This window comes from Nicotiana sylvestris, chromosome 11 (assembly GCF_000393655.2).
Source record: "Nicotiana sylvestris chromosome 11, ASM39365v2, whole genome shotgun sequence".
Taxonomy (NCBI): Eukaryota; Viridiplantae; Streptophyta; class Magnoliopsida; order Solanales; family Solanaceae; genus Nicotiana; species Nicotiana sylvestris.
The window spans coordinates 28,729,236-28,801,324 of NC_091067.1; positions in this window are offsets into that span (position 1 = coordinate 28,729,236).

Genomic DNA, 72,089 nt, shown 5'->3' on the forward strand with positions numbered 1-72,089 from the left:
AGATCTGTGTTTCGAATGTGGATGGGTTATGATAGTTGATTCTAGAGGAGGCCCATAGTTTGTGATATTCGATTCATCTGAGTGTCATGAATATGTACAGTGATTTGAGGCAGCAGTATTGGCAGTGAAGGATGAAGAAGGATATTGTTGAGTATGTTTCTCGGTGTTTTAACTATCAGCAGGTGAAATACGAGTATTAGAGACTAGGTGGTTTACTTCAAAGGTTATATATTCTAGAGTGGAATTGCGAGCATATACTATGAATTTTATAGTTTGGCTTCCACGTACCTTTAGGAGATTTGATGTAGTGTGGGTCATATAGGACACACTGACCAAGTCTGCAGACTTCATTCCAGTCATGACTACCTACCCTTCATAGCAGTTGGCTCGGATTTATATTCAGGAGATTGTTTATCTTCATGGTGTGCCCTTGTCTATTATTTCAGATCAAGGCACGCAGTTTACATCATATTTTTGGAGAGCAATGCAGCGCAATTTGGGTACACGGGTCAAATAAGTACGACATTTTATCCCAGACGAATGGACAATTCAAGCATACTATTTAGATATTGGAGGACACGTTGCGAGCATGAGTCATTAATTACGGGGAATCATGAGATCAATTTCTACCACTAGCAAAGTTTGCCTACAACAACAACTATCAGTCCAGTATCTAGATGGCCCCGTATGAGGCCTTATAAGGGAGGTGATGTCGTTTTTTAGTTAGTTGGTTTGAGCTTGGGGAGGCTAGGTTATTGAGAATTGATTTGGTTTGTGATGCTTTGGAGAATGTGAAGTTGATTCAGGAGTGACTTCGTACAACACATTCCAGGTAGAAGAAATATGTGGACAAGAAGGGTCATGATGTGGAATACATGGTGGGTGGGAAGGTTTTACTCAGTGTTTTGCCCATGAACAGTGTGATGAGGTTCGGTAAGAAGGGCAAGTTGAGCCCTTAGTATATTGGTCATTTTGATGTTCTAGGAAGAGTTGTAGAGGTGGACTACAAACTTTCTTTGCAACCTAGTTTATCGGGAGTTCACCCAGTATTTCATATTTCTATGCTCCGAAAGTATTATGGGGAACCGTCACATGTATTGGACTTTAGCACAGTGCAGTTGGACGAGAATATGACTTATAATGTAGAGCTGGTGGCTATTTTGGATCGGCAGGTTCGAAAGTTGATATCGAAGAATATAGCATCGGTAAAGGTTCATTGGAGAGGTTAGTCAGATAAGGAGGCTACTTGGGAGATCGAGCAGGAGATGCGGAGCAGATATCCCACCTTTTTGAGACCCCATGTATGATTCTAGCCCCATTTGAGAACAAACATTTGCTTAAGAGGGAGAGAATGTAATGACCCGACCGATCATTTTGACTATTTTAGCCCCGTTTCCCCTACTTGATGCTTTACATATGTGTATTTATTGTAATTTGACTTGTCGGTTTGATTTGTTTGGCTTCGGGGAAGTTTTGGATTGAATTGGGACATTTAATCTCATGGTTGAGTGCTTAAGTTGTTAGAGTTGATCGGAGTTTGACTTTTATATAGACGAATCCAAAATGGTATTTTGATGGTTCCAATAGGTTAGTATGATTATTTTGGACTTAGGCGTATGCCCGGATTTGGACTTAGAGATTCGTGGGTTGATTGATATTTTTTGGCGAAAGTTAGAATATTTAAAGTTAGGAAGGTTCATAGGTTTGACCTAGAGTTGACTTTGATGATATAGGGTTCGAATTTGGGTTCAGGAGTTAGAATAGGTTCATTGTGTCATGTGGGACTTTTGTGCAAAATTTGAGGTCAATCCGAGTTGATTTGATGTGATTCAACATGAGTTTTGGAAGTTCTTTAGTTCCTTAGGCTTGAATTGAGGTGTGATTCATAGTTTCGATATTGTTTTGCGTGATTTGAGGACTCGAGTAGGCCTGTGTTATGTTTTGGGATTAGTTGGTATGATTGGACGGGGTCCTGGGGTCCTCTGGTGTGTTTCGGGTTGATTTCGGATCATTTTGGATATTGTTGACATTGTTGAAGATTTCTGGTTCTGGTTCTTCCTCATCTGCAGAGTGTTGGTCACACATGCGAGTCCGCAGATCCGGGATTATGGTCGCAGAAGCGAAATTAGGTTGCAGAAGGTAGGGACCGCAAATGCAAAAGGTTTGGCACATATGTGAGGTCGTATCTGCGATGAAGGACCACAAATGTGCGTGCGCAGGTGCGTTGGGGTGACCGCATATGCGGATGCGGGCTCTTGACCACAAAAGCGGAGTCACAAATGCGGCTGTTTGTCTGCAAATGCGTAAATGCTGGGTAGAATATTATATCGAAGAGTTTGGCCATTCTCTCATTATTTGGAGTTGTGGAGCTCAGGTATGAGCGATTTTTAGAGGCTTTTCATCACAATTGAAGGGGTAAGTAATCCTTACTTGATTTTGGTGTTAGATATTTATTACCCATATATTATTAAACCTAATTTATATGAATTAAAGGTGGTATTTGGGAATTTTCGGACTATGATTTTGGAGAGTGAGAATTGATGATTTGAGGTTGTTTTGAGGTTGGAATAGATGAAACATATATATTTGGACTCGTATCAGAATGGGTGTTCGGAATTTATAAATTTTGTTGGCTCCGGGGTATGAGCCCGGGGTTGACCTTACATATTTGAATCAAGATCTTAGATTTATTGTTTAGGGTTGTTTCCCATGGCTATTGATGATATTAAGTTGTTTTGACTAGATGAGCCCGAGGTCTATTCGCATGGGAAGGGCTTTTTGGAGTATTGATTCACGCGCTTTGAGGTAAGTAACATATCTAAACTTGGTTTGAGAGTAATTATCCCTATAGATTATGATACTTGAGATATGTTGGGGGTGACACACGTGCTAAGTTACGTGTGTGTGCATACACTGGGGTATTCATGATCCGGGCAGGCTTTTGGCTACTATGAGACTCGTTTTCTATCATGCCTCGTTATATATGTATTTTGTCTACTTGTATTATTATTTGAGCTATGATTCGTATTAGAAAAACATATATAGGCTATGTGTTTATTTGTTTAAGACATGATAGGGTTATTCTTATTGTTTTGAACTGTTTGCCTTAATCGTGGTCATATTCTCAGTCATAATTCTTCATCTGCATGTTATACTTCAGTCTTTGTACATTATTTGTATGTCATATCGCATGATGTTGATGCCTTCAATATGTGATACTGACTGGCTGAATTTTATGAGATGTGAGCCATTGAGACTTGAGCGGTTGATGAATGATGTGTGCTATAAAGTCGTATTGTGATTTATATTGGATCAGGTTGCACGCAGCAACAAATTGATATTATATCGTGTTGCATGCCGTAACAATGATATTTATTAACGGCCCATATTTGAATAGCGCTTGGGTAAGGATCCGCCCCTTCGGAGTCTGGTATTCATTGTGAGCGCAGGCATAGGGACATATATGTGCTTTGGTAGGGGCATTTGTGCCAGGCACCCGTATAGTGTTGAGTGTGATTGTGTGTGTGATGGTGAGGGGCACTTGTGCCAGGCACTGGAAATGTGCTGAATATGAGTATACTTGACGGCTTCACTATGATGTTATTAACTTGACATGCATATTTGACATAAAGATGTATTTTCCTCATGCTAGACGGTAAATGAAATGTCTTATCTATTGTTGAAAGTTTGGAAAATCACAATTTCCTCTATAAACTCACATTTTAGTGATTTCGGTGAAAGGTTGGGCTTTGACTATTATACTTGGAAAGCATGTCCAATTTTCTGTAGTTGTGCATGAGCTGCACATGATATCTTTTGAGTTATTTACTTTTACTGTCATTATTATATCATGTGTTGGTATTGATTATTGGTGTTCGGACACTGATTTTCTTCCGAGCTCGTTATTATTTTCAGCCTAAGATTAGGTTTGTTACTTATTGAGTATATGGGCTTGATTGTACTCATACTACACTCTGCATTTTATGTACAAATCCAAGTATTATCGGACGCGGTGATTGCTAGAGTTTGCACGGTTCCGGCTTGTGGAGACTGTGAGGTAGTTGATATGTCATTCGCAGACCTTGAAGTTCTCTTTTCTTTATTTTTGGTTATCCTTGTTCTATCATTCAGATAGTATTGTATTGAGAATTGGCTCTGTATTTTGAGATTCTGCATTGATCATATACTCGTTGGCACAGATCTTTAGGATGGTTGTAGCTATTTCATTGCTGTTACTTTAGATATTATTATGATTTTCCCGCTGTTGAGATTATGTAGTCCCATTGTTATGATTATTGCTATTGTTTAATTATTGGCTTAACTAGCAAGCAGTGTTAGGCTCCGTCACATCTCCAGTGGGAGTTTTGATCGTGACAACAATCTCTTCATCCAGCCACGATCATTGTGATCATCCACACTGGTAAGGGTGGTGTTATGACCACGTTTGCTAAGTTTGGCCACGCCTCCTCGAAAGATCTTGGGAGCATAAAGGCAGATCAGATGTGCAAGGGTGAGGTTATCTTATGTTCGGGAACACAGGTAGCAGAGGAAGGCTATCGTACGCCATATCGCCGGTCCCACTTGAGCCAAGTAGACTTGGTAGTTCCAGTAAAGTTCCAGGAACATTGGGTCTATTTCTTTGCCAAGTCTCGGGGTAAAAGGGTATGCATAAACAAAAACATACCCTGGTTTGCTGAAATTTACCCTCTCCACTTCAAAGGGGGCCAAAACCTTGATATTCTTCTAGTCGCAATCTTCCTTCATAACGAGAATACTAGCAGGGCGAATAGAAAAAGGATATTTACTGATTCCCTGTTTCTATCATCTCGGGGTCAGAGGATTCTTTTTGGACTTGGAGTTACTTTTTGAAAGACCATTGAGAAGGGATAATTGTGTTTATTGTGGGAGGTCCAGTGTCAGGTTTCTTGGACTTATTTTTCTCGCATGGTCTATCGCCGATACAAGTCCCAACGCCGGTGGATGAAAGTAGGGATGAAGCCAAATTAAGGTTGTACTGTTTAGTGGCAGAAGAGGAGTTGCTAGGGAGCATGATTTGAGATTCTTGTCTCTTATAATTTAACTATAAATATTGATATTTGTACTCATTGAAGTACGTGAAACATTTGTATTACAAAAGGATGATATTCTTCTCTCATCTAGAAATAGCTTTATATTATTTTTATTAAGATTTGCTAATTGTTCTTAGTTCTGATGGGATCAATCTGAAGCTCAGGCTTGTTGTTTCTTCAATTATTTTTAGTTTATTCCTTTTGTATTGTGTTATTTTATTTTATCAGATCAATTTAATTCACGTATTTATAAATTACGTTACAAATTTTACTGTATCTTTTTGCGGGTAAACAGTTGTATGATAGGCAGAATAACTAGAAGAGCTTTGTTACCATGGATATGTCACATGCAGGAATATTAAAGGCTTTCCAAGCATAGCATTCCATTTTGATGAAAATGCTAGAAATGAAGTTTACTGCTGAAAATTTGTTCCAACACAGATGAAGTTAACCGTTTCTGATTGTCTTACAAATTTATGAAAATAAGATAATATTTTTTTGGCATACTTGGATTTTGGTCACAGCAATTTTTATATCGGCTTTGACTTTAACTGTTGGTACATATGTTCAAAACAGTAAAGGCAGAAGAAACTAGAAAAATAGTTTAACTAGGAACTTTAAATAATTTCGAGTCTGCAAAATTTACGTTGTGTCCTTTAGGAATTTAATTCTCTCGCGGTTGTCTATGGTTTGAATTATTTCATCCTAATATAGAATAGAATATACTATTCTGTAATAGTGATACTTCAAAATACTAAACTTCTTGAACTCGAAGTACAAAGCAAATCACACTTGATACTTGCTTTTATTTAAAAATAATGCAGAGAAAAGGGAAGAAGAATTCACTTTTTTAGTGTGTAAAAATTCTAACGCTTGCCTCTCTATTTATAGCCAAAAGGCTGGATGAAAAAAAAGAGGAGTGAAAGTGCAAAACCTCTTGGAAACAAACATGCCTATTTATCAAAATGACCTTTGTTATTTACTTAAAAAATGGCGCAAAATTAATTAATGAAAAAAGAAAAATAACTTGGTCAAAAAAATATATCAATCAATCAGATCATTTGAGCAAAACCAAAATTAAAGCTAAAGCCGAGCGAGCAATAATAATGGTGTGAGGCTTACCTTCTTCTCAACTCATTAAAAGCTAATAAAAGTAATTTACTATTTATATCCAATAAACTTCTTTCTTCTTCTTACGTGGGACAAAAGTTCCTTTATTTTTCGTTCACAAGATAACTCAAAGGTCATGGAATCAAACCCCGTTCTAAGTAAAATCCAACAATCCCTTACATAAATGCAGTAAGACCATATATTAAAAAGTCATATAGAAAAAGCTTGTGTGATTCCCTATTTAAGAATTAATTCCCTTTGGATAAGAAGGTTTTTTTTTTGAACTTTTTGTAGTGAATATATATCATATGAACTTGATCAATTGATAGATGTGATATTCATAAACTGTCGAACTTTGATGTATACCTAAACAACATAAGTCAAACAATACTGCTTGCTTTCATGAGTGTGTAGAGAATTGATCTTACAATCATTCTCCTTGAAGCAGTTTATATTTCATACTTATATAGGTAATTTCTAAACGTGTAGCCTATAGAAATATTATTTGCTCACGCCATCTCAAACTTAGAAACCATTAAAAAGTCCTTACGCTTTATCCTCGTTGTTGAACATTATCTTATCAAGAGAATAGGTTGAGTTTTTGGACAATGTTTAAACAACATTCATTACTTTATTTGTTCTTTTTTAACATAGATCTTGGTATCCTCTGGAGTAGCGTTACCATAATGATGACTTGTCCTCCTTGATGGTCTTTTAACCGCCTTTCTAGTTAGGTCTTTTATAAGTGGATCCGACACATTATATCTTGACTTTACGTAGTTAATTGTAATAATTCCACGAAAGATTAATTGTCTAACGGTATTACATCTTCGTCATATATAATAAGATTTTCCGTTATACATAATAGTCCCAACTCTTCGTATTCCTGCTTAACAATCGCAATATATGCATATAGGCGCTAAGGATTTTTTTTATCATGATTTTATTTTAGTATTTCGTATAAATTTCTCAAAATTTTGTAATAGCGTCAATTCAAATTAATCACATTTGACACTTACTTTTATTTGAAAATAATACACTAAAGAGTTGAAAAAATTTGATTTTTCAGTTTGTAAAAACTCTGAGGAAAGATCCCTCTATTTATAGCCAAAGGCTAGGTGAAAAGAAAATATCGAAAGTGCTTTTTCGAGAAAGCCTCTTGGGAAGGTGCAAAAATTCATTTAATCACACCATTTGATCGAAGTCGAAGTCAAGATGAAGGTTGACGACGGAGCGCGACTTTCCTTTTTTTCAATCATTTAAAAGTTTATAGAAGTGTATTACTATATAACCCAATAAATTCCTTTTCTTCTTTTTATGTGGGACAAAAATCCGTTCATTTTTTATTCACAAGCTAACTCAAAGTTCATGGGATCAAAACTCATTCATACCATAACCCAACATTAACACCATGAGGATGTCTTTCACTAGGATAGATTGTAGCCGCTTGTTTGATTGAATATTGTGCTCAAGGAAAACTTTAACAACATATTTCTATTGATTCTACTTCAATGATACAAGTTTTAAAATTCTCAATATTTTTGCTTTCTGTTTAAAGAAAAATAATAACTCTTGTTTTGAACATTTCAGTGCCTAGATAAAATTTCATGGAACATAATTTTTTGCAATTATAGGTATCTATTTAACTTTTTGGTTATTATTTTAGGATAACTGTGTAGTTGAGAAGAAAAGTTCATATCACTAGCGAAGCTAGGAACTCAAATAAGGAAGTCTTTTTTAAAAAAAATCTTATACCAAAGGAATCAACAACCTATATCTAAGCAAAAAGATTTATTTTTATCGTATTTATAAAATCTAATTTTCGATCAAAAGGGGCTAACTTGCAAACGACTATATTTTTTTCGGTTAAGCGTCTGATTTACCTCTCTACTGTCATAAAAGTCCTTATTTATCCTTCGTTTAAGTTTTCTAACAAAAATATCCCTACCGTTATATATTAGGTGCATATTTATCCCTTGCACATTAAAAATATTCTCCCAGCTTTTAAAATTCACATGGCATCCTTTATTGGACTAACTGACCCGCCTCATTTTTTTAATTCAAACCCGCCCGATCCCAGCAACAAAACTACACCCACTCATCCGTTAAAAAACCTTTTTTTTCATCAGACTATATCTTTCTCTCTCTATCTCCTTCAACTGACTAAGGATCTGTAAGTTTTTGGGGGTTATAATTTTGCATCCAACAGTCCATCAAACTGAATTCTCAAGTTTTCTAAGTTAAGCAATATGTAGTTGATTTTAGTTTTTGTGCAGTGGATTTCCATTATGAACTTTGCAGTTATCTTTGTTTGTTTTAAGCAATATGCAGTTGATTTTAGTTGAAGTTTGTACTCCTATTATTTTAGTGTTGTTCTTCCTAAAATTAATATTTTGTTTTATCCCATTTCATCTCTTCACTCTGCGGGATCTAATTTTATGTCCGTATCATTTTGTTGATTATTGTTTACCATTACATCAGCTTCTTTTGGTAAATGCTAGTATCAATTACCATACTTCATCTAAACACTATTTAAATTTATCCTAGAGAAAGGGGCACAAGAAAAGAATCATCGTTCTCTGTCTACTTAGAATTTTGCAATAAAGTAACACATTCACTCGAAAATCTATATATATATATATATAAAAGAGGGAAAAAGATTGCTGACATGATCTCTTTGGCCAGGAATTGTATTTATCTCATCTCTCAATTTTTTGGCTTTTTTCTTACTTATCTACTCAAAAAAAATTGCAGAAAAACAGTTTATCTTTTCTCTTCTTTATTATGTCTTTATGGTAGAAGTTGCACGTTTATGTGTCTTTATGGTAGAAATTACACATTAGTGTATCTTTATGATAGCAACAAGCAAACGGCTATTGATAGACGTAACTGCAGGCTCTTAATTCTCTTTGAATCATTTGAATGACTCTCCTAATTCATAATAAATAAGGGGAATCCCAAAAGTCATGATATAAAGCTATTGGTTGCTGGTGACAACATTCTATCGCAACAACGGCTAAAATAAGAATAGGAGATGAAATAGTGATGTTGAAGCAAGACATCTTCTCCTTTTTTAAGAAAAAAATAAAATTTGGGCAACGGTAGAGAATTCTTCTTGGAATTCCATAGATAATTGCTTGAATTTATACGTAGGTGTTTAATTTATGGATGATTCTTTGTTGAGTGATGCTTCAAATTTGGTTGTTTCCCATGGTAGCAGTGTGCATTGAACCTTTCTGAAGAGCAGTAGACTACCCAGTCATCCTTCAACACGAGGTACTAGCTAGCTGACACTTTTTTATCATATAAACGATTAAAGAGATCATAGAAGCTATTTTTTAGTTAGCTAGATATATATGTAACGAAGTGTAGAGAACTAAGCGACATTCTTCTGAGCTCGCATTTTCTCATTGGAATTAGTGGAACAGTTTTCATGTAAATACTTGTGTGCGTCGTGCTATATGTTTTCAGTGTTCCTCACGGTATATTTTGTCTTTGATATTTTTCATGATACACATAATCATCAATATGTTGTATCCGAAGTGCTATTGGTTTAACAATTGTCATTCTCATAGTACACGATACCAGTTGTTTCCTATTCAACACGGATAAATCTTTTAAAAATCTCGATTGATTGAATTTTTACACTATGTTACATCAGAATACTCTTATGTTTTAAGTTCTCTTTGTAAATGGTTTTATAGCTTAACGAATGAAATTATAAATAAAGCTATGATGCATCAGCTGGACTGAAAGTTATTGCCAGTGGATTCTTGGAGTTGACCATAACAACGGATGTTTGGTTGCACTAACTCGAGATATCGATCATGCCATTAGAGAAACTGTACGTTGGATGTTATTGCAACCACTGAAATAGAAGGCTTTTAATACTACTAAATCTTGGAGATAATTTGTTCCACCTCTAAGTTTTTCCTACATGATATGTTGTTTGTAGTTAAGTGTATCTTCATTTACCTATTTTTCCCTGAACAACAAAGACTGGAGGTGCAATTATTTATTGTAGGAGTTTACGCGTTCATTGTGTAAACATTGATTTTCAGAATTTTGGCTACTAGAACAACCTCCTATATATGAGTTTAACTCGAGTAAAAACATATTGCCCATGTAAATTGTAATGTTGAGAAATGCAAACAATCTGGCTGTAAACCATCATTTACCGATATGCTGCTATCATTCATCATTACAAATTACAAGTAATAAAATTTAAGCAATGTATTCACTCTTTAAAGAATGTATGGTAGTTAATTTGAAAAACTCCAGCACTACCTACATTTATGCACTTGAGCAGTTGAAAGTCTTCATCATTTGGTCATGCTTAGTAGATCTTTCACTTGCTCTAACTTCGACAGAGCAGTTAAGAGATTTTAGAGTTCCTAAGAACTTCTATTTGAATAAGTCCATTAGAGTGAATATCTACTCTGAAGACTGACGTCTCTTGCATAGTGCTCTTCGAACTACCGTTGGAATAAAGTGAATAAATTGTGGTGAACTGACAGTTGATGTTAGTTTGTTTGGTGTGTTTTGTTCTTGCAATCATCACCAATTGCCTCGAGTATATGTAACTCCTATTCTTTTTTGTGGATTAATTTACTCTTAAAATTTTAAAAATAGAGATGTGACATGTCAAAGTTGATGGTAGAAAAAGATTATCCAGAGAAAGAAGCTATATTTTTAGATTCATAATTGAGAAAATAGTTATCTAATTGGATTCAAATTGAAAATGATAGCACAAATGCCACTTATTGAGAACTAAGTGAAAATTGTTATGTGACTTTTTCCTTCGTTTTACTGCTTGTATTTTTGGTTATTTTAGAGAAATTTTAGATAAGTGAGGACCAGCTGAAAAAGTGTTTAATTTGTTGTAATTTACTATAATTATAGAAGCTTTTCAGCGAGGCATTATTAACTTATAATAATTCTAAGATTTACTTAAAAGGAGATTTGGTTAGTTTAGATATAATATTTGTATATGAAAGTTAGTTTAAGTGACTATCATGTTGCTTATGTTTCTATATGGACTAATTTATAAAATGATCATTTAATAAATTCACTAATATTTATTTAATGACCGCACAAAGCACAAAGCGTGGATAGATTAACTAGTATAGAGAATAATATTAAAACATCACTATATGAAAAAAAGATAGTCAGATGAAAAAAAAAAATAGTCAAATAAAAAAAAGGCCTCTTGATGAAGGAGATAGAGAGACAAGGAGTTAGTCAAACGAAAAAAATATTTTTTTAACAGATGGGTGGGCGTAGTTTTGTAGCAGGGATCGGGCGGGTTTGATTTAAAAAATGGGGCGGGTCAATTGGTCCAATAATGAAATGCCATATGGATTTTAAAATTTGAAGGGTGTTGTAGGAATATTTTTGATATAAAACTTAAACTAGATATAAATAAATAAGGCCCATTTATGACAGTTGAGGGCAAATGAGACCTTTAACCGTATTTTTTTTCATTTTCTAACGACTCCTTTGGTTTGTAATGGCCTTTCAAGAAATTTGTGTTTCCAGTTAAACTCACCCCAATCAGATAATACTCAACAGTCAAAGACACAGAAAATATGGCGACCGCCGTCGGTGCCATTATTAACTCTGGCCTCCGAACTTTTCTTCTCAACGCAACTCACAAACCTTTTACTCCCTCTTTCTTGAAAAACATTTCCCTATCCACATGCCTTTTTCTCCACAATAGCCTTTCCCGCCGCAGTTTTTCCCATCGCCCCTTTTGCTCTATCTCTACCCAATTAACATCCCAAGAAGACACTCCACAACCCGAAAATTTTCAAAACCGGAATAATAAAACCCTACCCAATGTTCTACAAATTCTTGAAGAAAGAGGGTTACTGGAATCAGTGACTAGCGACTCTCTCCGCTCCGTTTGCTCCGACCCAATGCCCAATGCCCTACCCAATGCCCCGAACTTGGGTCCGTTGAAAGTTTACTGCGGGTTTGACCCGACTGCCGAAAGTTTGCACCTTGGGAATATTTTGGGCATAATTGTGCTTTCTTGGTTTTTACGTTGTGGGCATAATGCTGTTGCGCTAATTGGTGGCGCAACGGGTCGGATCGGCGACCCGTCTGGGAAGAGTTTGGAGCGACCCGAGCTTGATTTAGTGACATTTGAGAAGAATATATATGGGATTGCTGCCTGCTGGGATTATTGAGAAGAATATAAACATGTGCATTTATGTATTCTTGCCTAAACCTTGGAATAACTTGGATTAGTTTTTGTCTAAGCAGTGAGCCCAGCCGGTAGATGGTGTATATTTATCACCTACTGAATTCATCGTCACTATCCTCCCCGGACCCCACTAAGTGAGATTATATTGGGTTGTTGTTGTTGAACTCTTCATCACTTGCTGAGACCATGGGTTTCATATGTTTCTATTATGAAGACGAAACCAAATGGGGGAAACAGGTATATATGGATATATGTTTCGACTACAAAAGATTTGACAAGGTATATTATATACATAATAGGGGTTGGAGATTTTTCAGAAAAATAATTTTAATAACTCAAAAAGAAATATTCAAATTTATATTTAGATTCATTCTTTTAATATTATGTTAGTGGGTATTTATTATACAATCAATTTGAATATATTTTAATGTGTGTAATGGTACATTATAACAACTTTAAATATAATATTTTATTAATATTGAATGGCTATCAAAATGAGTTGTCTTTTTATAACTTTGAATCTGACCAAAGTTGGTCTTGGATGACCGTTTCCTTAACGTTAATTTTGATAAAATTTCCTTAACTTTGATAGCTAATGCTTCTTTGGTCTTAAATGATTTTAAAGTTGATAGCCTTAAATGGATTTTTGACTCCTTAACCGAGTTTAACGTTTTGGACTATATATAAATATTATCTATATATAAGTATATGTTGGTGTATTGTTTTGGAGTTTGTGAAAAAGTAAAAACTTTTCGTCTCTACCTTTGTGCTGGGTTTTCATAAATCTTTGTTGTTTCTGCTCCTGATTATACTAGAAGAGCTTGTTGAATACTGGGGACATGCCTAATATTATTCATCTTGGTGTGAGCGAAATATCCTTAAAGACAGTATCCTTGACACGCCTTAAACTAAATATTATTCTCCATAATCCAATATATTTCCAACAGAGATCAGTTTATAGATGTTGTGACAGGTTATATTATTTACATAATAGGGGTTGGAGATCAGTTTATTGTGTCACAATAGGAGATTCTTCTAGAGGGAAACCCTCAATTAATCTGACAGATAGGCTCATCCAAGTTCTCAAATGAGCAAAAGGTTCGGTTAAAATCTTTTCTCTCGCAACAAGCTCTATTTGCAACCCCAAGAATGAAGTTTCTGTAGAGGGTGGTGTATTTCAATGTGGTAAATGTATCTCTTCGATTTTCCTCCTTGTTTATTGAGTTTTGCCTGCACTTCACTGTTCTCAGGAAAATTCATTTGTATAAATTCCTCAGTGTTGTTACCGTTTTGATGCTCTACCGTCTAGTGTTTTTTTCCTTTCAAGATGTATGTTACTGTTGAAATTTGATTCCTCAATGACAATTGCAAGTGCAATTGCAAAAAGTCAGGTTTTTACTAGGCAAAAGGATTTATTTCTGTTCCCGCAGCTGGTTGAGGATATCTGGGGGCAAATGCACAGATAATCATTCTCAGGAATGCTATGTAGAGATTTATTTTTGTCCTGAAACTTTAAATTACAAATCTTAACTCAAGGACAACTCGTAACATTTTTGTCATGAAAAATTAAACGGAAAAAATTGAAATTCAGGACCCGCTGACTAACTCCTAACTAGCAGTCCTCTAGAGTGGCTACTTGGTGTCATTTCTCTGTGGGGATCTGAATGTACTAAGCACAGCCCATGTTCTTTTACTTCTACGTAATGGTGCAAGAGAAAAAACTACTTGTATCTTTCGACTATCATTAACATCGTTCTAAATCTCACGTCTTCTATTGCTATCTTCAACCATCTCATGTGCATAGGAAGATGTCCTACTACTATTCTTTACCTTTTTCTTTGTCTCACGTTAATCTCGTGCACTCTATAGAGACGTATGATAATGTAGAAAATTTTCTGAGCTTGATCTTGTAGAATGCAAGGTAAGATTGCATGCGATATACTCTATATGGTCTTGTCTTTCTCCCATTCTGCGCATAGCGGCTGTGGCGATACCCAGATTTTCACCAAGAGGATTAAAAATATAAAGTCATAAACACACAAAAAAAGCCAATAGGATCCAACAGATATTATACTTATCTACACTGTGTAAGTTTCCAGCGAAGATGTGTCAATTGACGGACAAAGGTGGCTCTGCCACTACATATATAGTGGGGAACTTAATGCACAAAGTTGCTGAGGCTTTTCCTTTCCCTGTTGAGCATCCTTTCACTCATGGCCTCTTTATCTTCCAATTCCTTTGAATAAAGAACCAATATAAAATCGCAAATTCAGTCTTTCAAAAGGTTTTGTTTGATCAAACAATCTTTTTAAAATTTAAATGCAGTTTTTGTATTGCTCTGATTGAACCACTTGAATAACCTACTTGGGGGGGGGGGTTTATTCTGTGACAAGTAGCACATGTTAAAAAGAGCTAGGAGAATGAGCCTGTGATGATGAAGTGTAAAACGTATCAAGTGGGAGAATGTGATGAGAAAACAGTTGCGGCAAAGTGTGATTGCACTTCATAATTTGTAGAAATATTACTTGGATTGTGTGGGAAATGGTAAAGTATACTGTCCTGGTTGCATAGAGCCTTAAAAGGGCGCTGGTGATGACGAAAGTAATGAATCCAACCTGGAAGCTAAAGTCCATGCATATCCACTGCTTTCACGGGGTGAAGTGGGAGAATGGAGAAGAATTTCTCACATATGAGCGCTTCACTAATCCTCGCAACTGCATATGTTTAAACCCGCACCGCCAGGCATGTGTCTAAACCCGCACTGCCCCATTGCCATCCCTAAAAGGCATGTATAACTATGAGTGCGTTGTGGCTTACCGATTGCCATGAATTTGGGAGAGGCGTTGACAGATCTGCGAATCATTCAAACATTGGTGACAAGAAAAAACCTTTGATGAGGGAAGTTGGAATGTCAGCTGCAATTATCAGTCCATGCAGGTTGCTCATAGTATGGTTCTTTGTTCTTGTGGCTTGGCTTGTTTCTTGACATGAAGGAGTTTTCATTTAAATCATGTCACAATGTTGCTGTGGATATTTTCAATAGTATGAGGTTTTGGTTTGCTATATCTTGGCTTCTTAGTCAGTTTCCAAAGCTTCTATTAAAAGGCGATGATCAGATGTTTATAACACCCAACAGGAGTTAAAGGTAAGAGGAAACAGATCCAGAAAGCTACTTGGATTTCTGATGGGACTCACTGGCATGGTACTTGGTCATCAGCAGAAGAAGACCATTCAAGATGTGATCATGAGGGTTACAGATCATTGTGGTTCCTCCAAATACAAAGCCACTTTATGGGAATCAGGTATGTCAGAAGAACTTGATTGACACAACAGACATTGATATAAGATTGCCGATTCTGGTTTATGTCTCCAGAGAAAAGCGCCCTATTTTTTATCACAATAAGAAAGCTAGATCCATGAATTGTTTAGTTCGAACCAGTACAATAATGTCAAATGATGCATTCATTATCAGTCTTGATTGTGACCATTACATCTATAACTCCTTGGCCCTGAGAGACGGATGGTGCTTTATGCTTGACCAATAGGGTGATAGGATCTTTTATGTTCGGTGCTCTCCCTCAGATGTTTGAGGGTATTGATCCACATGATCAATACGCAAACCACAATAAAAATTTCTTTGATGTCAGGATGAGAGACTGGATGGTTTACCACGTCCAATATGATTCTCCATGCATTGCGAGACAAATGTCATTACCCCCTAAATTTGGAAAGGCATATTTGCGATCAAACTAGTCGATTAGTGGTGCAGTCGACAGTTCTGTGCCTTCCCCCTTGAGTTGTCCGCTCAAGGGTACCAGTCTAAAATCCCATAGAAACCTTACTATGTTTAAATTGTGCATCCATCATGGTCAAACCTAGTCAGGTCAGTTATGTTGTCCACATAATGATCCTTTAAGATAGCCTTGTCCAAAATCCACTTGGTTTCCCTAAACCCAAATGGACATCATCACGTTCGGTGCATTTATTTGGAGAACTAAATGTTTTATGCTAATTGTTGATATTAAATAGTCGAGTCTGGTGGAGGTAAGGGCCCAACCTTATTTGTTTTACAGAAATATGAGGCACGAAGTCCCTAGATTCGGCATGGTCACCAACATCCACCCAAGATTGCTAAGCTGGTGGAGATATCTACACTCTAGTGACCAAACTCTCGTCCAACAATATCTGGGAAATCTACCATCCCTCATAGAGATCCAACCTAACAACATGATCATAGAAGCTGCCACATTGTTTTCGGATTGTGAAAGGGCCGTGTTCCTCTTTGGGGACATTGAAATGATACATTTGCTAGAGGAGATAGGAGGACTAGCCAATTTAGTGTGGGAAACTCCGGTTTTGTTAATTACTGAGAACCGCAAAGGCAGGGGTTTCCTCAAGATGATGGGTTTGAAGAAGAATACAAAATTGACATCCCTGAAGGAAGCATATATCCCTTTTGACAATATATCCCTAGGAGAAAGAATTTAAGAAGGTATCAAAAGCGGTATGGTTACAAACTTCGAGGTCTTGCAAGCTACAAATAAGGCCATACTGTCTGGTGGTGTGTCCAAGAAGAGGGACGTAGGGGCAGTGATGGTTGCACAAAGGACCAAATCTCCCCTCAAATACCAAACTTACCCAACTCCTCCACTCATATATCATCCAACCCCAAATTACCATGCACCCTCACCCTCATACCAAGCTCCACAACCAACTTATCAGTCATCTCCACCTCCTACATATCACCCTACTTAACCCAGATACTCCCAACCCGCTCATGTCTTCCAAACCTATAATGCTCAACCATCCCATTATCAATCACCCATGCACGCCAAAACTTCCCTAGACCTCGATCTAATTTTGATCGCAGACCTCCAAAATAATATACAGCTATCGCTGAACCCATTGATCAGCTGTATGAAAGACTCAAAGGTACTGGTTAGGTAACCCTCATCCCTGCTACATCCCCTGAAAATCCTTCTCAGTAGGTTAACCCAAACAAATCTTGTGCGTACCACTCCAGCATGAAAGGGCACACCATCGATGAATGTCATTCCTTGAAAGACAAGATCCAGTCTTTGATTGACAACAAGATTATTGTGGCAAAAGAACCCACTCCAAATGTCCGCAAAAAACCTTTGCCAGACCATAAGGGTGGAGGTATCAACATGATTGAAATAGAAGATGATTGGGATCCCGAGGGGTCAATCGGGTTGATCACAGAACGTGATGACCTAAAGAAACCAACAATTACTCTCAATCCAATCATAGTCCAGATTCAACCGTTTGAGGATGCTAAGGTGAATATATCTGTACCATTTGAGTTTGAAGCAACATCATCCACAAAGACATCGATACCAATTGAGGTTGAATTCATGTCTCGGGCAAATGCACCCGCACCATTTGAGGTTGCAGTCTTGCCACCCAAGACCCATGTACCATTCGGGGTGAGGATAGCTACGCCGATCCCAGTAGCGATGTTGACCATGATGCCATTCCATACAAATTTCGTCCCCTGGGATTATATAGTCGAGGCAAGAAGGAAAGGCAAGGTTAGGTTTGAAGAAACCATTGTAGCACGTGGTGTGACAAGACTAGTAGGGTCTATACCCCCGAACACCTAGCTAAGTCAAGCAACCAGGCCTCCAATAGGCCGCCCCTCATTGAGACAGGTCCGGACGATCTTTAGAGGAAGATACAGGCCAAGGAATATTTGGTCATCGACCAGTTAAACAAGACGCCAGCACAAATATCCATTCTCTCTTTGTTGCAAAACTCTTAGGCGCACAAGAATGCTCTGTTAAAGGTGCTAAGTGAAGCATACGTACCAAGTAACATCACTGGCGAGAAAATGGCTAATATGGTAGGACAAGTGCTGGAAAGCCATAAGATCACCTTTCATGAGGACGAGCTGCCACCTGAAGGTCTGGGCACAACAAAGCACTGCACATCACTATGCAATGTGAAGATTATTTCATCACTAGAATCCTGATCGATGAAGGTTCTAGTCTTAACATTTGTCCGCTGGTAACACTCAAAAAGTTGGGTAAAGGTCTACATGAGATAAAAGATGGGGAAATCAATGTGAAAGCCTTCGATAGTTCTGAGAGATCCACCATTGGTGAGATTATTCTATGCTTGCAGATGGGACCAACATGGTTCGAGGTTAATTTCTAGGTGATAGATGTACCAACATCTTACAACTTGCTACTGGGACGACCATGGATTCATGCTGTTGGGGTCGTAGCATCAACACTGCATCAGGCAGTAAAGTTCGAATGGAATCACCAGGACGTGATCATTCACGGCGACGGTAGCAACCCTATATACAGTCGCTAGACCATTCCGGCGATCGAGGGAAGAAGGAAACTAGGTGGAGAAACTTACCACCACATTGAATGGGTCAATGCTATCGACAAAGACAAATGGTGGGATAGCAAAATCGAGAGTATACTGAACTGGAGTGGGTACAAAGCTGGCAAAGGGTTAGGTAAGAACCTCCAAGGAATCACTAAGCCTATAAAACTCAAGAAATATGGTACTACCTTCGGTTTGGGATATAATTACACCAGAGAAGAATTCAACAATTGGTTGCCACCATGGCGCGATCCTTATTATCCACTAGAGCAGCCAATACCGCATCTGGAGCAGACTTTCCAATAGGCCGACATTGTTTATGGGTCAGATGAAGAAGAAGCGCTTGCAGCGGTAAAGAACTTGTTTCTGGAAGACAATGATATGGACTGCTATGTTGTTCTCGAGGAGGAGAGGAGGAATGCCCTTCCATACAGGCTATGAGCAGAGGGGCATATCTCAAGGCTCGACGTGCCTCGGGGTAGCAAGGCTAAAACAAGAATTATTCATTGTTTTACTAAATGATTTTCTTTTTGCATTTTCAATTCCCACAATAAGATTTTCGATGATCAAAGTAGTTGTTCTATTTATCAAAAGCATTTCTGATTTTCTTATGAATTAATATTTATTGCTATCATTTTCTTTCCCTACTTTACCAATACAACATTACTATTACTTATCTTGATGAACCAACGACTGTGACATGCAATTAGACAACGCAACAAACAGACATTGATTCAGATGAAGATGACATACCTGATGAGATTGTCAAAGAAGTTGAGAACTTTGAGAACAGACCTAAGTCCAACCTGGACGAGACCAAAATTGTCAACTTGGGAGATGCATAAAACGTCAAGGAAACACAAATCAGCGTTCACCTATCGCCATCAGAAAAGAAAGAATACACAGAATTTCTAAAGGAATATGAAGACATATTCGCTTGGTCGTATGATGACATGACTGGTCTAAGCACGTACATTGTGGCTCACAAACTGCCAACCGATCCATTGTGTCCACCGGTAAAGCAAAAGCTCAGAAAGTTCAAGCCTAATATGTGTTTGAAAATCAAGGAAGAAGTCAATAAGCAGATCAAAGCTAAAGTTCTCAGGGTAGTAGAATACCCGACATGGTTAGCCAACATTGTGCTAGTGCCAAAGAAGGATGGGAAGGTCAGAGTCTGTATCGACTACCGGGATCTCAACCGGGCCAGTCCGAAAGACAACTTACCTTTGCCAAATATACATATCCTGATTGACAATTGCGCCAAGCATGAGCTACAGTCATTCATAGATTGCTTCGCTGGTTATCATCAGATCTGGATGGATGACGAAGATGTTGAGAAAACGGCTTTCATTATGTCGTGGGGAGTGTACTGTTACAAGATGATGCCATTCGGCTTAAAGAATGCAGGGGCCACCTACATGAGGGCCATGACTACCATTTTCCATGACATGATACATAAGGAGATAGAGGTATATGTGGACGACGTTATTATCAAATCCAAGAAGGCCATTGACCACATAGAAGATCTGAGGAAGTTTTTCAACAGATTGCAGAGATATAACTTGAAACTGAACCCCACGAAGTGCGCATTTGGGGTTCCTACTGGGAAATTGCTTGGGTTTATTGTAAGTCGCTGAGGAATAACTGGACCCATCGAAAGTAAAAGCCATTCAAAAATTACCACCGCCAAAGAACAAGAAGGATATGATGAGTCTCATGGGAAGGCTTAACTAAATCAGTCGGTTCATAGCACAGTCTACAGTTATCTGCGAGCCAATCTTTAAGATGTTAAAGAAGGACGTTGCTACCAAATGGACCGATGACTACCAAAAGGCCTTTGACAGAATCAAGGAGTACCTGTCAACACCACCAGTCCTAGTCCCGCCCGAGCCAGGTAGACCCTTATTACTCTACCTTGTAGTGTTAGATGGAGCTTTCGGCTGCGTTCTGGGGCAGCATGATGAAACGGGGACTAAGGAACAAGCCATCTTTTATCTCAGTAAGAAGTTCACCCCGTGTGAGGCCCGGTATTCTCTATTGGAATGCGCATGTTGTGCTTTGACTTGGTAGCTCAGAAGCTGAGACAGTACTTCTGTGCCTATACTATATATCTCATATCGAGAATGGATCCTTTGAAGTACATCTTTCAGAAGCCCATGCCCACCGGCAAGCTAGCCAAGTGGAAAATCCTGTTGAGTGAGTTCGACATTATTTACGTAACTCACAAAGTGGTCAACACGTGTGGAAAATCTTTCGTAACATGTCATAGTCTGCAAATGATGACATTTGCCTAAAAACACATTATTTTCGAAATGTTTTCTAAAGCAAAATATATGTATATACAGTAATTGGTTCCATCTACCGAACTCCGGTGCAATCATGTCCCAGACTGGGGCAAACCATACTGTGGTTGACATAAACCAACTTCCCCGCCCCCACTAAGACTTTTTCTTTGAGTGCAGTGTCAACAAGGAGAAAGGAAGCATTAAGTCAACACTAGGGCAAATGACGGATCGCCACTTGCCTAAGATTATCCCTCTTTCTCCTTTACTCAAATTTTTGTAGTACATCTAAAGCTAACTTTTGAATCCTCTATAGGTGTCTCAGAATCAGGTAGCAGATACGGAAAACTTGTACAGAGAAAAAATGTCTGCTTACGTAATCGGTGCACCTTGTAAAAATCGAACGTTGACTTCACCAATTGGAATCATATATATAGCAAACTGCCTACTCAATTAATCAGAGAGCCATGTACAAATCAAATGTCGCCTTCGCCAATCGAAGCCTAGTATATAGCAAGCTGCAAACTTCTCCAACAAAGCAATTCGCATTGCCTCTCCGTCGCAATGAATGCTAGAATAGACAGTCGTAAACCTCGTCACTGATATTCTGCCAATCGATGGCTGTAACTTAGCTTCGCAGTAAAGAGTCTCTCTTGGGCATGATTTTATTTCATTTGCTATTATTTTGAATGTATTAACATTTTGCACATATAGCTTCGGACATGATTCGACTTTTAGTCAATCATTCTCAAACGGAGATTACTTCATATTTCAGTGCGAAGCTCTCCCAACATGCGGAGATGCACTTTATAAATAAAGCTCTCTCAACAAGTGGAGATATTTCTCAGTGCAAAGCTCTCCCAATAAGAGAATACATACTCTACAAACCAAGCTCTCCAAACAAGCGAAGTCAATTTTCAAATGCTCTGACAGTTACGGAACGGTACACAACCCGACTAAGAAATTGAGTCAAGCTCAAGTATCCCATTATTCTGATCCCAAATAATGGCTCGTCGGTATCCATGCATCATCATTCCTGCATCATTTACATCACATCTTAATGTATTATGCATTACAATATGTTGGTATGCGTGTATTTCATTCATTTTGCAGGAACAAACACCGCAATGTGGAACTTTTCATAACAACAGACCGAACTACAATGCTATGGGCATAACGAACCTAGTGGCGGGCCTTGAAGTGCACAAAACACCACTTAAAATTGTGCCCGCTGATCAAATATAGTATAGTAAAATATCATATCTACAGGGATTGGTGCTAAACAGTATTATAGTAGTTTGTAGCTAAGTTGCTATCCAAGATGATCAACAATCGAGATTTATGTGATTAATACTAAAATTTACTAAGAATCTAGGAATTAACTCTAGATAATTCACGTGTAATGTTCAAGTGGGTCTCTCGAATTCACTTAATTATTAGTTAAATTGTTTAGTAGAAACTCCTCTCTCGATTAAGTCTCAACCTCACGAGACGAACCAATTTAAGCTCTGGCAAGATATGCAAGAATGCGTAGTGAATTGGTCTTTAGGAGAACCTCTCTCGATTATCCTCCTAACTAGGTTTAATCAATGATTCAACTAGCCTCTTTCGATTACTAAGAAGAATTAATGAACTCAACCAACAATATAATGTAAATATATCACAAGTTATGCCTCTTTCGATTATATGAACAAGTGAATATAAATTCAACAATTAAATCATCTAAAACTGCTTCAATGCATAAAACTAGAGTTATAATCCGCAAACAAATACCAATACACCAAATCCATCAAACCCTACTACTCCATAGACATGGAGTAATTTATCACAAATATAATTAAGAGAATGGAAAACATAAATTCAATCTAAACTAGTGTCTTGAGTGAGGAAGGAATGATGAAAACCTTGTGCTTTTACTCCTCCAACTCTTCCTTAGCCTCATTAGGTCGATTATGTGTCAAAAGTCCAGAAAATAATGTTTTTTCATGTATTTATGCCAAGTAGGATTGGGGCCTAGATGAAACCACCTTCTCCTATACGAAATAGGACATTGGCTATGTAAAAATTTCACAGGCTTGCCGCATGGGGCGACGCGCCACACTAGGTGTTAGTGGTGTTTTTCAGGGACCTTGCGAATTCAATAGGCAGCAGGAAATGGGAAACCGTGGTGCCCCACACGTTGCTTCACACGCCACGGCTGTGGAGGTTTCTCAGTGTGATCCTTTTTGTTCGCTTTTTGATATCCAGGCTTGGTCCTCGACCCCCGAACGTGATATCGTCTTAATCCTTTGGGCTTTTACTCAAACCTCAAAGCTCAAAATAGCTCGAGTAAGCTCCATAGCATTTACATCACTTAGAATCACTCATACAAGGCATGAAACACACAATAAATATAAAACACTAGCAATTAAATCTCAAACACAATTAAAGTGCCGTGAATTAGAGTTTAATAAGTGACTAAAATACGTAATTATAGTTCACCATCAACACTCCACACTTAAACCATTGTTCATCCTCGAGCAATCAAACTATAATTTATAAAGACATGACCCTTTTTAAACAACTCTCATAACTCATCATACTAAGAATAATTAAAGTAGACTAAGCACAATAGTGTAACACCTTTGCCTTAAGATTTAACTCAAAAGCACCACACATTTTTCACAACCCGCTCATTTACTCTAACATAGAGGTCAATGACATTATCTTTCTTTTACGAATCAAGTGCCCTCACACAACAATAGAGAGTATCTCCACACACAATATAATTTAAAGACAATTAGGAACTCAAGATAGAAAGAATTCACTCACTCTCATAAGCAACATTCATATGCCACAAAATATGAACCATAGGCTTGCCCATAGTGTACTACTCTACTAATTGAGCTGATCCAGTCAAGGATCAAGTAGGACATTAATTGGTCGTAATGTAGGATGTGGGACGGGTAGGATACATTTAGATGTAAGATTGACTACATCTCCCTAAGCACTTCTATACATACACTTTAACATTCAAAACCCCACATTTATTTCAAACCATAACTCCACCTTCACATTAATATACATTATCTTCCTACTTCTTTAAGTACAATTGCATCAAGATTTATCACTATAAAGGAATATTTGCACAACAATACAATTATATTTTTTTCTTTTCTTAGTCACTTCATGTGAGTCTTATTTTTTTTCAAAACATTGCACCTTTCTCCTTTTTTCAATAATTCCACTCAAAAGTCAAACTATCACCCCACATTTTAACTTTTACAAAGTTCATAACCAATTCAAGTGCTCACTATAGGTGAAAAGGTTTAAATAGATGGTCAATTCAAACAAATGGGTAAGGTTTGTAATGTAGTTGCCAAAGAAATAAGATTAAAGGCTCAAAGGGGTTAACTAAGATACAATTGGCTCACAAACAAACGCTTATATCACTTCCAAGACCGAATAAAACTACTATTTTGCTTTGTAAACACACCGGTGTCACGACCCAAAATCGACCCGGTCGTGATGGCGCCTATCGTGAAACTAGGCCAGGCGACACAACTCCCGAATCAATGATTTTCCAATAAAAGTTGTTTTTATACCATTTATAAACCAATAATCTCATAATGAAAATTTAAAAGAAAAGTGCGGAATAATTACACAAGACCGACATCGGGATATCACTAGTCATGAGCGTCTACCAAGGTTCGAATACAACTAGAGTCTAAAAATATATTAAATACAGTAATGAAAATGAGAGGAAGGAAAGCAATGCAGTGAACGTCGTGCAATCGCCTTGCTAACTCCGATGACTCCGCTTCCGAGCAATCAACACCCGCTACCGGGTTCCAAAATACCTGAATTTGCACACGAGGTGCAGGGAGTAATATGAGTACTTCATCTCAGTAAGTAATAAGAGTAAATAAAGATTTAGCAGTAGGAAACGATGAAACCACATTTATTATAAACTCAATAAGCACAACAGGCTTTCAAATTAGAATACGAGTCAATTGTCTTATTTAAAATCCAGCTTTTGGTGAAAATCATTTGAAAAATTGCTTTCCAATAGTTTTAGTAGGGGTTCAATACCATTTATAATAAAAGAGATAAAAGCCATAATCGGCCCCTCAGGCAAAACATAGTTCGTATACAGCCCCTCGACATAACAGAAATTCACAATCATTTTCATAACTTAAAAACTTCAGTTCAAATGAAAGATGATTTAAAACATTTGTTCAACATTTTCAATAGAGGATCAGTCTAAAGATGAGTGAAAGTAGTAATTAAATCAACATGTTCAATAGAAACTCACTTTAAAGAGGAGTGAAAACAGTAAGTTCATAAACTAGACCCTCAGGCAAAGCATCACTCATGTACATGTCTAAATATATATATATATATATAGCCCCTCGGGCAAGCCTCTCAGTCGCTCGTGACTCAACTCTTACCAATCAACGCTCACACTCAGCACTCACACTCAATAGGTACCATATAGTAACCACTGCAACGTGCAGCCCGATCCATATATATAGTCGATTGCGCTCACTTGGGGTGTGCAGACTCCGGAGGGGCTCCTACAACCCAAACGCTATATCGCTGCGGCGTGGAACCCGATCCATAAATATATAATCCTCACAACTAGGCCCTCGGCCTCTCTAAGTCATTAACCTCACCATCAGACACTCGGTCTATCTCAGTCAATACCCTCACACTCAGACCCTCGGTCTATCTCAGTCATCAACCTCACAATCACTCGGACCATCAGTAAAACAGGGAACTCAGCCCAAACAGTTTTCACATTTTAAGAATTAAAGTGATAAAACCAGGTTTAAACAATAAACAAGCAAAACATGATTGAGGATATGCTTTCAAAACAAATAGAGTGAGGAAAAATAGTGAAAATGCCACTAAGGGTCTCAAGAGGTCAGCGCAAGGCCCCAAACATGGCATACAACCCAAGATATAATATCAATCTCTAAAGTATGGAATATCATAAGATTTCAAATCAAATACTTAACAATCGTATGGGACAGACCAAGTCTCAGTCCCCAACGATGCAAGACTCCACGCTCGTCATCTATTGTGTGTATCACCTCAAAGTAGCATAACGATGTGAAATCCGGGGTTTCAAACCCTCAGGACAACATTTGCAATCATTACTTACTTCGATTCGGTCCAAACTCTAGTCTGCGATGCCTTTGCCCTCACGAATCGACCTCCGGATGTTCCAAATCTAGCCACAATCAGTACATAACCATTAAAATATGCTAAGGGAACAAACCCCACTCAAAAATATCCAATTTACATCAACAATCCCGAAATTGCTCAAACCCGCCCCCCCCGGCCCACGTCTCGGAATTCGATAAAAATTACATCAATAAGATCCTCATTTACTCATGAGTCTACCCATTTTAAATTTGTCAAAATCCGACCTCAATTGCCCATTCAAATCCCCAAAAGAAATCTCAAACTTTTCTTCCATTTTTCCCTCAATTTTCACTCTAATTTCTCAAATTAAATGATGAAATTCAAGACCAAATCATGGAATTCAACCAAATATGAGTGAAAAATACTTACCCCAATAGCTCCACTGAAAATCTTCTCAAATTCCACATTCTCCCGAGCTCTCCAATGGTTTTTATGAAATTGGACTTAAACCCTCGATTTAAAAATATAAACTGTCTGCCCAGACATTTCTTCATCGCGAACGCATCATATCCCTCTCGTTCGTGAAGCACACTGCTTCACTGACTGGAATCTCTTCTATGCGAACGCGATGCACAACACACTCAACACCTTGCGATCGCGACCCCAACTATGCGAACGCGTAGAACAAATCACCGAGGACCTAGCTATCCTTCTTCCTCTATGCGAACGCGACTTGAACCTCGCGAACGCGATGACCATAGGCCTCACACCTTCGCGATCGCGGAACTATCTTCGCGAACGCGAAGGCCAACTCCATAGCCTCACACCTTAACCCTTAGAGAACGCAGGACATGCATCGCGAACGCGAAGGTCAAAAACCTGCAACACCAACAACAACAATTCTGCATTTTTTCACAATATGAAATGGTCCGATTGACCACCCGAAACTCACCCGAGGCCCTCGAGACCTCAACTAAACTTGCCAACATATCCTATAACATCATTAAAACTTGTTCCAACCTTCGAAACGCTCGAAAAAACCTTAGAACACCAAATTTGCATCGGATTCAAGCTTAAGAATTTCAAGAACTTTCAAATTACGCTTTTTGATAAAAAACCCAACCAAACCACGTCCAAATTACCTGAAAATTTGCACACACGTCACAAATAACAAAACAAAGCTACTGCGACTTTCGGAATTTCATTCCAACCCCTATATCAAAATCTCACCTATCAACTGGAAAATACCAAAATCTCAATTTCGCCAATTCAATCCTAAACCTTCCACGGACTTCCAAAATGCATTCTGATCACGCTCCTAAGTCCCAAATCACCTAATGGAGCTAACCAAATCATAAATATTCTGATCCTAGATCATATACTAACAAGTCAAAACTTGTTCAAACCTTTCAAATTTTAAGCTTCAAACTGAGAACTATTCTTCCAAATTCATTCCGATTACCCTAAAAACCAAAATCGACGATTTACATTAGTCATAACACATCATACGGGGCTAGTCATGCCCAAGAACGAACGAGCGAAATGCAAAAGCTCAAAACGACCGGTCGAGTCATTGCAACGGGTCACGTTCTTGACATCAAAACCTCATAAAACCTGGCTTATAACTCACTCAGGATCAGACTCATCAAGACACTCTAGTCAAAGCAGTTAATCAAAGTTAAGATCATATAGTTTAAGGTACTTATACAAGAGTCAAAAATTGAGCCTAAGTGTCGCAACTAAAGCACTCACAATTCTCAAGGTATAATATAAAGTCAAGAGATATTGCTTTCATTTCAAATCATTGCACAAGGTTTCCTACTCCTGACAAAAATAAAAAACTAACTACACCCCGTTCAAACAAAACCCGTGGAAAAGAACCGCGACACAAAGAAAAACCAAGGGGAAATTGTTACACTACCTACAAAAGAAAATCTTTTTGTTTTTTTTTTCCGACTTTAATCCCTCAAGAAACCTGTCGATGATATCCATCAGCGAGAAAATTCGAAAATTTTCAAATTTTATGTTTTTTGTTTTCAATTTTTTCTCTATCTGTAACTACTATAAAGCAAAACTAAAACTAATATACATACATACATACAACCTATCCCCTACCACACACTTTAAGTTGTGGCATGTCCCCACAACACACAATTAAAAAAGTATAAGGTAAAGGATACTTCCTTGAATATCTAGTCGAGGTCTGAGTCAATGTCGGGCTCCATTCTTCGCACCCAAACTAGTGCACAGATCCATACAGACAACTTCTCCTCGACCTTCTTGGGGTACATCCTACACTTATCTTTTTCACTCCCTCTGCAGCTTTCTCTTTCGACCACTTCATTTTCCACTCAACACTTGCAGCTCGCTTCTCCTTTTTCACCCTCGTTTTTACATCCATCTTTAAAGTCATAGTCTCCTCACTCACTCTAAACATGATTTTCTCTCGTGTATATCTAATATTGCTCTTTCCGTTGCTAAGAATGGTCTTCCTAGGATAAGGGGGACCTCCTTCTTCTCCTCCATACTCAACACTATAAAATCCATAGGAAATACAAACTTGTCCACCCAAACTATGACATCTTCCACTATACCCTTGGGTATCAAAGTCATTTGGTCTGCCAGTTGCAAAGATATTGGTGCAGACCTTATCTCTCCGATCTCATTCTCCAGTATCCTATAAATAGACAGAGGCATTAAATTAATTGAGGCACCAAGATCACATAAAGATGTTATACCCCATATTTTTGTACGTAAAATTACGCCATAAGTAAATTAATGAAAGCTCGGAATGAGATATTACATCCCGCATTTTCGTACGTTAAAGTTTCGTCGTAAGTTAATCGATGTGAGTTCGGGAATGAGATTATTTTGGGATTATAAGTATTATGCTAGTTCAAACAAGTGATAAATAAATTCGTGAAGGTAAGAGGGTAAGCGAATCGAAGAAAATGAATTTCGTCGAAGTTTGACAATTTGGGATAAAATACGGTCCAAGTTATAATACCCGGTATTTGTGGACTAGTGCCATACAAGGTACCGAATGACCATAATAGTGAGGTGTATAAGGTATTTTAAAGTGAGTAGTATTTTAAGTAATTTGAGATAATTCTTATTTATGTGGATAATTGGGTTAATTAATGATTTTGGTGGGAAGATTAACTAAGAAATTAAGATCTTTGGATAAGGATTTACCTCCCAAACGTGGCAGCCAAGAGCAAAGTTAAATATGACTCTTAAGTTGCATGGTAATGTGGCACATTTTGAGGAATCTTTGTGGCTTAGTCATCACGAGTGGGGCCCACACCCACTAAGGTTAAAAGCTTCTTTAAATCACTTAAGAGAATGTTTATGTCTCTACAAAACAATGGAAAACTTCAAAAATTCATAAAATGGAGATGCATCTTTAATACTCCATCTTGCAAGGATTCTTTAATACATGTGGAAGGCTTCTTTAATACATAATCTCCAAATAACGAGCCTTCAGCAAAAGAGTTTATCCGAAGTTATACTAGAAGGCTTCCTAGGAAATAGCAACAGAATTTTGCGATTCTAAGAGAGCACGGTACAATCTTTCTTAAGAATATTATAAGGATTTTCCGTACTTCGATATGCCGTTACGTGATTTGTCGCAATTGGCATGTATTAGAGGGATTGTCAAGAGAATCGGCTCAGGTATGTTAAGGCTATCCGTTCTTTCCTTTTGGCATAAACTATATGACACAAACGAAATGAGCAAATGTACAACTTTCATACATGACTCTATTCATAGAAGTATTAGGGGTGCCCATGTTCTGTTCATGGATCTCAGAAAAATACGTAAGTTGAAAAAAATTTACTTCATGATATTACTCAAAGGCATAATAGTCTTATGACATTCCGAGAGATTTTATTGACGTACTTCTCATGCATTGCATTCATTTATACATGTACATTGACCCATGACCAGATGACGTTATATACACGTATATATGTATATGTGATATAGAAAAAGGTTACGTCATTATATATTGATGACATCCAAATCCACTACTAAAAAGTAAATGGACATGGTTCCATGCAATATAATTTACCGAACTATGAATCGGAGTCGAATCCCGCAGAGAATAATATACTGGCGAGTAGGAATATAATAGAATTATCACTTGTTATGCAATTCCAAACACTTAGAATTTTTTTAGAAAATATTTATAACTAAATGCATAAATGTAAACTAACCTAGAAAGCAAGTAAAATGATCAATGGCTACAAGCATAGATGTAAGGAAAATTACACTCAAGTAACGATCCAATGTATTTTATGATTTTACAAATATGAGCGAGTTTATGTTAATTAGCCTCAGGTAATAATTCTATATTAGCTTCTTCCAAAGACTAACAAGACTTCCTAATTGAATTATCCCAAAAATAAATAAGAGATTAAGCACACCCGAATATGGCTATAAGTACTTCATTCCCATCCATAGGTAGAATCTATAAAATGAGGGTTAAAGCCTCAAGTTCTTGTTAATTAATCTTTCCCAACCCCAAATAATCTTTCCCAAAATTAATTCGAAGTTAATGGGCGAGTCTTAGGGTTAGCTAATCCCTTTGGAAATATTAAAGAACAAGAATAATTAAAGAAACAATAACTCACTTCATAAAAGATAAAAAATCATTAAATACATAAGCACAACAAGATATTTAATCTACACTTTAAACATGCATATTTCCATAAACAAAATTCAAGTGTTCGAATAAATACTACACACTTATATATTCAATACAAATCAAGAAAATGAAGAAGTGAACACAAATGGGTAAGAAATTCTCAACCAAAAACTTCAAATCTTCAAGACCCAAGTGTGTGTGCAAGAACCCTAGCTCCAAAACTTGTGTTCTTCTCTCAAAATAGGTCAAAGTCTGCCCAAAGATGTGCAAAAAGATTTGCTAGGCCGTGTATTTGTGAGTTTGGAGTTGAGAAAATGTGAAATGTCATTCCTGCCCCGGTCTGAAACCTGTTGACTGCACCTACGGAAGGATCCTCGCAGGTGCGGATCGACTATCGCAAATGCGAAAAATGAAGAGAAACTCTGGCGCCGCAGATGCGGTGTTACATCTCGCGTTTTCGCACGTTAAAATTTCGTTTTCAGTTAACCGACGTAGACTCGAGGATGAGATCATCTTGAATTTAATGTATTTATGTTATTTTTAATAAGTGATAAATAAGTGTCCTGATAGACGAAGGGTACACGAAATAAAGAAAACGAGTTTCGTTGAAAGTGGTCAATTTGGAAAAAAATATGTGTCGACCGATAATACCCAATGATTATGAACTAGTACTATGAAGATACCATATAACCACGGTAGTATAATATATAAGGTATATATGAAGTATTTTTAAAAAAATAAAATAAATAGAATTTTAAGTAATTTGTGGTAATTTTTTAATTATGCTGATAATTGATTAATTATCGGGTAACAGGACATTACCCAGTTAACTAATAAATTGATTAAAAAAAAATTAATTAATATCCCACCCCCACCCCACGTGGCAAGAAGCCCCAATATTGGAATACGACTAAGTAAGTAACTATCCTAGGTGGCTATTTATAGTTTATTTGAATTAGTTGAGTTGTTGTCCTAATTCATTTTGGGGATAAGGGCAGTAACGTTAAGATTCCAAATAGCAAGAAAAGTTTTGCTTTCTTAGTCTGAAAAGTTAGAAGACTAACTTTGATAAAGAAAAACGTTAGAGGTCAGGAGCTTCTTTCCAAGCATTCGTTCAAATTCTAAAAAACGCAGAAGCTTTATTCTCTCGTTTCAGCATATTTCACAGAAGCTTCACTTCGTTCGAATAATTCAAGGAACATGTATGTTAAGGCCCTCCCTTCTTTCTTTTGGTATGGTCTAAATTATACTGAAGAAACGAGCAAATACACAGTTGTCAAAATTACTCTATTCATAGAAATATCAGGGGTGTCTATATTCTTGGTTCCCCATGAAAAAATATTATTATCTTCTGTTCATGGGTCCCAGAATAATACACAGTTGAAAAAGTTTATCCGAAAGGAATATTGAGATTATTACGTATTGTTCATACATTTTACTCATTTATACATGTGCATTGACCCATGACCAGATGACGTTATATATGCGTATATATGTGTGTGTATGTATGTATATGGGATATGGAAAAAGGTTACGGCTTTATATACGCACCACCACTTAATCAGCTGGTATATGATGATGATGTTGCCCACAGTGGCTGAAATATGACTCAGACGGCGTTATATATGCGTATATATATATATATATATATGTATATGTATATAGGATATGGGAAGAGGTTACGGTGTTATATACGTACCACCACCTGATCAGCTAGTATATGTTGATGATATTCCCGCAGTGGCCGAGAAGATATGATGAGATGCCCACAGTGACTTGATGATATTATGTACACCCATAACTATGCATGACATGACATTTACACGCACATGCATGATGTTATAAACGTTTTAGATTACAAAGTTATTTAGATTTAAAGATGTATTTCTATATTCCATGTTTCATCTATGTCTTTTACGTACAAATTTTCATGCCTTACATACTCAGTACATTTTTCATACTGACGCCCTATTTCACGGGGCCTGGATTTCATGCCCGCAGGTACAGGTAGGCAAGCTGACGGTCCCCTTCTTAGGATCCCTGATCAGCGAGAGTTGGCGTGCTCCATTTGATCCGAAGCTACCTTTAATGCTTGTACGATACGTTTGTGTATATATATATATATATATATATGTATATATATGGGTATAATATGGCTCAGTCCCTTCTTTGTACAGTTATGTTTCTTTTGAGGTCTGTAGACAGTATGTCTAGTTGGGATGTATGTGGCCTTGTCGGCTTTCAGTTATTGGATATATATTTATCTATAGCAACTTTGATGGCTTGTCTCCTATATTCTGCAGATATACGTATATATGCCTTGTTGACAGGTTTCCTTCATGTATGTTATCTTCATAATTCAAAAGATGTTATACAGGTTCATATCCTAAACGTATGCTTAGGGGTGTTTGACAGGTAGGACTCAGGCACCCGTCGCGGCCCATCGGTTTGGGTCTTGACAAAAGTGGTATCAGAGCAGTTCTGTCCTAGTGTTGTCTACAGACCGTGTCTAGTAGAGTTTTATTTATGGGTGTATCATACACCATACTTATAAATAGGAAGCTACAGGACATAAAGGATATTATCCTTTCTTCTTATCTTAGATCGTGTAATATGAGCATTCGTGTTCCTAACAATGTGTTATGCTTTTATAAATGCCTCCGAAGTCTACAGTCGCTAGCAGGGGTCAGAAGGCTATGAAGGTGTTTCAAAGAGAGATAAGTTATACTATGGATTCAGACCCATCGGAGATCATGGATTCTATAGAGGAGGATCCATCTGAGGATCCATATGAGTCATCCGTTCGAGTTGTTTCGACCACTCCGACAGTAGATGGGGTGAGAGGATTTCCGACCTTACCAAGGTCCTTAATTCCACAGCCCATTGATCAAGGTATGAGGGGGGTAGTGCATGGATTGGCACAGCCAAGATTCTCTCAGGCTCAAAACTATGTCAAGGTATTTGAGGACACCAGCTCTTTTGAGTTTCCAGATAGTCCACAGTCTTGGGAGTCTGTCAGTCAAGGTTCGTCAGTCTATGTTATGGGAAACGCAGAAGAAAAAGATAGTAGTCGGGCCAAGAGGAGGAAGATAACTGATAAGGACATGAGGATTCTGCTTCGAAGTGCGTCCGATCGAGGTTCTTATATAGGACGAGGCAAGGACCCTCTACTATAGACTTCCTCCAAGTGTCAGTTTTTGGTTGGTGAGTTCCACCTCTTCTTGGAATATTACCAAGTCAGGGTTTTAAATGTGTTTGGTTGTTTTATGAGGATGTAGGGAGCCCCGTCCCGACTTGTATATATTATGGTTATGCATATTTGGAGGTTTTGCAGACAGTATCCTGTATATAGTTTTGGGTATGATATGTCTACGGCTTAGTCGACCCCTATGTATATAAACCTTTTTTCTAAATTAGTTATGCGCGTTAAGTCTTAATATTGTTACCTATATATATGGATGTCACCGTAATGGCCCGTGATGGATTTGATAATAAATAATGATAAGGTACGCGGTGTTCGGTTGGGTAGAATTTGATATTATAATGGGTATGGATTGGTTGGCCTTTTGTTATGCTAACATCAAGTGTAGGTCAAGGATGGTTTAATTTCAGTCCCCAGGAGAGCCTGTTTTAGAATGGGAAGGTAATACGACATCACCAAGAGGTAAATTTATCTCCTGTCTTAAGGAAAGGAAGATGATCAGAAAGGGATGTATTTATCACTTAGTTCGGGTTCAGGATATAGAAGTGGAGTCACCAACCATTCAGTCCATCCCTGTGGTGAATGCGTTTTCCGATGTTTTCCCCGATGAGTTTCCAGGTCTTCTGCCAGAACGAGAAATTCAGTTTGACATCGAACTACAACTAGATACTCATCAAATATCTATTTCCCCTATAGAATGGCCTCCACAGAGCTGAAAGAGTTAAAGGAACAACTAAGGGACTTGTTTGAATAAGGTTTTATTAGACCTAGTGCGTCACCATGGGGAACACCTGTGTTGTTTGTAAGAAAGAAAGATTGTTCCTTACGAATGTGTATTGATTATAGGCAACTGAATAAGGTGATGATCAAGAATAAGTACCCGCTCCTGAGAATTGATGATCTATTTGATAAGTTACAAGGTGCCAAGTGTTTTTCAAAGATATACTTGAGGTCTGGGTACCATCAGGTAAGGGTTAAGGATGAAGATATTCCGAAGATTGCATTCAGGACTAGATATGGGCACTTTGAGTTTCGGGTTATGTCATTCGGCCTGACCAATGCCCCAGCAGTATTCATGGATTTAATGAACCGTGTGTTCAGGCCTTTTTTCAGATTTGTTTGTAATTGTATTTATTGACTATATATTGGTATATTCTCGTTTAGTGGCTGAACATGCAGATCATCTGCGTTCTGTGCTCAAAGTTCTACAAGAAGGGAAGTTGTATGTAAAATTTTCTAAATATGAACTCTGGTTGTACTCTGTAGCTTTCCTTGGGCATATTATTTCGGTTACGGACATCCAAGTGGTTACACAAGAAACCGAGGCCGTGAAGACTTTGCCTAGACCCATAACACCGATGAAGGTTCATAGCTTCTTTTGGCAGGTTATTACAAGAATTGTAACAAAGTTTCTTCTTTTCTAAGTACCTTTTACTAAAGTGGTATGTGGTGTCTTGCTTGATGTTCCGGAATAACACAGGAAAATCTATGGTGCAAGCAGGTTGAAGAAAGGTTGCGAATAAGTATAAATAGATATGTATAGGTCGCAAGCTAAAGTATGGTAGAGCGACAAGGTTCTAGGAAGACAGGAGGAAGGATAAGAAAAGATGAGTAAAAAGGTAATAAGAATGGATAAGTCCTTGGGAGTAAGTTCATTAGAGAGCTGATTGTTTCTCTAAGTTATAGAAGGCTCAGTATAGCCCGAATGAACTCAAAGGAGTCTAAGACTAGTAATGTTTAGAATAGATGAAATGTTGCCCTAATAGTGGGATAAGGGCGAAATTGTGAGGGATAAAAGATGAAGTTTGGGCATCCGAAGAGGGGAATTTCCTGAATTGTACAAGATTAGGATAACCATGTAAGTTAACTCATAAGGGAACTAGGTTTCAATGGACCGACACTTGCGAACGAAGTTTTCCAGGCCTTAAAGGACAGATTGACTTCCGTACCGGTTCTAACGCTTTTAGAGGGGACCGATAGTTACATTATCTATTTTGATGCTTCAGGCACTAGGTTGGGTTGTGTATTGATGTAGCATGGTAAGGTTGTGGCTTATGCTTCTAGACAATTAAGGAAGCACGAGAAGAACTACCCGACCTACGATTTAGAGTTAGCCTTGGTGATTCGTGCACTAAAAATGTGGAGGCACTACTTGTATGGAATTTATGTTGATATCTATACGGATTATAAGAGACTCCAGTACATCTTCAAGTAAAAGGAATTGAATCTACGTCAAAGGAGATGGTTGGAGCTACTTAAAGACTATGACGTTGATATTTTATACCATCCGGGGAAGGGGAACGTAGTAGCCGACGCCCTCAGCCGTAGATCTAAGGGTAGCCTATTGTATTTATAGCCAGAAAAGAGGGCAATAACCCATGAGGTTTATCAGCTAGCTAGTATTGGAGTTCGGTTACTAGACTCAGGTGACATTAGAATTACTCTTCAGGATATGGCAATATCCTCTTTAGTAACTGAAGTAAAGGAACACCGGTACGAGGATCCTGTGTTAGTTCATTATAGGGATACCACCCTTCAGAAGGAAAAGATGCCATTTGAAACTATAGAAGACGGGGTCCTCAGATATCGAGGACAATTATGTGTGCTTAATGTTGCAGGGCTGCGTCGGTAGGTTAGGGGAGAAACTCACTATTCTCGTTATTCTATCCATCCATTAATGGCAAAGATGTATCATGACATCAGGGAAGTATATTGGTGGGACATAATGAAAAAGGATATAGCAGAATTTGTTGCTCAGTGTCCTAACTATCAGCAGGTTAAAATTGAGCATTAGAAACCCGGTGGATCGTTGCAAGCTATAGAGATTCCGACTTGGAATTGGGAAATAATAAATATGGACTTCACCGTAGGCTTACCTCGTACCCAAAGTAAGTTTAATTCGAAATGGGTGACTGTTGATAGCTTACAAAGTCTGCCCATTTTCTGCTCGTTAGAACTACATATTCCTCAAAGGATTATGCGAGGCTTTATAATAAGGAGATAGTACGACTGCATGGCATACCTGTATCTATTATCTCGGATAGAGGAGCTTAATTTACAGCTAACTTCTAGAGGTCCTTCTAAAAAGGATTGGGGACTCAAGTAAGTCTTAGTACAACATTTCATCCCCAGACAGACGGACAGGCTGAGCGTACTACTCAGACACTGAAGGATATGTTACGAGCATGTGTAATGGACTTCAAAAGTAGCTGGGATGATCATCTGTCGCATGTTGAGTTTGCATATAATAGTTGCTACCATTCGAGTATTCAAATGGCTCCATATGAAGCTCTTTATGGGCGGAAGTATAGGTCGCCTATAGGGTGGTTTGATGTTGGAGAATCTAGATTTCATGGGCCAGACCTGGTTCAGCAAGTCATAGAAAGAGTAAAGTTGATTCGGGATCGACTCTTGACAGCTCAGAGTCGTCAGAAGTCATATTCGATGTGCGATGTCGGGATTTAGACTTCCGGGATAATGACTGGGTACTCTTAAAGGTGTCACCTATGAAGGGTGTGATAAGGTTTGGCAATAAAGGTAAACTTAGCCCACGGTATATTGGGCCTTATAGGATGATTCGGAGAGTGGGCCAAGTAGCTTATGAGTTAGAATTGCCCTCGAAATTAGAGTCTGTCCATCTAGTTTTCAAGTATCTATATTATGGAAGTGCATCAGCAATCTTACCCGAGTGGTGCCCACGAATGATGTACAGATTACAAAGGACTTGTCATACGAGGAAATTCTGGTTGCCATTCTAGACCGACAAATTAGGTAACCTCCGTGAAAGTACTTTGGAGGAACAATAATGTGGAAGAAATAACTTGGAAGGCCGAGGAAGACATGAGGTCTAGATATCCCTACTTATTTCCTCCTCTAAAGAAGGGTCCGACTGAGGCGTCATAACCTCAAGGTGCGTGTACGAATTATTGTGCTAGCTATTGTTATTGGTCGTGTGAGGCCATCGTCGTTATTAATCATTGTGGTCCTATGTGTCGTTAAATTACTGGGTTTCTACAAGAAGAATTGGTAGTAGCATTGTTACAAAGGTGACTCTACCAAGGTTATATAAATCTCGGAGAGTTAAACATTCGAGGATGAATGTTTCTAAGGGGGCAAAGATGTTACATCTCGCGTTTTCGTACATTAAAATTTCGTTTTCAGTTAACCGACGTAGACTCGGGGATGAGATCATCTTGACTTTAACGTATTTACGTTATTTTTAACAAGCGATAAATAAGTGTCCTGAAGGAGAAAGGGTACACGAATTAAAGAAAACGCGTTTCGTTGAAAGTGGCCAATTTGGAATAAAATACGGGTCGAGCGATAATACCCGATGATTATGAACTAGTACCATGAAGATACCATATGACCACGGTAGTATAATATATAAGGTATATATGAAGTATTTTAAAAAATAAATAAATAGAATTTTAAGTAATTTGTGGTAATTTTTTAATTATGCTGATAATTGATTAATTATCGGGTAACAGGACATTACCCAGTTAACTAATAAATTGATTAAAAAAAATTAATTAATATCCCACCCCCACCCCACATGGCAAGAAGCCCCAATATTGGAATACGACTAAGTAAGTAACTATCCTAGGTGGCTATTTATAGTTTATTTGAATTAGTTGAGTTGTTGTCCTAATTCATTTTGGGGATAAGGGCAGTAACGTTAAGATTCCAAATAGCAAGAAAAGTTTTGCTTTCTTAGTCTGAAAAGTTAGAAGACTAACTTTGATAAAGAAAAACGTTAGAGGTCAGGAGCTTCTTTCCAAGCATTCGTTCAAATTCAAAAAAGACGCAGAAGCTTCATTCTCTCTTTTCAGCATATTTCACCGAAGCTTCACTTCGTTCGAATAATTCAAGGAACATGTATGTTAAGGCCCTCCCTTCTTTATTTTAGTATGATCCAAATTATACTGGAGAAACGAGCAAATACATAGTTGCCATAAATTACTCTATTCATAGAAATAGCAGGGGTGTCTATATTCTTGATTCCCCATGAAAAATATTATTATTTTCTGTTCATGGGTCCCAGAATAATACACAATTGAAAAAGTTTATCCGAAAGGAATATTGAGATTATTACGCATTTTTCATGCATTTCACATATTTATACATTTGCATTGACCCATGACCAGATGGCGTTATATACGCATATATATGTATGTATATGTATATAGGATATGGAAAAAGGTTACAGCGTTATATACGCACCACCACCTGATCAGTTGGTATATTATGATGATGTTGCTCACACTGTCACACTGGCTGAAATATGACTCAGACGACGTTATATACGCATATATATATATATATATATATATATATATATATATATGAGATATAGGAAGAGGTTACGACGTTATATACACACCACCACCTGATCAGCTAGTATATGTTGATGATATTCCCACAGTGGCCGAGATGATATGATGGGATACCTTAGTGGCTTAATGATATTATGTACACCCATACCTATGCATGACATGACATTTACACGCACGTGCATGAAGTTATAAACGTTTTAGAATTTACAAAGTTATTCAGATTTAAAGATGTGTTTCTATATTCCATGTTTCATCTATGTCTTTTACATACAAATTTTCATGCCCTACATACTCAGCACATTTTTCATACTGACTCCCTATTTCACGGGGCCTACGTTTCATGTCCGCAGGTGCAGGTAGGCAAGCTGACGGTCCCCCTTCTTAGGATCCCTGATCAACGAGAGTTGGTGTGCTCTATTTGATCCGGAACTACTTTTGATGTTGGTACGGTACATTTGTATATATATATATATATATATATATATATATATATATATATATATATATATATGGGTATGACGTGGCTCAGTCACATCCTTTTATAGTTATGTTTCTGTTAAAGGTCTATAGATAGTATGTCTAGTTGGGATGTATGTGGCCTTGTCGGCTTTAGTTATTGGATGTATATTTGTCTATAGCAGCTTTGCCGGTTCGCCCCCTATATTCTGCAAATATGCATACATATGCCTTGTTGGCAGGTTTTCTTCATGTATGTTATCTTCGTAATTCAGAAGATGTTATATAGGTTCATATCCTAGACGTATGCTTAAGGGTGTTTGACAGGTAGGACTCAGGCACCCGTCGCGATCCATCGGTTTTGGTCGTTGATAACTAGGAATTTTGACGTGTTTCATGCTCTTTCTTGCTTAAACTTTGATTATAAACTCTTACAAAATAGTCCCAAAAGGCTCATAAGTTGTGCTTGATTGCAGGTTTCATCAACAAAGTGACGAGACGTCAAAGATCGACTCAAAAGGATTGAAACATGCACAAGTACCAAAGATAAGACAAATCAGGACAAACAGGCCTAGTGCAACCGTACTACACTTTGTGCGGTCCGCACTAGGGAGATTCAGAGAGCTGGATTTGAAGATATCAAAGCAGTGAGGCCGTAGTACATATTGTGCGGTCCGCACTGAAGACACCGCGTCCGCACTACCATTTTATGCGGTTTGCGGTAACAAACTTCAGAAAGATGTCAAGTACCAGGGTTCAAGCCTGTGCGGTTCACAGTTCATTCTGCGCGGACCGCATTGGAAGCCTTCGTGGCCGCGGTCCATTCTGTGCGGTCCGCAGAGCCTTGGATCAGAGAGTTGACTTTTTAGATTCAAGAGCCTAGTACGGCCAGGCACCATTTTGTGCGGTCCGCACTGATCCCGCATGGGCATTTTTTGTCCAGATTTTCCAGCTTAGTATAAATAGAACCTTTTTTCATTTTTAGGGCATCAACTAATTTCTGAACTGAGTTGCGCTTGTGAGAAGACCATCTGTAGCCATTTTGGGCATTTTACTTAGTTTTTATCATTGAATCTTTGTATTTACCTTAGCAATTAATTAATATGTCTTTATCTTCATCTATTTTTCTATTTTTCTTTTCAAGAATGAGTAGCTAGACCCATTAGCTAGGGTTGTGGCTCAACCCTAGTGTGGGTAATTAATGGGTATTGTGATTTAGGGCTAGATTGACTCTGGGTGTTTGTTATTTGGGTCAATTTTATGGTTTAATTTATGAATTGGTGGTTGCAAATACTGGTTTGTGCTAAGTTGACTTGGCTCTTCTTGATAAAGAGAGCCTAAGTCTCCAAAATTGACCCAACAAGGAATTGGGATGGACTCAAGAGAATTGATAGTCCCAATTAAATGGTTAAATCTCGAGAGAGTAATTACCCGACTTGAACCCTAGTTGCTTGAGAAAATTTGCCTACCCATTTGGTCTTGAGAAAGTCAATTGGGCAAAATCACTCTATCTACTGAGAGCTGTGAGAGTGGGTAAAATCGTGCAGTGGTTATAGCATATTTTCCCAATCATGACAATCGTGCCTTAGAAGCAATTACCCGCCAATTGACCACCTAGGAGGATGCCACTACCCTAGTGCCTTTTTATCCATTAGATACAACTTTTAGCAATTCTCGTTTAGCATAATCTAGTTGCATTTATAATTAGTAGTTGATAATAGTAGTTTGTTAAAGAAAAACAAAAAATGATTGGAAGTGATATTTGGAACAACTACACAATCCCAATCTAAATAGATACTCGACTCCATTCCTAGCTCCCTGTGGAAATCGATCCCGACCCACAAATTGGGTAAAAGCTATTGCGGCCCTCTCTTCCTACTTTTTAGTAGTGCGGAGTAGGCAGCGATCACTTTTTGGCACCGTTGCCGGGGATCTAACAATTTTGGCTATCTATTTAGTTAGTTTTGTGTATTGTTCTTCTTTCCTTCTTTGTTACTTACTTTTTTGTGTCATTACTCAGGTACCAACATGGCTTTAAGCAATGCTAATGACCCTCTTGGAAACGTGATAGTGGGGAAGAGGTAGATGATCTTAAGCAAGATGAGGTGCCTCTTGAACCTCAAGGTCAACGAAGAGGCCGAAATGCCAATGCTAATCCAAATGACAATATTCCAGACCCTCCCCCGGTTCCTCCAAGAGTGGCTCCAAGAGTATTACCGAACCAGGGCTACGCAAGTGCAATTGTCCCACCCCGAATCCGGGCAGGCAACTTTCAGATAACCAATGTGATGTTGACCTTGCTTGAGCAGCGTGTGTACTTCATGGGCGCTGCAAATCAAAATGCCTATAAACATCTCAAGGGGTTTGTAGATACATGCTGGGGGAGCAAACAGACGAATGTGTCCGAGGATGCGTTGAGATTGAGACTTTTCCCGTTCTCACTTCAGGGGAAGGCATTAGACTGGCTCGAGAGACTCCCCAACCATTCCATCACAACTTGGGATGAGTTGGTCGATAAGTTTATTGACAAATTCTTCTCTCCTATTCATATGGAGGCACTTTGAGATGAAATATTGGCCTTCAAGCAATAGCCAACGGAACCTTTGCATGAGATTTGGGAGCAGTATAGTACGATGGTGAAGGAATGCCCAAATAATGATATGATCGAGGCCATGATCCAACAAACCTTATATCGGGGCATAAACACTATAAATCAATGCATTGTGAACCAATTTCCCAAGGGAAATTTTATGAAGCTTTCTTATGATGAGGCATGTGATGTACTTGATGAAATGGCGGACACTTCTTCAGCATGGCAGAGTAGAGTAAATGTGCCTCAAGGTGACCCTACAGTTATTCATTTGCACAAGGAATTACATGATTACGAGCAAGTGATAGCTGAGCTTACTACTAATATGAACCAATTGGCTAAGGCACAGTTACAACAAGTTCTGAATCCTCGCCAAGTGAATGCCATGGAGGGTATTGGTATGCTTGTCAACAAAAGAAGGCAAAAGAGGCAACAAAATCAAGGAAATTCTAATCAATTTGTTGATGAATATGATGGGTGTCAAAATTATGGTTATGATGACCAAAGTGAAGAGGTACAATATGTCAATAACTATAAAGGCAATAGAGGCAACGCTTCAAACCAACAATGGCGACCCCAAGGAAATTGGGGCAATCAACAACAAAGTGGTGGCAATTGGAACAACAACAACCAAAACCACAATTGGGGTAATCAAAACAACAACCAAGGCAATTGGAATGGAAATAACAACAATTGGGGAAACAACAACATTCAAGGCGGGTGGAACAACAATGGAAACCAAGGCAACCGGGGGCAAGGCTTTCAAAGGCCCCCAATGTACCAACAACCGAACAATCCACCCCCTTTCCCTTCTCAAGGTCCTAGTTTTTCTGGTAATGATATGAGCAGAATTGAAATGATGTTCGAGCAGATGATGAAGAGGAATGCAGATTTGGATGCATAGTTAGCTTCTCACAATACCTCTATCCGAAACTTGGAGGTGCAATTAGGCCAAATCTCTCAGTCATTGAATACTCGCTCGAAGGGTGCTCTACCAAGTGATATGGTAGTGAACCCAAAGGGTCGGAACAATCATGTTATAGCGGTCACAACAAGAAGTGGGACAAGCGGTGATGTGAATGCCTCTAAGCAAAAGCAAGTCGTGGATGATAATGTTGAGTTGCAAGATGATGAAGTCCCTTTGGTAGTTGAAGATGTGGTTGATGAAAATGTGAACAATGAAGTGAGGATTGTTATTCAAGAAGTCGAATTGGAAACCCAAAATGATGTGAACCCGTCTAGGGAACACATAATTGACATGCCGGAGCCGGTTGTGCTAAAAGCCAAGACTCCTTTTCCAAGGCCACCTCCACCTTATCCTCAAAGGCTCGCGAAGTAGAAGAATAATAATCAGTTTAAAAAGTTCATTGACATGATGAAGAGCTTATCTATTAATGTGCCTTTGGTGGAGGCACTTGAACAAATGCCGGGTTATGCAAAATTCATGAAAGACATGATTACAAAGAAGCGTTCTATGGATTGTGAAACTATAAAGATGACTCACCAAGTTAGTGCTATAGTGCATTGAATGGTCCCGAAGCTTGAAGATCCCGGTGCTTTCACCATTCCTTGCACCATTAGGAGTGCGGATTTTACCAAGGCTCTATGTGACTTGGGAGCTAGTATTAATTTAATGCCCTACTTGGTTTTCAAAACTTTGGGTATCGGGCAACCTAGGCCAACCTCAATGAGACTTCAAATGTCGGATCGATCGATGAAGCGACCTTTGGGAATTATTGATGATGTGCTTGTCCGGGTGGAAAAATTCATTTTGTTGGCTGACCTTGTCATTTTGGATTGTGAAGTGGACTATGAGGTTCCTATTATCTTGGGCAGACCTTTCCTTGCAATGGGGAAAGTATTGGTTGATGTTGAAGTGGGTGAGCTCACTTTCCGAGTGGGAGATAAAAAGGTCGTTTTCCATGTTTGCATGTCTATGAAGCAACCCAATAGCACCGAGGTGTGCTCATTTGTAAACCTTGTCACAGTTGTGATTGTGGATGATACCAGTGCTATGATCAACGTGGAGGATCCTCTTGAGGCCGTGCTATTAAATCTTGAAGTCAATAAGGATGCAAGTAGAGTGGAGTGTGTGAATGCCTTACATGGGATGGGCCCTTATTCTTATGAGCCTAGAAAATTGTCTTTGGATCTTGAAAATCGGAAAACTCTACCAACAAAGCCATCAATAGAGGAGCCACCGGTGTTGGAGTTGAAACTACTTCCTCCATACCTCAGGTATGAATTCTTGGGCTCAAACTCTACTTTACCAGTTATTCTTTCTTCTTGCCTTACTAACATGCAGGTTGAGGCCACTTTGGCGGTGCTTCAAAAGCGGAAAAGGGCAATTGGATGGACTATAGCTGACATTCGGGGAATAAGCCCCATATTTTGTATGCACAAAATTATCTGGGAGGATGATGCAAAGCCTTCCTTGGAGCATCAAAGAAGATTGAACGAGGCTATGCAAGAAGTGGTGAAGAAAGAGGTGATCACATGGTTGGATGCCGGGGTTGTGTACCCCATTTCTGATAGCTCGTGGACTTCTCCGGTGCAATGTGTACCGAAGAAGGGTGGTATGATTGTGGTGACCAATGACAACAATGAACTTATTCCTACCGGACAGTCACAGGTTGGAGGGTTTGCATGGACTACCGAAAGTTAAACAAGGTGAACCGAAAGGACCATTTCCCATTGCCATTCCTTGACCAAATGTTAGATCGTCTTGCTAGGCGTGATTTTTATTGCTTTTTGGATGGGTACTCGGGGTATAATCAAATCTTAATTGCCCCGGAGGACCAAGAGAAGACCACCTTTATTTGTCCTTATGGAACCTTCGCTTTCTCTCGAATGCCGTTCGGATTGTGTAATGCTCCGGCGACATTCCGAAGATGTATGATGGCTATTTTCACCGACATGGTGGAAGATATATTGGGGGTATTCATGGATGATTTCAGTATGGTTGGTGATTACTTTGAAGAGTGTTTGGGTAATTTGGATAGAGTGTTGGCCCGGTGTGAAGACACAAACCTCGTACTCAATTGGGAAAAATGCCATTTCATGGTTGAAGAGGGTATAGTGTTGGGTCACAAAATTTTAAAGCAAGGGATTGAAGTTGACAAAGCCAAGATAGAGGTGATTTCAAGGCTTCCTCCCCCCATTTCTGTCAAAGGGGTGAGGCGTTTTCCTGGGCACGCGGGTTTTTACCGGAGGTTTATAAAAGATTTTTCAAAAGTGGTACACCCCTTGTGCAAGTTGCTAGAAAAGGATGCAAAGTTTGTGTTTGATGAGGGATGTATGCAAGCATTTGAGCTTCTCAAGCTTAAGTTGACCACTACCTTGATCATTATCGCACCAAATTGGAGCTTTCCTTTCGAGCTCATGTGTGACGAAAGTGACGTTGCGGTTGGGGTTGTTTTGGGTCAAAGGGTTAACAAGATGTTTCATCCAGTGTACTACGCAAGCAACCGAGAAAGAGTCACCGAGAAAGAGTTCATGAATGAGTCTCAAAGGAACTATACAGTCACCGAGAAAGAGTTGTTGACTATAGTGTTTGCAATGGAAAATTTTCGACCATATCTTATGGGGGCCAAAGTTATAGTGCACACCGATCATGCCACCTTTAGGTATTTGATGACAAAGAAAGACTCTAAGGCAAGATTGATGAGATGGGTGTTACTACTTCAAGAGTTTGATCTAGAAATTGTGGACCGGAAAGGTAGTGAGAGAATCAAGTGGTGGACCACTTGTCCCGTTTGGTGGAGGAGGGGAGGCCTTGCGGTGGCCTTGATATCAATGATTCATTTCTCGACGAACAAATCATTGCGGTGTCAATGAATGATATTCCATGGTTTGCCTATGTTGCCAATTACCTTGTGACTGGAGTAATCCCGTGTGAGCTCTCTTCTAACCAAAGGAAGAAGCTCAAGCGGGATAGTTTGGATTTCTATTGGGATGAGCCATACTTGTTCAAGATTAGCACGGATGGTGTGATTCGTAGATGTGTCCCGGAGGAAGAACAATTGAGTATCATAGAGGCTTGCCATTCTTCACCCTATGGTGGCCATCATGGTGGGGTGAGAACCGCCTCGAAAGTTGTGGATTCTATTGGCCCACCTTGTTCAAAGATGCAGGTGATTTTGTGAAGAGGTGTGATGAGTTCCAAAGAGCGGGAGGAATTTCAAAAAGGGATGAGATGCCTCTCAATACCATTCTTGAAGTGGATATCTTTGATGTTTGGGACATCGATTTCATGGGTCCATTTGTTAGCTCTTGTGGGAATACTTACATTCTCATGACGGTTGACTATGTCTCAAAATGGGTTAAAGCCGTGGCTTTGCCTAACAATGAAGCCCGGAGTGTTGTTGCATTTATTAAAAAGAGCATCTTCACAAGGTTTGGCACTCCTCGTACGATTATTAGTGATAGGGGGTCCCACTTTTGCAATAAAGATTTCGACATATTGCTTTCCAAGTATGGTGTCAATCATACGGTTTCAACCCCTTATCATCCTCAAGCTAGTGGTAAAGTGGAACTCTCTAACAGAGAAATCAAAAGTATCTTGTCAAAGACGGTCAATGCAAATAGGACCGATTGGTCGAAGAAGTTGGATGACGCTCTATGGGCTTATCGAACGGCTTACAAAACTCCGATTGGGATGTCTCTGTATCAGTTGGTGTTTTAGAAAGCATGCCATCTTCCGGTTTAGTTAGAGCACAAGGTCATGTGGGCTTTGAGAAAGTTGAATCTTGAATGGGATATTACAGCTAATCTTCATGTTGAACAACTTAATAAACTCGATGAATTTAGATTCCATGCCTACTCCAGTTCGTACTTGTATAAGGACAAGATGAAGTACCTTCATGACAAATATGCTCGTGGAAAGGAGTTCAGCGTAGGTGATTTTGTTCTCTTGTTCAACTCCCGGTTACGTCTATTTCCGGAAAAGCTCAAATCCAAATGGAGTGGACTGTTTGAAGTTGTGTTTGTGACTCTCTTTGATGCTCTTGATTTGAAAAACAAAAATGGTGAAGTCTTTAGAGTTAATGGGCACCGGGTCAAGCATTATCTTGGAAAGTTTGATGACAGCCACGTGGTTGTGTTCCTTCATCTCAAGTGATATGGTGGTAACATGTGTTGTGCCGCGACATTAAATCAGGCGCTTCTTGGAAGGCAACCCATGTGTTTTTCTTCTTGTTTTCTTTGATTTTCTTTGTAGTATAGTAAGAAAATGTTTAGTCTCTAAAGTTGCCAGTGCGGCCGCATTACACTCTGTGCGGTCCGTACTGGTGAAGGCCAAAGTGATACCTCTCTAAAGTTGGCTACTGCGTCCGTACTACACTTTATGCGGTCCATAGTGGACCATTGCGGCCGCGGTCTGTTTTGTGCAGACCGCAGTGGGATACTGGGCCAAGCTTGATCATAATAGCCTAGTGCGGACCGCGGTCCATTTTGTGCGGTCCGCACTAGTAGGTGAGGCTGGGCCCAAGGGCTTTTCTATAAATAGACCACGAGGACTCCCTTTTTACTCTTTTTGCAAAAATTGAATCTCAAAGCATATTATTACTGTTCACTCCCTGATATTGATCATGAAAACTTACTTAGCATTGATTAACTTCACTCCACCTCATAATCTGGTAACATTACACTCATTTCTTCCATGATTAAGTTTATAATTTTGTTCTTTTTTCATTTTCCTTTTCTTAGCTTATACTTCTTCTTCTTCCTCCCATAATTAGTTCGACTCTAGGATTAGATTAGTTTAAAGGTTGATATCTGTGGACTTAGTAGTTTTATGGACTGGGTAAATTGGACTTTAAGGCAAATCTAAGAACCCTAACTCAGTGCCAATTCTGGGCACGTTGTGCGGACCGCGATCATTTTTATCCGGTCTGCGGTGCCCTAGTGCAGTCCGCAGTATCACTTTGCGTGGACTACACTGATGATCTTATGTCAAGGTGACCCTTGCCCAGTGCGGCCGCACTATATTTTTTGCGGTCAGCTCTGGCCCAGTGCGGCTGCGGTACCATTTCGTGCGGGCCGCACTGGTTAGATTTAGAGGAAGCGTAGTCTGAACCCCATCCCTGTGTGGACCGCGGTCCTTTTTTTGTGGTCCGCGATGGTCCTTTTGTGGCCGCACTCCATTTTGTGCGGTCCGCACTGGGCTATTTCTGCAACATGGCTGCAACTTTTCAATTCTGCAATTCTTTCTGCAGAAATGTTGCTCACTGCTTCTATTGATACTAATAATGTGAGATGATTGTGTTTGCAGATAATGGTTAAACAAAGAGGAAAAGGCTCCAAACAACCCGGCAGAGGCGATTCCTCCCGGGAAGGGAAGCAGAGATTGGTTAAACTCACTCCCCAGGCTCATCAAAACATAAAGAAGATGAGAAAGGCAATTAAGGCAGCTGATAGAGCCTATGATCTGTCAGGGAGTAAGTATCTGCCCTCCCAAGATATCTCTTCAGACTCAGTACCAACATATTTCTACTCAAGTTTCAGATTGACAGATGACACTCCTCCACCATCACCTACTGCCCAAGCACCAAGGCATGTTTCTACTGAGTCGTCCGAGGGCTCATTAGCCGGTAGTGGTGAATACTCCACTTCCCCCACAACTTCATTATCTGGGGAGGGTGCAGACGGAGGTGAGGAGGAAGTGCAAGGGGATGAGGATGTAGCTGAGGGTGGTGAGCCTCAGGTTGGGGGCATTGCCTGAACTAGAAAACCAGAAGTTTGGGAGGATAGGTTCATGAGCCAGGTGGCATACCACAAATTTAGGGAGTGGTGGCCAGTGAGAAAATTGATACCAGAGCGGAGTTTCATTGACAGAGATCTTTTACCCCACAACCCTGACATGCATAGACAGTTCGGAACGAGAGTGGGTTGGGAGCACTTTTTAGATGACTACATGGATGCCAATGAACACTTAGTCAAAGAGTTCTACTGTAATGTAGCCCACATCGTAAAGGGTTCCAAAGTGACTAAGGTTCGGAACCTCAAGGTGTTGTTTGACGGGAAGTTGCTAAACGAATACCTGGGTTTCAATGAGGAAGATGAGTCTCTTTATATGGCAAAGCTGGAGATGGGCGAGGAGGTCCGTCCATGGTTAGTTCAGTACTTGGCAATCCCAGGTACCATTCTGGAGTGTTAACTGTTGGGGTCAAAATACTACGAAGGACCCTAAACTTTGAGGCGAGAGGCTGGGAGACATTTGTGTGCAGCCGGTTAGACCCTACTACCCATGACCAGACACTTCCTCTCCATCGGGCTGTTTTGGTTGCTTCCATTATGGTGGGGTACCCTATCAACGTGGTGAATGTGATGTCTCGCATCATTTCTATAGTGGGTGCCGAGAGCGACTGGAACTATCCCTTCCCCAACACCCTTACTATGTACTTCCGGGATTTACACATGGACAAGAGGCCATACGACATCAAGGTCAAGGCGACAACCCCGTTCTCCTGGTATAGCTTGAAGGGGAATGACAACCCCAAGTACAAGAACTACAAAGCCCCTGGTTCTGCCCCAACTGGACAGTCTGAAGAGCTAGTTGTGGTAGAGACCCCCGCTGAGCCTGCCTCCACTCATACTAAGATGCCTCCCGGACCTTCCACATCAGCAGGCCCAGAGATCCCATCTACTCGGGCCTATCCCATCAATGCCCACCGGCTGAGCCAGACCCTTTTGAGTATAAATAACTGGATGCAGACTGCCTCATCCAAGTTGTCCACATTGACTACCACAGTAGAGGCTTAGTCGGCTCCTCCAGCCCCACAAGTGCCCCAGTCGATACAGGATGCTTTGAAAGAGATACTTGAGAACCAGAAGAAAATCTTCACTACTCAGGAGACATTGACCAAGGCAGTCGATTCACACAGCAAGGCTCTCAAGGAGCTTGCTCGGGAGCATAAGAAGCTTAGGAAGACACGGGCCTCCAAGGAGTCCATGAAGGAGCTGTGGACAAATGTAGATAGACTGAAGGCAGACCAGCTGCCTTTGGACCTGCTGCTCGATGACCCAGTCTCAGCAGCTCATCCAGAGCCGGAGCAGACCTAGAGGCCTCTGAAGAGGAGGAAGATTCCTAGAGCCGTTGATGCTATCATCTAGTAGGCGGACCCAGTAGAGACTTCCTCCAGTCAGCCACAGGGTGTACCAGATCCAGAGCCTGTCTAGGTCTAGGCCCAGGTCCCAGCAGCTGAGTAGCAGGACACCGGGAATTAGTGTGAGGTTCCCGAGCACATAGAGGACCCTGGGACCATCCATGATCCTATGCAGACCGACAGGGCTTAGGGAGTCTTCATATCCTTTTTCTATTATTTTTTATGCTTATTTGGACTAGTTGGCATTGGGGACAATGCCAACTTTTATTTGAGGGGGTGCACCCTACATTTTTTGGATGACTGTATATATTGATTCATTTTAGGCTTTCTTGATTTTCACATTTGGTCTATATATAATTTAATATTTAGTTACTTTTATCGAATTTTTCATCTTTCTTTGGGTCTGTATATAAAGTTACATCATTGTATATATTCATCCCCGTTGTATATTCAAATCCCCTATTTAAATATTCGTTCTATTTTCGCAAAAATTTCCGTTTTTAGCTTCTTATTTATGTTCGTATTTTTTTGTTTTGTTTTGGACGTTTTCAATAAGCCTTTGGTTTTCTTAATGCCATGGTTTTTTCCAAAGGTGGAGTGTTGTGTGAACTGGGTGGCTCTTCCCAATGATGGATGGCGTGACAACCTCTTAAGGGTTTGAGTCTTTTTTTTGTTTTTTTTCATTTTTAGTAGTTTATAGTTAAAGATACCTCAATCAAAGCTTCACTTGGGCCTAGCACATTTGCCTTTGATCCCATGGTCAAAGATAAAATGTTGTGCTTAGGATGGTGAGAGTCATGACCTTGAGACTCTTGTGTTGGCCGATAATCATCAAGTGGTTTTTCGAGACCATTGTGTGCTCAAATCGTATCTAAGGTCGTTGTAGGCCCCCGACTCTATGTCTTTAGCAATCCTTTATCTTGTGTGGTGAGAAACCGAATTGCGAGTCCAAGTCCCAAACCATTGGTCTAGAACTTGCCTTGAATGTTTGTTGAGGCGAAATCTTTAGTGAAATTTGACTTGAGAAGTGATTATAGGCTCTCCTTGATCCAAATGATAGTTTGAACAATTCCATAGCCTACCAATGACATGATCCCTAGTTAACCCTTTTGAGCCTTAGACCTGTTTCTTTCAAGAACCATGATACAAGCCTATACCTATTCTAAAAAGATACCTTCTCTTGGCACCAGACCTTTCTTTGAGCACATGGCAAAAGTATAAGTTTGGGAGGAGAGACGAGGAATGACAACAAAGTGGTAAAAGGCACAAAAATGAAGAAAAGGAAAGGCAATGAAAAAGAAAGAAAAGCAAAAGACAAAAAGAATGCTCAATGTGAAAAAGAATAAAAAGGGATTCAAGAAAAGCAAAAGAAAGAAAGGTGTGGAAAGTTGAAAAAATAGAAGAGGTTTGAATTGCATAAGAAAGAGTGACAATGTGTCTCTCTAGCCCCTTAGAAAGAAGTGAGATGACTCAAAGAGTCAAGAGAATGTGTGCCAAATTAATACAAAGAAGTGCTTAAGGGAAGATGGAACCCACTTCGATCAAAGCATTTCCTACCCTGAACCAAAAGCCTTCACAATGACTCCACAAAAGCCTTATATGATCTTGAGTTGAATGAAGCTTACATTAGTGGATACTTACATAAGGGGCAAGCATATGGTACTTAGAGCCGGACTTGTGACCTTTTCTTGAGAGAGATGAGTGAATTCCTATTAACCTCGGTTTGTGTGCCAATATTCTAAAAGGTGAGGTTTGCTTAGGGAGAGTTGAGGATGTGTGAGTTTGGGTTCCACAATGACCAAAGGAATTGAGAGAGTTCTTTGATGTAATGAGTCAACTCTTGATGCTCTTGTGTCACACTTGATCCATGGTTTTTCAAAGGTTAAATGTTGTTAATGATTCATTTGTATTGAGGGCAATTGTTAGTCCCAATTGATGCTAGTTGAGGTTACTTTATGATAGCTGAAAATTCTTGGACTTTCCCTTAAGGGGTGGGTCTTATTTTGATTGCTTGAGGACAAGCAAAAGCTTAAGTTTGGGGGAGTTGATAACTAAGGATTTTTATGTGTTTCATGCTCTTTGTTGCTTACACTTTGATTATAAACTCTTACAAAATAGTCCCAAAAGGCTCATAAGTTGTGCTTGATTGCAGGTTTGATCAACAAAGTGACGAGACATCAAAGATTGTCTCAAAATGAGTGAAACATGTACAAGTACCAAAGACAAGACAAATCAGGGCAAACAGGCCTAGTGCGGCCGCACTACACTTTGTGCGGTCCGCACTAGGGAGATTGGGAGAGCTGGATTTGAAGGCATCAAAGCAGTGCAGCCGCAGTACATATTATGCGGTCCGCACTGAAGACACCGTGGCCACACTACCATTTTATGCGGTTCGCGGAAACAAACTTCAGAGAGATGTCAAGTGCCAGGGTTCAAGACTGTGCAGTCCGCAGTCCATTCTGTGCGGACCGCATTGGAAGCCTTCGCGGCCGCGGTCCATTCTGCGCGGTCCGCGGAGCCTGGGATTAGAGAGTTGACTTTTCAAATTCAAGAGCCTAATGCGGCCGCACACCATTTTGTGCGGTCAACACTGACCTCGCAGGGGCATTTTTCGTTCAGCTTTTCCAGCTTAGTATAAATAGAATCTTTTTCCATTTTTAGGGCATCAACTATTTTCTGAACTGAGCTGCACTCGTGAGAAGACTATCTATAGCCATTTTGGGCATTTTTACTTAGTTTTTATCATTGAATGTTTGTATTTACCTTAGCAATTAATTAATATGTCTTTATATTCATCTATTTCTTTGTTTTTCTCTTCAAGCATGAGTAGTTAGACCCATTAGCTAGGGTTGTGGATCAACCCTAGTGTGGGTAATTGATGGGTATTATGATTTAGGGCTAGATTGACTATGGGTGTTTGTTATTTGGGTCAATTTTATGGTTTAATTTATGAATTGGTGGTTGAAAATACTGGTTTGTGCTAAGTTGACTTGGCTCTTCTTGAGAAAGAGAGTCTAACTCTCCAAAATTGACCCAACAAGGAATTGGGATGGACTCAAGAGAATTGATAGTCCCAATTAAAGGGTTAAACCTCGAGAGAGTAATTACCCGACTTGAATCCTAGTTGCTTGAGAAAATTTGCCTACACATTTGGCCTTGAGAAAGTCAATTGGGCAAAATCACTCTCTCTGCCGAGAGCTGTGAGAGTGGGTAAAATCGTGCAGCGGTTATAGCATATTTCCTCAATCATGACAATCGTGCCTTAGAAGCAATTACCCGCCAATTGACCACCTAGGAGGATGCCACTACCCTAGTGCCTTTTTATCCATTAGATACAACTTTTAGCAATTCTCGTTTAGCATAATCTAGTTGCATTTATAATTAGTAGTTGATAATAGTAGTTTGTTAAAGAAAAACAAAAAATGATTGGAAGTGATATTTGGAACAACTACACAATCCCAATCTAAATAGATACTCGACTCCATGCCTAGCTCCCTGTGGAAAACCCACAAATCAGGTATAAGCTATTGCGACCCTCTTTTCCTACTTTTTAGTAGTGCGGAGTAGGCAGCGATCAGTCGTGACATGTGGTCCTTTAAGCACAGATGGGCAACTGCATAAGCGGTTCTTGTCTCGCAGATTCGATACCAGGCAAGGTTGCTCAGTTTCGCAGATGTGGACCATTTCCTCGTAGATGCGAGATAGCTTCTGCGACTAGTCTTCCGCAGATGTGGAATCACATAAGAGTTTTGGATTGTTTCAACCTTTTTTTTCTCAATTCCACTTCAATTGAATTCAACTCTCTTCATGGCATCATTTACCTAAAAATCTAACAATACACACCATAAAGCCCTCATATTTTAATTAAAGGACATAAAATCTAAAGAAAAGAGACTAGAATGAGTGGTAAAATCACCACTCATCAACACCCCCAACTTAAAGCCTTTTCTTGTCCTCAAGCAAATCAAAATCAACAATTCAATAAGGCTCTACCATTTAAAGCATACGTAGTATTGCTATTATTTATAAATCACATTCTCCAATTAAGCACCATTCTTATGGATTTGGTCGGTACTAAGAATTAGGATCAAGCATGTGAGTCTTAACCAAATAACTCCCACATTTAAAAACAACTTTAAGAAATGCAAAGGAATTCCAAACTAATCAAGTGACAATAATAAGCTTCAAGAAGTGACTCATAAGTACTAGTCTACTACATATGCTTAATTTACTCATTTCCTGATAAAACAATGTCACCAGTCCATCCTAATTCATGTGCCCTCACAAGAAATAAAGTCCCAAAATCACCATAATTACAATAATAACACAAGTGACAAATGCACAAAGACGCTCGCTTTCAACAAAGAATTTCAAGTGTTACAAAATATCACGCCATAAGCTTGCCCTTATTTTAATTCGCCTCATATTCAAGAACAATGGTTGGAGATCCCATAAGGACTTTTTAAGCTTGTAATACAGGTTTAGGAAAGGGTTGGATAAGAATTTGAGATATAAGTGACTACACCCTCCTTGAACATTACTCACTTTTGTCTTTCTTTTTCCACTTTGCTTCTTTTTAAACCACATAACCCTTATTGGCATCTAGTTATCAACATAGAACCACCTTAAAGTACCTCTCTAATTTTTTCAAGACTCCATATATATATATATTTCTTTTTTTTTCTTATATAACTATTTTCTTTTGGAGCTTGAGTAATTATAGCTCAATGTACAACCTTACAAATTTCCAACTTGACACCAACACCCCCAACTTAGGCTTTTAGCCTCATTATCAATATTCAAGGAGGGACGAGTTCAAAAGAGGGAATTATTTCACAAAAGAATAAAAGTTTGTAATGAGGTGGCCAAAGAAAAGGTTAATGGATCAAATGGGGTAAACTAGTGATAATATTTATGCAATGGTAGGCTTGAAAGGTTAAAGAGGCTTTTTCAAAGATCACAAAGAATGCCTAAGGTCATCCTTCCAACCAAACATAATTAACATTAGCATTGAAAACCAACCGAGTAAGTTCTAGATGATATTTGTAAGCACAAGAATTATTTTTAACAAATACTAACACACATGGCACATGAACTAATCAAGACAGATCAATTTCACTTTTAAATAAGAGTATTTAGAGCAATATCATGTTAACTAGTAGGCAGAGAGTCACCAAAAGAGCCAAAAAGATATCACATAAATTATTCTTCCCCATGCAACTTCCTTTTTCAATTTAAAACCAATTGGAGGGGTATTCTTAATTCACATTTCACATACAAGAGACTAATTTTATTAGTACCAAATAACCCAAAAATGTCCACATAACAAAACAAGACTAATCCCCTTAAGAAAGTCATCACACCATCCATCATAGGGAAAAATCACCCGGTTTAACATAAAAATATTCCTCGGAAAAGAACCATAGCACAACGAAAACCCAAGAAAATACTACTAAAGAAATAAAAATAAAATAATAAAAACTACTGAAGGGAATAATAACAAAAGAAACTAATGCTAAAGGAGTGAAAATAACATAAACTAAAAACTACAAAAGAATAAATAAAGGAAGAAACAAAAATAAAATAGAACAACAAAAGTGACTAATCTACACATATATAACTACTCACAATTATGCTCGGCAAGAGCACACGATAAGCAATAACAAAACAAGCATGACAAGGGTACACAATATCCATACAACAGTATAAGCGCGGTAAGGGCACAAGTCAAGTATCAACGTATCAACAAAGTGTACTCCCTAAAGCCACCCCCAACTAACAACATTGCATTGTACTCATTGCACAATATCAAAATAAAAATACAAGTAGTTTAAGGGTCTCCTTGAGGTCTCTATCAGACTAGCAGACTGTGGGAGGAAGGCTAATCACTGCCATGAAGATCTCTCGGCCTTATCATCATCTGTATCATTAGCATCATCACCAGCATCATTCAACATGAAGGAGTATTCCTTACTATCATCGTCATCCTCAACTGGTATCTTCCTGTTCGGCGGCCCCCATTTTGAAGATGGCCTTGATGCCTCTCCACATTTTGTAACGACCCGGCCGGTCATTTTAAGAATTACACCCTGATTCCATATTAGCTAATTTTTCCTTGTTTGTTTCTGCTATTTTGATTTGCTAGGATGATTCGTTGCGAGTTTCGGAGTGTTTTGGGACACTTAGTCTCTCAATGAGAGCTTAAGCTTTAGAATTTGGACCGTAGTCGGAGCAGTGTGAAGACGTACTTGGAATGGAGTTTCATCAATTCCGTTAGCTCCGTTGAGTGATTTCTGGCTTAGGTGCGTGTTCGGATTATATTTTGGAGGTCCATAGCTTATTTAGGCTTGAAATGTCGAAAGTTGAATTTTTGAAGTTTTCGGATCATTAGTGAGATTTTGGTATCGGGGTCGGAATCCAATTCTGAAAATTGGAATAGCTCCGTAGTATTGAATGTGACTTGTGTGCAAAATTAGGGGTCATTCGGACTTGGTTTGGTTGGTTTTATCATCAGGTATAGGATTCTTGAGATTTCTAGGTCATAAGGCTTGGATTGGAGGGTGATTCGTGGTTTTAGCATTGTTTGATGTGATTTAAGGATTGGAATAAGTTTGTATAATGTTTTAGAATTGGTTGGCATGTTTGGTTGAGGTCCTGGGGGCCTCGGTGAGTTTCGTGTGCTTAACAAAAGTTGAATTGGACTTGGGAAAATCTGAGGTTTGGCTGAACCTGTCATAATCGCACCTGCGTGTGTGGCACCGTAGAAGCGGTTAGGAAACCGCAGGAGCTGCCTGAGGCAATGGTTAAGTTGGTCACAGATGTAGCCCATGGACCACGGAAGTGGACCTCCTATGCGGGTAAGTGGTCGCAGGTGCGGAATCTGGGCTTTTAATAAAATATCGCAGGTGCAGTTAGTTTGCCGCAGAAGCGGGACTGCAGGTGCGGTCCTATGGTCACAGGAGCAGAAATCACTGGGTAGTAAAAGGGAAAAACGAGGGTTTGAACTCATAACTTGGAAAAACGATTTGGAGCTTGGTTGAGAGCAATTTCTCGAGGGTTTTTGAAGGAGAAACATTGAGTAATGTTTTCTATCTTGATTTTGATCCTAGAACTATAATCTATTGCTGTTTTCCTCTTCTAATTAAGGAAATTGGGGGTAAAAGTTTGAAAATGGTAGAAAAGTTCCCCAATTGAAAAATCCGAGTATTGATGAGATTTTGAGATTGGATTTTTGTGATTTTTGTTCGAGTGTGTTCGTGAGTGATCGAGGGTTCTGAATTTCTAAAATTTATCCAATTCCGAGACGTGGGACCAGGGGACGTTTTGGGAGATTTTCTTAATTTCATGTGTTAGCTTCGTATTCATTAGTTAAATTAGTAACTTGATGTTATATTTACATTATGCAATTAATTTGAATAGATTTGGGTCATGTGGAGTGAGGTACTCGTGGCAAGAACATGATTTCGAGTGGATTGAACTGAATTGAAATAAGTGGTTGCCTAACCTTGTGGGGGGGAACTCCCCTTAAGATTTGGTACTGTTGTTATGTGAGTGCCGTGTACGTGAGGTGACGAGTGCGTACACATGTAAATTGTTGAAAAATCTTGTTTTCATTAAGTTAATACCTAAGTTTTCTTGTAATTGAGCAATACTTGTACTTGAAGCCTCTTGCTTAGTTTAGGAAAAACATGTTTATGTGATTTAATTGCCTTACCTACTTTAATTTCCTACTTTTACTTTGTGCCATATGTTAGAGTAGAATTTTTCTGCTTAATTCTAGAATAGAACTGTAAATTCTTCTGAGATTATTGTGTATTTACTTTGGGACTATGAGACGATATCCCGGGAGATCCATCTACATGTTTACTTTGGGACTACGGATCGGTATTCCGGTAGATCCCCCCGCACTTTATGTTTGGGACTACGAGACAACACCCAGCAGATTCCCCGTACTAGATAATTACTTTGGGACTACCGATTGGTATTTCGGGAGTTTCCCTTTTATATTTATGATTCGGACTATGGGACGATATCCCGAGAGATCCTTTGCACATTTACGTTTGGGACTACGGGACGATATCCTGGGAGATCCCCTATTGCAATTTCTCTATACTGAGTTAGATTCTTTCTGTGATTTTATTCGTTGTAGACTGTTCACATTTTAATTATGTTGCCATATTCCATACTGCTTTACCTTGTTTTTCATCTATAACCAGTAGGGCCCTGACCTTCCTCATCACTACTCGACCGAGGTTAGGCTTGGCACTTACTGGGTTTCGTTGTGGTGTACTCATGGCCTTTCCTGCACATGTTTTTCATGTGTAGATCCAGGTTCTTTGGCCCATCCATATCATCAGTGAGGCGAGGTGACCTTCAGAAACTTCGAGGTATATTTGCCACGTCCGCAGACCGAGGAGTCCCTCTCTATTCTCCCCTCTAGCTTTAGCACTCCTGTATATAGATTTGTTTAGACATTCTTTAGTAGAACACTTTGTAGTTATTTCATAGGTTGTGATTTCATGAGATTCCGAGTTTAGGAAGTGTTGTTATTGTTCGAGAGTGTTATTATGGTATATGTCGAGCGGAATTATAAACCTTCTTTATTATATTTCCCGTAAATTTCTTGTTTTGTATCTTTATTTCCTTTTTCCGCAAATTGTTAGAATTACCTAGTCGTCGAGACTAGGTGCCTTTATGAAAGTTCCCAGAGGGAGAACTTGGGTCGTGCCAAGTTGGTATCAAAGCACTAGGTTCATAAGTGTCATGAATCACGAGCCGGTTTAGTAGAGTCTCGCGGATTAGTACAGAGATGTCTATACTTATGTACGAGAGGCTATGTAACTGTTAGGAAAATTTCACTTCATTTGATTTCCTTGTCGTGCGAGATTCTTGATATCACAATTTTAAACTTCTGTCTTCTATTCTCTCACAGATGGTGAGGACACGTGCTATCGGAGATGACCAGACACCCAGGCCCCCTGCTAGAGCCGTCAGAGGACAGGACTGGGGTAGGGGCCGAGGACGTGCCCGTGGTGCAGTTAGAGCACCTGCGCGAGCTTCCATAGAGGAGCCACCAGCAGCTCCGATCGGAGTCCAAGCACCTGATACGCCTACTACTACTACTATTCCATCTCTTCAGGAAACTCTTGCAGAGTTTGTGAGCATGTACACCACTCTAGCTCAAGCAGCGTCAATTCCCCTTGCTACAGCCACATCCCAGGCCGGGGGAGGAGCACAGACTCCCGCTGCCCGCACTCTTGCGCAGCGGGTCCAGGTTGATCAGATCCTAGAGGTTATACTGGTACCTCTTGTGGCCTCAGTTTAGCCCGAGGATAGGGCAGCGACTTTAGAGTATAAGCAACGGAGGATTGAGAGGTTCAAGAAGTACAAGCCTCCTATATTCAGTGGTTTAGCATCAGACGATGCCCTGGGATTTCTGTAGGAGTGTTACCGTATCCTCCGCACTATGGATATATCAGGATCGAGTGGGATTTCTTTCACTGCCTTCCATCTTTGAGGAGCAGCCTACCAGTGGTGGCAAACTTTTGAGTTGGATAGTCCAACTGAGGCAGAATCCCTTACTTGGACTTAGTTTTCAGATATGTTCATGAGAGAGTTTGTCCCTCAAAGCCTCAAGGACGCATGGCACACAAAGTTTGAGAACTTGCACCAAGGCACTATGACTATTTCAGATATGTTGTCCGTTTCACTGACTTGGCTAGGCATGCACCAGCCTTGGTTTCTACAGTTCATGAGAGAGTTCACCGGTTAATTAAGGGGCTCATTCCTAGCATCAGGTCTAGCATGGTTCAGGAGTTGGAGATGGAAATTTCTTATCAGTAGGTGGTAAGCATTGCTAGGAGAGTAGAGTGTTTTCTTGCTCGGGATAGAGATGAGAGAGAGGCCAAGAGGTCTTAAGAGTTGGGCCATTATTCTGGTGCCCGTGCTCCAGCTGCAGTCTGTCATGGCAGGGGTTATATGAGTCGCCTCGTTCATTCATCTCTTCCAACAACTAGTGGTATTCTATTTCCTCCTAGACCTTAGGAGCCTTATTATGCACCTCCAGTATCTAGTACGCCTCCTGCACAGGGTGTTTTCAGTGGTCAGTCCAACAGACCTGGCCCGAGCTAGTCACAGCTGCCATGTCCTCCCAAAACTTGTTTTGAGTGTAGTGACACATTCCATATGGTGAGGGATTGACCCAGACTTAGGAGGGGTGCACCTCCATAGACTTCTCAGCCACAGCGTGCCCCACAGAGTTCCCAGTCTATGATTACGGCACCAGTTACCACCCCACCTACTCAGCCAGCTAGAGGTAGAGATCGGGGAAGTAGAGGTCTCCCTAGAGAGGGAGGGAAGGGCAGATATTATGCCCTTCCTACCCATACTGAGGTTGTCGCCTCCGATTCTATCATCACAGGTATTGTCCTGGTTTGTCATAGAGATGAATCGGTTCTATTCGATCCAAGCTCAACTTATTCTTATGTATCTTCTTATTTTGCCCCACATTTGGGCGTATCTCGGTATTCTTTGAGTTCCCCTATTTATATTTCTACTCTTGTGGGGATCTCTTGTTCTGTATCACGTTTATCGGTAGTGTTTGGTTGCTCTTAGTGGTTTTGAGACCAGAGCCGATTTATTATTGCTCAGCATGGTAGATTTTGATGCTATCTTGGGCATGGACTGGTTGTCGACCCATTATGCTATTCTCGATTGTCACACCAAAATCGTGACACTGGCTATGCCAGGTGTTCCACGAGTTGAGTGGAGGGGTACTTTAGATCACACTCCCAGTAGAGTAATTTTTTCCTTAAGGCTCAGCGAGTGGTTAAGAAGGGGTGTGACGCGTATTTGGCCTATGTGAGAGATGTTAGTGTTGATACCCCTACAGTTGATTCTAGAATATAATTGTAAATTCTTCTGAGATTGTTGTGTGTTTACTTTGGGACTACGGGACGATATCCCGAGAGATCCCCCTGCATTTTTACTCTAGGACTATGAATCGGTATTCCAGTAGATCCCTCTGCATATTATGTTTGGGACTACAAGACAGTACCTAGTAAATTTCCCGTACTGGATAATTACTTTGGGACTACAGATTGGTATTGTCACGATCCAATTCCCGAACCCGGTTGTGATGACGCCTCTCGTGAAGACAAGGCCAGCCAGACCAAAACGGAACACCTCTTTAAGTAGTTAATTATCATAAACAGTAATAAACATAATATAATATCGATAAATTGCGGAATTCAACGATATCAATAGTAGAAACTATCCCGACACAGCCAAAACCAGGGTGTCACAAGTCACGAGCATCTACTATGGTATAAATACAACTGAAAGCCTGGAGTGTACAAGTACAGACTAATGAAATGAGGAGAGAGAAAAGCAGTGTTGCAAACGTGGGCAGCTACCTTACTAAACCCTGATGACTCTGCCTCCGATCAGCCAAAAAATACCTGAATCTGTACACAAGGTGTAGGGAGTAATGCGAGTACTCCGAATCAGTGAGTAATAATAATAAATAAAGACTGAAGGCAAGAATTCACGCAAAAACACAAGGTATTCCATACTAAAGCAGTAAAATCACTTTAAACAGTAAAGCGGTGAGAAATTAAGAGAAAATCCCTTTTTTCCAACAAGTAAAGCAAGTAGTTTACAAGTGAGTAACAAAAATAATAGAAATGTAAACAGCCCCTCGGGCAAAACATGTACAACAAACCGCCCCTCGGGCATAATATCAACAGAACCAGCCCCTCGGGCTCAATATCTGAAAAATGCCAGCCCCCCGGGCTCAATATCAGAACAGTAACAGCCCCTCGGGCTCTATATCAGATTAGTAACAGCCCCTCGGGCTCACTCTCAGAATAGTATCAGTCCCTCGGGCTACCTCACAATCACTCATATCAGCCCCTCGGGCATAGTATCAATCACTCAGAATAATGGGTACCCAAGCTCATTGTGGGTGTGCAGACTCTGGAGGGGCCCCTTACGGCCCAAGCGCTATATCAAGCCACCTCGTGGCATCATCACTCAGCATATCCTCACATCACTCAAGCCACCGCGTGGCATATAAAGTATCTCAGGCCCTCGGCCTCATATCACTTGGCCTCACATCACTCAAGCCACCTCGTGGCATAAATAGTATCTCAGGTCCTCGGCCTCATATCACTCAGCATATCCTCACATATGGCCCTCGGCCTCACTCAGTCCGGAAATTATCATAAGCCCCTCAGGCATTTGTAAAACAGTAGTTCTCATCCCAAAATACCATTTAGAAATATCATTTGAGTTTTCAAATCTGCATAAAAGCGACTGAGTTTGTAAAATAATAATTATCAACAGGACTGAGTTTAAATATAAGTCAAAACAGTGAGGAAATAGTGATAAAAATTTCCAAAGGATTCAAATAATTGGCACGAAGTCCAAGTATGGCAATCAACCCAAATCATGATGATAACAAATAAGTTTCAATCAAATATGCGGTAAAATCATCAATCAGGATGGACTAAGTCACAATCCCCGGTAGTAAAAGACCCCGCGCTCATCATCCAGCGCATGTCTCACCTCAATATAGCACTACGATGTGCAAATCCGGGGTTTCAAACCCTCAGGACATCATTTACAATCATTACTCACCTCGAATCGGCTAATCCTCTAGCTCGCGATGCCTTTGTCTCTCAAATCGACCTCTGAATGCCTCGAATCTAGCCACAATAATATGATGCAATTAATAAAAATTATAGAAATTAATTCCATATGAAATTCCACATTTTCCATTAAAAATCCGAAATTGCACTCAAAATTCGCCCGTGGGGCCCACATCTTGGAACTCGACAAACATTACGGAATATGAAACCTCATCCAACCACGAGTCCAACCATACCAATTTTACTAAAATCCGACGTCAACTTGACCCTCAAATCTTCAAATTAAACCAAGAGGGTTTTCAAGATTTTCCTAACTAAAATCACCAATTAAATGCCAAAACTAGTAATAGATTCGGGTAATCTAACCAAAATTAAGTTAAGAACACTTGCCCCATTATTTTCTCTGAAAATCTCTCGAAAACTGCCTCTCCCCGAGTCCCATTTTCAGAACTCAACATTCTGTCCAGAATTTCTGTGGTACTGTTCACGCATTTTACTGTTCATTTGTACTATATACGGGGTACTGTTCATATGTACTGCACATGGGTACTGTACATGGATATTGTTCACGTAGGTGTGGTTACTGTTCACACGTGCGAAAAATGCAGAAACTGCCCAGAAAATTGCAGCAGCTTTTCTTTTCACTAAAAAGGCTCTAACTCCATCATACGAACTCGGAATTCGATGATTCTTGTTACTATGAGTCACAAATAATAATACGAACATAGCCCTTTAGTCAAAACTCAATTCAGAGCTCATTTGCTCAGTTCAATACCCATTTCACTCGTTAAACAATTAACTCATGTTTCGTGTCAAAAACCCAATCGCGACTTGATGAAATTAGACCAAACTTTCCAGATCAGTCCTATAATTCATTATCAAAATTTCAGAAGTCTCAAAATCAAATTTCGATCTCTAGAACTAAAAATGGACCTTTGGATCATTACATGTTTATGCTCAAAACGGCAAAATCTTCCAAAAACTCTTCAAATTTCAAGCTTAAACTGAGAATTGTTCATCCAAATTCATTCTGATTAACCTGAAACCCAACACCAACGATTTGCATAAGTCATAATACACCACACGGGGCAAGTCATGCCCGAGAACTGTCGATCAAAGTGCAAAAGCTCAAAACGACCGGTCGGGTCGTTACAGGTATTCTGAGAGTTTTCCCTATATATTTATTATTCAGACTACAGGATGATATCCCAGGAGATCCTTTGCATATTTACATTTGGGACTACAGGACGATATCCTGGGAGATCCTTTGTTGCTATTTCTTTGTACTAAGTTAGATTCTTTCTGTGATTTTATTCGTTACAGACTATTAGCATTTTAACTATGTTGTCGTATTCCATACTGCTTTACCTTGTTTTCATCTATAACCAGTAGGGCCCTGATCTTCCTCATCACTACTCGACCGAGTTTAGGCTTGGTACTTACAGGGTACCCCTGTGGTGTACTCATGCCCTTTTCTGCACATATTTTTCGTGTGCAGATCCAGGTTCTTCGGCCAGCCATATCATCAATGAGGCGAGGCGACCTTCAAATACTTTGCGGTATATCTTCCACGTCTGCAGACCAAGGAGTCCCTCTCTATTCTCCCCTCTAGCTTTAGCTCTCCTGTATTTACTTTTGTTTAGACATTCTAGAGTAGAACGCTTTGTAGTTATTCCACAACTTGTGATTTCATGAGATTCTGGGTTTTGGGAGTGTTGTTATTGTTCTAGAGTGTTATTCTAGTATATGCCGAGCGTCATTTTAAACCTTCTTTATTATATTTCCCGTAAATTGCTAGTTTTGTATCTTTATTTCCATTTTTTCGCAAATTGTTAGGATTACCTAGTCGTCGAGACTAGGTGCCGTCATGACAGTTCCCAGAGGGAGAACTTGGGTCGTGACACATTTTGATCATAAACTTGCCTTTCTTCTTATTCTTCACATTCTCCTTTTGGAAGTCTGACTGAAGAGATACATGTGCCTTGGCCAAGTTGCCATAGGCTGTCTCGAGTATACCAACCAACAGATACTGCTATTTTCTCCAGAGACTCTACATGTTTTTTCTGTGCATCTAAGTAGGTCTTCATGTCTTCCCTGGTGAAATAGGCGGGCATAGGCTGGGAGGATGAGGGTCCACTCGGGAGCTCTGACACAAAGTCACGAATGAATGCAAGCTGGGAAATTAGTATCCCAAATGGTCCCTCAGGTGCAGCTACCTGTGAAGATGACTCTGGTCCGGCAACAGTAGTGGTGACTTTCATTTTCTTGCTCTTTACTGCACTACCCTCACCCGTTACTCTCAACAACTGAAATGGTTTGTCGGCTGGCAACCAACGATCGGTGCTACGCACCTTAACCTCTACCCGTCTGCACAACTCTGTGATCAGTGAAAGAAACACCAACCTTGCGTTGTGTCCTAACAAGTGCTATCGCAGCTCCGTTAGGATATAGTGACCACCATTTATAGGAATGCCATATGGAATACATGCAATGATCAAGGCTCTAGAACATCTGAAACATTTCCATAGGGTTACACCCTGTTGCAGAGGATATAGAGCCACATTATGGCTTCAGCTGTGAAGTCGATCGACTTCAAACCCTTTCTCTTGTTGGCCCATTTTTCTCTCATGCTTGTGGGATAGAGTTTAGAAACAATCTATTCTCCGTTGTCACAATGATCCTTTTCTCGCATTGGCTCAAGTGGATGGTTAGAAATCCCGAGTATGTCATTAATATGCTCAGTCCCAAACGTCACTATCTTACCCCTTATGGTGAGCTGCGTGTCGGCGAAGTTTGTACGCTTAAGGTTCGCATAAAGTTCGCGAACCCACTCCTCATTGGCTTTGCATGGAGTAGAAATGAAACATGACCATCCGGAGGTTTGTAGACGACCATAGAAATCTGGGATTCGCTCGGCCAATTTATCCTCGACGATCCCTTTTTCAAGCATGATCTTCTTTGTGATAAGATTGTCATAATACCGGCAATGACAATCACCAGACATGAAGCATGAATTATCAAATGGTTTTCCCATCTTGCCAAAAATTGCACCTGCAGAACAGTCAACGCAAGTATGAGGCCACATCTGCGACACTTTTTTCGCGTTTGCGGTGTTCATCCAAAGGTTCAAACGCCCATAATTCTTTTGACTCTTTTCACTTCTAACATGATTTTTAGCACCTAATTTATGCTCAAGACTTCTAAATTAGTGCACTACATGAACTTATGATTCTATTAAACCTGATTTTGTGGTACTTAGCTAGCAATTTTTCTAGACAATTTGTCAGACACATGACAAACAAAGATAATGATATGCTTTTTCAATTTAATATGGTACTCAGACTTCCCAACAATTTGTTTCAGTAGTAGCATAATACATAAAGACACTCTCAACCATTTTCCCTCACTCCTAATACTAACAGTGATTAAAAAGAAATAAAAAGAAAAAATTAAAAACGGGACTGTAGAATAGATGAGATGAAGAAGGATAAAAAGAAAAGAGTAGTAGAAGAGATGAGTAGATGAGAGATATCTGTGTTGTCTTGTGTGAGAGCAGTAGAAATAAAGAGCAATGGAAGATTTGAGTATGTGAGAGATGGGGGAGTTTGGGTTTTGGGAGAAAAAGGCCAGAGAATACCTGATGAAATAAGGGCTTGACTCATTAAACTTGCCCGATTTTTCGCACCTGCGGTTAGAGAAACGCTCCTACGCAGCCGCTTCTACGAGAATTTGTCGCACTTGCGTAGTCTGCGCATCTGTGCTAGAACCCTGGTTCTACGGTAGCGCACCTGCGTGACTTGTCCGCAGGTGCAGTTACACCAGGGTTGAACATGCCAATTCTGGGCAGCTACTACTTTGGGTTGTTCCAACATCCCAAACTCCTTATTTCAACTCCAAAAACGACTATGAAAAAACGATGGGTTCCCTCCCACCAAACGTTGCATTTAACGTCGTGGCACGACACGGATCAACTTTACCACTTTTCTCGCCACTTGGATGATATGAATTGGGCACCTAACTTGGAATCAAGTTTGTGACCATGAGTGGTGGGGGTGGTAAGTAGATGATCAAGCCAAACTTTAATTTCTTCATTTCCTTGCTTTTTTAGCTTTCGTGTGAGGAATGTCATTTTGCCTTCTTGTACCCTCAAATTGTAAGATGTATGGCTTTTGCTTTTCCTCCTCGCAATCCTTCATTGATTCGTGTAGTTCAATTCCCATATCACCACACAATTCCTATGTTGAAAAATGCTTGGAATGTAACATCAAACCTCTAAATTGCAATTCTTCACGGATTTTGACATCCTCTTTTTCCCCCGGACTAGAGTCAATTTCAACCATATTTTCATTTACATCGATTGACTCTAATTCCATATTTTTCTTGGCATCACTAACACTCATGGAGTCGGTTGGCGGATATTCAATTCTTGATTCTTCAAAGTAAAGCTCACTTTATTCCTCGAAGTCAGACTCTTCTTGACATCTTTCCACACTCTCAAGGTCGTGAACATAGTGAGCCTCAACCAATATTTTCATTTGACCTTCCAAAGTGCGGATATCCTCATCATTTTGAGTCAAGACTTGCTTCATGTCCTCAAGTGCGAAGTTTTTCTTTTCCTCATTTTCAAGAATGTCCTCCAACATGAGCATCATCCTCTCATTTTGAGCATTTGAGAGTTCTTCTTGGTTTTGATCAAGTGCCAAATAAGGATTTTTGGCTTCATTCTCTTAGGAAGGTTCTTGGCTATCATTCACTTCCAAGGATTTTTGGACCTCTAAAGCTTCAAGTATTTCTTCCATTTGCAAGTTCAACCTTTCAAGTGTCGGAGACTATTTTCCAAAAGCTTCTCCAAGGCATTTTGCTCTTTATTTCCTCCTTCAAGTAGGCATTCTAGCATGAGCTTGAACCCTCCATTTTGACTATGCTCAATTTATTCCACCTCCATATCCATATAAATTTCATCACAAAAATTAGAATCATCATATTGGGGGCTTGGGGAAGGGAATGGCAAATAAACACAATACTCTCAATAACCATTTTGACGACCACACTTACCACAAATACTCCACTCATGGGTTTGATATTGTGCGCATAATACGCCCTCGGGAGAATTTAAATAATTTTGCCATGAGTGTGGTCCTCCACAATAAGGACAAGGGTCAGCAAAGTATGAACAACTACCATCCGACCAATTTTCATTATATGATACCATTTTTCAAAAACTAAAAAAATAAACAAGAAATATGGACCAAGGTAAGAAAGTTAATTGCACAAATATTCACAAGTTTGGACCAAATCACTTACGCTTATTTCTCAAACAACCTAAATTACGCCAAATTGTTTCCCGAAAACGGCGTCAATTTTGATGACGTCCAAATCCATTACTAAAAAGTAAATGGACACGACCGCATGCAATATAATTTACACAACTATGAGTTGGGATCGAATCCCACAGAGAACAATATGTAGGCGATTAGGAATGTAATAGAATTATCACTTGTTATGCAATGCCAAACACTTAAAATTATTTTTAGAAAATGTTTATAACTAAATGAAAAACTGTAAACTAACCTAGAAAGCAAGTAAAATGATCAATTGCTACAAGTATGGATACAAGCAAAAGTACACTCAAGTAACGATCCAATGTATTTCATGATTTTACAAATATGAGCGAGTTTATGTTAATTAGCCTCGGGTAATAATTCTATATTAGCTTTTTCTAAAGACTAACAAGATTTTCTAATTGAATTATCCCTAATACAATTAAGAGATTAAGCACACCCGAATATAAATACAAGTAGTTCAATCCTACCCCTAGGTAAAATCTATAAAATGAGGGTTAAAGCCTCAAGTTCTTATTAATTAATCTTTCCCAACCCCAAATAATCTTTCCCAAAATTAATTCAAAGTTAATGGGTGTGTCCTAGAGTTAACTAATCCCTTTGGAAACATTAAAGAACAAGAATAATTAAAAAAACAATAACCCACTTCATAAAAGATAAAAAAATCATTCAATACATAAGCACAACAAGATATTTAATCCACACTTTAAATATGATTATTTCCATAAACAAGATTCGAGTGTTGGAATAAATACTACACAACTTAGATATTCAATACAAAGCAAAGAAATAAATAAATGAACATAAATGGGAAAAAATTCTCAACTAAAAGTTTCAAATCTTCAAGACCCAAGTGTGTGTGCAAAAAACCTAGCTCCAAAACTTGAGTTTTTCTCTCAAAATAAGTCAAGACTACCCAAATATGTGCAAAAAGATCTGCTAGGTCGTGTATTTTTGGGTTTGGAGTTGACAAAATGTGAAATGTCATTCCTGCCCAGGTCTGAAGTCCGTTGACTGCACCTACGGAAGGATCCTCACCGGTGCGGATCGCCTGTCATAAATGTGAAAAATGAAGGGAAACTCTGGCATCGCAGATGCGGTCTTTTAAGCGCAGATGCGCAACCACAAAAGAGGTTCTTGTCTCGTAGATGCGATCCCATGCATGGTCGCTCAGTTCCGCAGATGCGGACCATTTCCTCACAGATGCGAGATCGCTTCTACGACCAATCTTCCTCAGATGCGAAATCATACAAGAGTTTTGCATTGTTTCAACCTTTTTTTGGCTCAATTCCACTTCTATTGAATTCAACTCTTTTCATGGCATCATTTACCTGAAAATCTAATAATACACACCATAAACACCCTCATATTATAATTAAAGGACATAAAACTAAAGAAAAAAGACTAGAATGAGTGGTCAAATCACCACTCATCATATACGCACCACCACCTGATCAGCTGGTATACATTGATGATTTTGCCCACAGTGGCCGAGATGATATGATGGGATATCCACAGAGGCTTGATTTTGTTATGAACACTTCTACCTATGCATGATATGACATTCATATGCATATGCATGACACTATAAGTATTTCATAATTTATAGAGTTATCCAGACTTACAGGTTGAGTCATTTACTCTATGTTTCTTCCATGTCTTTTATATACTTATTTATATGCCTTACATACTCGATGTCACACCTCCTTTTTATCCGAGGGGGATATAAAGGAGTTTTTCCAATTAAAGTGACATATATGGATATGGAATTGTTTTATTTAAATCAGAGTTGCCACTTGGGATAATTTATTTGGTGTCCCAAGTCACCGGTTTATTTTTAAAATCCTAAATCGAGGAAAATCGACTTCATTTAAAAGTCTGCGAAACCAAAAAATCTAGGTAAAGAATTCTATTAACCCGGGAGAAGGTGTTAGGCATTCCTGGGTTTCGTGGTTCGAGCACGGTCGCTTAACTATTAATAACTGGCCTAATTATCTGATTTATTACGTCTTTTAAACCTAGTGTGTATTTTTAACTTTATAAACGCTTTTTTAGAATTTATGAAATTATTTATTGAACAAGTTACAATTGTCGTACACTTGCCATTTTGGAACACAACGCACACCACGCTACATGAAATGCCCGCGATTCGCGACATATTTATTTTATTATTGTTCGAAGTTGTTATGATCTGGTCACATGAAATGCACACCCGAATTTTGGAATGAGGCATCGTAACTATGTCATGGTAAGTGTACCCATAGTCACGATGGTTTATTAATCGCGCCTAAAGCAAACTATGAATGTTCATATTTAAAACTAATTTGAAGTTCAATGTAATGCTACTAATTATATATGCTTGGGGTAGATATGTTGCACTTTAATTATTTGGACAAAAACACTGGGCAATAGTAAGCCCACTAGGTTATTTGACCGAAGGAATAATGACACTGAGGCTACTTGCACTCAAAATTGAGCACAAAAGTAAAAAGAACCTAAAAGACTTTGCAAGGTCCTAATTTGACCATGGATGTCTCATCTTGGGCTAACATCAGGCTGGCCCAGTCACGATTATTTACTAGCTGGGCCTGCCCTACCTTTGCGTTTTAAGCTAACAATACTTACACAACGTGCACATTTATCCAAAATTATAAATCAATTCACTTTTATGTAAGAAAAATCAGAATTTGAGATGTTAACATTTATTACACTATATGTGATTTGTAAGACGTAAAAAGAAATGAGTTTATACTATAGTACACAAGGAAAGCATATAACTGAGGGTCAAGCTATTGGGTTTAATTCCCAACCCCAATGGCCTAGGCACAAACTCGTTTGTGATTGTTTTTCCCAATTGGGCTCATTTGCGAGTCTGGCCCAACCTGAACTGTAGAAACAAGCATTCAACTTTAAAATCTGGCCTATAGCCTTAGCCATTGCAACATTCTACTTACATCACAAAAATATAATAGCAAAATAATTACTTAATATATTCCTAACAGTAGTGATTTTAATCGCAATACATGAAGTCAGAACCTAATTAATTACAGTGCATCAGATAAGAATAAAGCTTTCAAATATTAGAACATTACATTATGGCCCATTAATACATAAACTACTACATTAATAACTAATCTATTACATTAGAATTCTATGAGAAGAATACACCAGCTAATCTTATTACAATGTTTGAGAAAATTGACAGCCTAGTGAACTTTTGCTCTTTTTGGATATCACTGATCCAACCAAGGCTTAATTCACCACCAGGAACCACCAATATTTGTGTAATAGTAACAACCAAATTCCAGCTTTTAGCTTTAGAAAAACGTGCTGATTTGGCCAACTAGTGATCAAATCCCCAGGTTATAGCCTATAGGCAAAGTGACCTCAAAACAAAGCACTATGTTATTATCATGTGAGTAGAAGAAGAAAGAAAGACAACTTCAGCAATCAAAGTTCAGAATCAGTAAAAGATTTGGACTAAAAAAATTTAGACTTGTCCATTTTCAAAGAGGGAATTACAAGTATCTGTAAACCAAACAAAGTGCTCATGCTAGTTCATTTTCACACTTAAACTCACTCAGCAAAATTTATTAGATCTGT